The sequence below is a fragment of the Crinia signifera genome, chromosome 3 (assembly GCF_055691185.1).
Source record: "Crinia signifera chromosome 3, ASM5569118v1, whole genome shotgun sequence".
NCBI classification, from domain to species: Eukaryota; Metazoa; Chordata; class Amphibia; order Anura; family Myobatrachidae; genus Crinia; species Crinia signifera.
Genome location: NC_139219.1, coordinates 310124096 through 310196184, shown reverse-complemented (window position 1 = coordinate 310196184; position 72089 = coordinate 310124096).

Sequence of the window (72089 nt, the reverse complement as noted above, 5' to 3'; positions counted from 1 at the left end):
CAATTTTCTGCTCTCATGCGACATCTGCTGAAAGTAGAAAAAGATAATTAATAAACAAACAATAAAGTTTTTTTTCTAGCTACTGCAGTGAATTTGGATAAATGTGTTTTTGATAATAGATTGGCGTGCAGGGTGCTGCGACATAATGGTGTGCAGTGCAGCAGCATGATGGCGTGCAGTGCAGCAGCATGATGGTGTGCAGTGCAGCAGCATGATGGTGTGCAGTGCAGCAGCATGATGGTGTGCAGTGCAGTAGCATAATTGTGTGCAGTGCTGCAGCATAATGGTGTGCAGTGCTGCAGCATAATGGTGGGTAGTGGGGCAGCATCAGGGGCTGGCTGGCAAAATTTAGCCTGGGGGGCATGCACAAAGGACAGGCCCATGAGTGGCAGTCCATCCTCCACCTTGCATCTACATATATACATGCACCGCCTCTCACATACATACAGCACCACTATCATACATACAGTACATATACCATCACTTTCATACATACATACAATCTCCTGCACTCTCATACATACATACATACATACATACTTTGGCACTCTCATACATACATACTCTGGCCCTCTCATACATACATACATACATACTCCGGCCCTCTCATACATACATACATACATACATACATACATACATATATACTCCGGCCCTCTCATCCATCCATACATACATACATACATACATACTCTGGCACTCTCATACATACATCCTCTGGCACTCACATACATACATACATACTCTGGCACTCTCATACATACATACTCCGGCAGTCTCATACATACTCCGGCAGTCTCATACATACATACATACATACATACTCTGACACTCTCATACATACATACTTCGGCACTCACATACATACATACATACATACATACATACATACTCCGGCCCTCACATACATACATAATATGGCACTCTCATACATACATACATACATACATAGGCACTCACATACATACATACATACATACATACATACATACATAGGCCCTCTCATACATACAGACATACTCCGGCACTCTCATTCATACATACATACATACATACATACATACATACTCTGGCACTCTCATACATACATACATACTCTGGCACTCTCATACATACATACATACATACATACATACTGCAGCAGTCTCATACATACTCCGGCAGTCTCATATATACATACATACATACATACTCTGACACTCTCATACATACATACTTCGGCACTCACATACATACATACATACATACATACATACATACATACTCCGGCCCTCACATACATACATACATACATACATACATACATACATACATACTCTGGCACTCTCATACATACATACATAGGCACTCACATACATACATACATACATAGGCCCTCTTATACATACATACATACATACATACATACAGACATACTCCGGCACTCTCATACATACATACATACATACATACATACTCTGGCACTCTCATTCATACATACATACATACATACATAATCTGGCACTCTCATACATACATACATAGGCCCTCTCATACATACATACATACATACAGACATACTCCGGCACTGTCATACATACATACATTAGAGATGAGCGGGTCCGGATCCCCGAGACCCGACAGATCCGAATATCGGGGATCCGGGCCAGATCCGAGTCGGCTCGGGAGTTCCCGCCTGAATTCCGGACCAATAACGAGGCCGAACGTCATCATCGCGCTGTCCGATTCTCGCGGGATCTTATAAAAGACGCACGCGCGCCCCGCCATCTTCACTCCAATCTTGGAGAGGGAAGAGGGTGGTTGGGAAGCTCCGTGTGCTCCGTGCTGTGCTCTGTGCCATGTGCTCCGTTCTGTGCTGTGCTCCGTGACCTGACCTGTGCCCTCACTGCCCTGTGCTGTGCTCCGTGCCATGTGCTCCGTGCTGTGCTGTGCTCCGTGACCTGCCCTGTGCCCTCACTGCCCTGTGTTGTAGACTTGAGAGTCAGTGACTGTTTATAGGCCTGAACCCTGTAGTGTGATTTAACTAACTAGGTGCTGCAGTGCTCACACGCAGGGGCTGCAGTGTCCACTGTCCAGAGGCTGTCCTGTGGCCCGTGCCCTGTTGTGATTTATTTAGCCCTAAGCCCTGTGTTGTGATTTATTTAGCCCTGAACCCTGTGTTTTTTGTGATTTAACTAACTAACTCAGTGCTGCAGTGCTCACACGCAGGGGCTGCAGTGCTGCTGAGTAGTACACTGTGTACAGGGGCTGCAGTAATACAAGGGGCTGTGTCCAGTGTGACAGCCTATATCTTATCCATTGTCCAGTGTCACGAGTCACTCACGACATATATCCTGTGTGATGACATATCCTGTGTCCAGTGTGACAACATATATCCATTTTCCAGTGTGACGACATATATCCTGTGTCCAGTGTGACGACATATATCCTGTGTCCAGTGTGACGACATATATCCAGTGGCCAGTGTGACAACAATATACCCTGTGTCCAGTGTCACAAGTCACAACATATATCCTGTGTCCAGTGTGACATGTAATGTGTGCCGGCATATATCCTGTGTCCAGCGTGACATATATCCAGTGTCCAGTGTGACGACATATATCCAGTGTCCAGTGTGACGACATATATCCAGTGTCCAGTGTGACGACATATATCCAGTGTCCAGTGTGACGACATATATCCAGTGTCCAGTGTGACGACATATATCCTGTGTCCACTGTGACGACATATATCCAGTGTCCAGTGTGACGACATATATCCTGTGTCCAGTGTGACGACATATATCCTGTGTCCAGTGTGACGACATATATCCAGTGGCCAGTGTGACATCTAACCATTGTGTGACGGCATATATCCAGTGTCCAGCGTGACATATATCCATTGTCCAGTGTACAGGAGCTGTGTCCATGGGCGGTGTCCAGAGGCTGTGTCCAGTGTGACGGCTGTGTCCATTGTCCAGGGGCTGTGTCCAGTGTGACGGCTGTGTCCAGTGTACAGGAGCTGTTTCCAGAGGCTGTGTCCATTGTCCAGGGGCTGTGTCCAGGGTGACAGGCTCTGTCCAGTGTCCAGGGGCAGTGTCCAGGGGCTGTGTCCAGGGGCAGTGTCCAGTGTCCAAGGGGCTGTGTCCAGTGTGACAGGCTGTGTCCAGTGTAAAGTAAGAAAAATAAATAAAAGTAATAAGTAAAATAAAAACTCATTTTTGGAGGATGATGGAGGAGGAAATAGTGGGAGTGCTGAAGCTGCTACCACCAGTCATGACAAGGTCGATACCTCTTTGTATTTGCTGTTTGGAGCATTTCTCTTTTTTTGGGATAGTTTATTAAACTGCCACCCTGTCTGCCCCTGCAGTGCCGCTCTGCCAGGTTGGAAGTGTAAGGTCCACATGTATGTGATGCCGACTGCTGTCGCTTAGCTTAGTCATCCAGCTACCTCGGTATACCCTTTTGGCCCAACTACAGTAAATGAAAACAATTTTGTAAGCTGTGAAGTGATCAAAATTGACTAGAAATGAGTGGAAACTAATGTTATTGAGGCTAATAATACTTTAGGGGCAAAAACAGGCCCAAATTCTGTTATTTTAGCCATTTTTAGCATTTTTTCATAAAAATCCAGATCCAAAACCAAAACCAAAACCAAAACCCACAAGGGTGGTTTTGCCAAAACCAATCCAGATCCAAAACACGAAGGAAGATCCAGATCCAAAACCAGAAAAAGTGGCCGCCGCACATCTCTAACATACATAAATACATACTCTGGCACTCTCATTCATACATACATACATACTCCGGCACTCTCATACATACATACATACATACATACATACATACATAGGCACTCACATACATACATACATACATACATACATACATACATACATACATAGGCCCCCTCATACATACATACATACATACATACATACTCCGGCACTCTCATACATACATACATACATACATACATACATACATACATACATACATACATACTCTGGCACTCTCATACATACATACATATTCTGGCACTCTCATTCATACATACATATATACTCTGGCACTCTCATACATACATACATACATAGGCACTCACATACATACATACATACATACATAGGCCCTCTCATACATACCTACATACATACATACATACATACATACTCCGGCACTCTCATACATATATACATACATACATACATACATACATACATACATAGGCACTCACATACATACATACATACATACATACATAGGCCCTCTCATACATACATACATACATACATACATATCTGCTGCTCTCATACATACATACATACATACATACATACATACATACATACTCTGGCACTCTCATACATACTGTACATACATACATACATACATACATACACTACTGCTCTCATACACACACACACACACACACACACACTGCTGCTCTTATACATACATACATAAATAACATACACTGCTGCTCTCATACACACACACACACACACACACACACACACTGCTGCTCTTATACATACATACATACATACATACATACATACATACACTGCTGCTCTTATACATACATACATACATACATACATACATACATACACTGCTGCTCTTATACATACATACATACATACATACACTGCTGCTCTCATACATACATACATACATACATACACTGCTGCTCTCCTACATACATACACACATACATACATACATACATACATACACTGCTGCTCACATACATACATACATACACTGCTGCTCTCATACATACACACATATATACATACACTGCTGCTCACATACATACACACATACATACATCATACCTCCCAACTGTCACGATTTTAGAGGGACAGTCCCGATTTTCGGGTCCTGTCCCTCTGTCCCACCCGCGGCAGGCATTGTCCCGCTGCGGGGGGGTGGCAGTTGGGAGACCCCCCAATCTAGTAGAATAGACGCTGTGCACATGCGCACAGCGTCTATTCTCGTATGAAAATGAGGTCGCGGCTAATTAGCATAAGCCGCGCCCTCATTTGCATACACCCGCCCCCTTTTCGGACGCTCGCGCGGCTTCGCCGCGCGAGTGTCCCTATTTCCTCGGATCAAAAGTTGGGAGGTATGCATACATACATACATACATACACTGCTGCTCACATACATACACACACACACACACACACACACACACTGCTGCTCTCATACATACATACATACATACATACATACATACATACACTGCTGCTCTCATACATACATACACACATACATACATACACTGCCTCTCTTATATCAATCCAATCATATATACTTCGACACACCTCATTCAAATCCATACATATATATAACACCACCATCCGCCCTCCCCAACAATACAACAAAACGACTCCATACACAATTACAAATACCAACTACCCACATTAATACATTAGGGCGGCTCCATATGTATATATAAACACCCCCCTCCCTGCCCTCCGCAGTCTCACTAGTCTGACACCACCTTCCCCGAGTGGGGGGGGGGGGGGGGGGCGCTTTCACACGATTTGGACCGGGGGCTGATAAATCATGTGAAATATGTCCTATCGTATATCATTTACTGCTGATTCTGATGCGCTGTACACTCTTCCCGCCATCCTAGCATACTATTTGCCAGGTGGCGGGTCCGGCAAAGCAGGTGCTGCAGCCACAAATTAGCAATTTCCATCAATTTCATCAATTTCCCTGGGTGCTCGGGCCCTTGAGCACCCACAGAATCGGCACCTATGATAGCGGCAGCAGGGATTGGCTAGTGTGTAAGGTGCTGAAGTGGAGTCATCTCCTATTAGAAATTGTCAGCATACCGGAAATTAATTTATCATTGATTTACTTACAGTGTCTTATATAGCGCAGCAGATTCCATTACAGTTTCTTATATAGAGCAGCAGATTCCGTTGCGCTTTACAATAGTAGACAATGATAAAACAAACTGGGTAACAACAGACAGGCTTAGAGGTAGGAGGGCCCTGCTGCAAGCTTACAGTCTATAGGGATATAGGGGGGAAACACAAGGACAGGCACCAGTAATAGCATAGCAGTCCCACCAAGTTACAAGTCCAGAAGGGAAGCTATATAATACATAAGTGCCATAGAGGGTTATGTGTGTAGTATTTAAATATGATAGGCTTGCCTGAAGAGGTGAGATTTCAGGGAACGCTTGAAAGTTTTGAGCTAGTGGAGAGTCTTATTGTGCATGAAGTCAAGTGGAAATTATTTCACTTCCTGCTACTAGGGTCAACAAACAGGAATTCAAGTCACTATCCTGTTTCGAGAGTCAACATAGATTGCAATAATTTTAAAAATAAATAGGCAAAACACATCATGCTAATCAGGAGAATTAATGGCGCAAAAAACAAGCATAACTTCCAGATGACTCTAATACTGCTTTCACATTGCAGAAATGGGTAATGACACGGTATTCTTAAATGGGACTTTAAAACAGGTCTGAGCCTTGAGACCTTTCAAATTGCAGGTGAAAACCGTTTTAAAAATCATTAAATACCATTCAAACATTCAACCCGTTTAACCCCCAAGGGACACGTTTCAAGCCATTGAAATAGAGCCATTCACACTGCCTAAAAAACGTCTTTAAAACGTGTAGGACTCTGCTTTTTAACCGTGTTGAAATACCAGTTAACTTTAACCGGTAAATCAACTCTGGCACTTTCACATTGCAGCCTTAAACGTTTTAAAATGGTAAAAAAAACGGCAATATACCGTTTTAAAAGTGCGATGTGAAAGGGGTATAACCGGTGTCACTGAGGCAATAGACAAGCGTTATTGTTTAGATTCTTATTAACAGCACATTAACAGCATAGGAAAACATCTTAGATACCACAAGTAGTTTAAACCACTTCACTAGCAAACGTGCATCTAACCACATAAATAGGAGCTTGCTCAATCTATAACCAACAGCGGTGTCAGGAGAGGATAAGCGCAGGAGCCATCTGTGAATTCTTCCTGCGGGTCTGAAATTCTCCACCTATATGTTTAGTCACACAGTGGTGAAGCCGTGCAGCAGAATCATTCTTGGGGGCGAGGATTGGGGGGGGGGGGGGGGGGGGCTTTCTATTTTTTCATAACTGGGCCCTAGAATTTCTGATGGCATCCCTAATCCCATTCTTCTTACACTGCCTGTGTTAGGGCGGCTTTATTCTAGTTCACTCTTTCTCAGATGGCCAAAACCATGTGTACTGCAGGGGGGCAGATGTAACAGATAGAATTAGATGTGGGTGAGTTATTTTGTTTCTGTGCAGGGAAAATACTGACTGATTTATTTTTACACTGCAATATAGATCTCAATTTGAAGAGAATCCCCACCCAAATCTAACTCTCTCTGCACATGTTACATCTGCCCCACCTGCAGTGCACATGGTTTTGTCCATTTGAGAAGGAATTTGCCTCTAAGAGTGAACTAGAATAAGGCCCTTAGTTTCTGTAACAATTGGCAATAATTCATTAAGGATCATTTAACTTACACACGTATCGGCCCAATGCGAATTCCTTGTGTTTTTTACGTAGACCTATTCCAACCATTGTTTCAGTAACTCGCTCCCAATGATATTTTCTCGTGTGCACACTTCCGTCCTTACAAGTCCATGGTACTGTAAAATGAAAGTTACATTTACACCCTCGAGGCTCTTTCTTGATTCTTCTACATTTTTTTTCACAAGTCGTGTTTTCAGGGGAAAAAAAGGAGAAAAAAAAAGCCGTACCTGAAAATAACATTCCCAGCACGATTTTTGATAAAGGTTACAGTTGACAATAAACATTTAGTCATAGATACTGTAGGCAACAAATAAGAAATGCTGCTTATTTGACCTTACTTTTGGCAAGTGACAATAACCGGTGAACTATGAAATATTGCTGCAATATTGTTGAAGACTTTTCTTCTTCTTAAGGTTAATTTTATGTTGTGAATGAAGTGACATTTATTGCTCCGTATACACATGGCTTCAGTTTGCAAGTAAAATAAAAGCAGGTTTTATGGTCTACTCCAAATTAGTTTTTTTCCCCGCAGTTTTATTATTACCTCTATGTATCTTTTTCTCAGCCCTTAAAAATCACTCTCGTACGGAAATCATTCTCTTACTTGGAAAAGTCTCTTTATTCAATCTGTTTTCTTTTCTTTAATTCTGGAAATACTTCTTTCGGGCTTCTATTTGTAATTCGAAAAAAGACGACAGATTAAACCGAGCCTACTTAAAGAGCCAACAGCCTCGTAGGTGATACCATCAAACCTTCCAACTTTTTAAAAAGAAAACCCTTCCTCCATTGGTTCCCAGCCAAAAACAGACAAAAACCCACAGAAGTCATGCCCACAATAATTGTAGGGTTCCAGAATGTCGATGGACACAAGAAATCTAAAAGTATTGAGTGGTGGTACTTCCGCTTTGCAGGCCATGCTCTGCCTATGGTATCAAACATGTATGGGCTTAATAATAGCAGCCCATTGGTCAATCTTCTGAGTAAGCATAGGGGCAAGTAGTAGTCAAAATACTGAGGCCAGGCAATACAGTATTAGACAAACTTTTCACAGTAAATAACTGTTGTTAACTTGTAAAGTTTGCAGTCATGCCACACAGTTGTTCCTGCTTCCAGAGTAGTTAGTGCCATAACCATTGGGTATTAATCTCAATGACACACACCTCCAAAATCCAGTTACAGTCCAAACATATCCTCCCTTATTTCCTCCTTTACTTTCCCATCCTCATGACCCCAGGCCAACTTTGGTGAGTCACCATATAATACAGCACACCAAGAAGCTGTGCAGTCTTGTTGACTACCCTTGTGTATCAATGCCTATTTCCCTATAGAATGCAAGCTTGCAAGTAGAGCCTTCCTACCTCGTTGACAGCTCACCACTGCCTGGCTCTCCTGCCCCAGCCGCTGCTGCAGCTTCCCGGGAGTCTTTACATGACAAAATGGCACATCAAGTGCCAAATCATAAGTGAGCCTCCCGGGGGAGCTGCCGGGGGAGCTCAAGGGGAAATCGGTCCAACTTGTTATTAGGATAAGTCAGACTATGTGTATGGGGGCCTTAAGATGTAGTACTTCCTTCCAACCCCACGTCAGTCCCTTTATGTATTAAGCTGTATATCTTGTTCATTTTGGGTATGGTATAGATGATAGAAAATGGCCAGTATTCAATGCTCCCGATTCACCATTTTTTTTTCGGCCAATCGGGCTGTTTTCACTCCTTGCAGTGAATCTTTTTCACTGAAAATCTAAATCACCCTATTCAATGTACACTGTTCGCCGAAAGCGAACAGTGAATTCCGGCCAGTTCTCCGTTTCATGCTCTCTGCAATTCGCTGGTGTATTTCAATGGGGTTTTTCAATGTTAGGATGGCAAATTGCTTTCTCCCTGATTTTTGCCATGATTCACCGTTTTGCATTCGACATCTTTTTAAGGTGAACTGGAAAGTGATCTTTTAAAATAAAGGTTTTGGTTTTTTGTTGGTGTAAAAAAAAAATCTGAATTTTCTTTCTGTGAAGGGACATGCTACTTTTATGCATGTGCTTGAAGCACATTAATATATATTTAATTTTTATTTAATTATTATTATTTATTTTTTAACACATTCGCCAGCAGGGGGCTGGGAGCCGCTCATTAAATATTCATATATTCACTTCACACTGGTCCCGGCTTTTTACAGCGGGATCAGTGAAGCGGCTCCCTACCCCTCTCCCCTGCCAGCTCTCCGGGGGGGGGGGGGGGAGGCAGCTTCTGCTGCCTGTGTTCCCTTAAGCCCTCCTTCTCCCCCACAAATTCTGGGGGAGGCAGGGAGGCTTACATCTCCCTGCCTGCCACCATCTCCTAAAGAAGCTGGGAGGTTAATCCCAGAGAAACGCGTTGAGCTCTTTTAATTGGACATTCTACAAAACAACATCACGGCATTCCATACAATAAGGACACTTTGGGGGAAATTTACTAAAGGAAATTTGTAAAAAAAATAGGTGTATTTGTATCCAGAAATACACTTATTTTTGACATTTACTATCCCGAAAGTACGGCAATTTGTATTCGTATTGATAGCACATCAATACGAATACGAATTGCCGTATTTTCGGGATAGTAAATGTAAAAAATAAGTGTATTTCTGGATACAAACACACCTATTTTTTTTACAAATTTTCTTTAGATTATTTCCCCCTTTATATCCATCTGCAATTTATCCCATCCGGAAAGCAATCCGAGGCAGCTTCAGACTAACATCAGTCATCCAGGTTTACCTTCCTTCCCGCCAGAGGAACCTATTCCATCTTTGGACTCTGTATTTGGGACTTATTGGCAACCTGGTGTTCACCTGCTACTTATGGGATTCAACAAATGATGTCCTCATGGTAATATAATATAAATGCTAGCCTGCATTGTGATGTATATTGTTTAACACTGAATGTCCGTGCATTTTTTATGCTTTTTAATATTCATTATTACATTTTAATGGAATTCCATAATTACAGCAAAAGCAATTCATTATAATAAAATATATTGTAAATGATACCGTTCTCACCACTTTTTTCAGCCTGCGCTGGTACACCACTTTGTTTCTCTATTCGTATCTATTTGGGACCTGACAACCCCAGTACCAGCTGCAGTTAGTAGCGCACTGATCAAACCTCCTTTTTTTCTGTTTGCCATCCCCTGGGGGTTAAAATTCGCCGTCAGGGGCAGCGAGCCCCTGCGGCTTTGAATAGGGTGATAGGGAGGGCTGGCAGCGAATGCTCCAGCCCTCCGGAACCCTGCGAATGTGCAACAAATCCTAAACAGGATTCGCTGCACATGGAGAAAAAAATAATTGAATACTCCCCAGTGTCTAAGTCGACCACTATTGGTCGACAGTGACTAGATCGACATCTAAGAATGGTCGACATACCCTAAGTCAACCTTGGCATAAGGTCGACCCAAGCTTTAGGTCGGCATGGGCACGGTCAACATAAATAAGGTTGACATGAATTTTCAAGTTTTTTGTTGACCTTTGTCGACATGGACACCATATATAAGTGTACCGCATCCCCTTGCATGACTCGCTGCACTCGGCACACTATTATATTCTCACTCTATGCCCACGTGGATAGTAAAGTGTGAAAACACACTTCTTGGGGGTTTATTTAGTAAGAAGGGAGTTCTATTGAAGCTGAGATGGGCAACCAATCAGTATATACTTATTTATTTAGCACCTTCTAGAAGATAATCTGATTGGTTGCCTATAGCAACATCCCACCCTCAATAGAACTCCCCCCCCCCCCACCCCCCAAGTCATAAGAAGCTCAGACACATAAGGGGTTAATACTATTAGGTGCGGATGATTCACACTCACGATTCATTACCGCACCGGGCGCACCGGGCGCACCGGGCGCACTTTGTGGCGGACTGAATTCGCTTCAAAGTGCTCGCACCTCCATAGGGCTGCGAGCAATTTGAAGTGAATTCGGCCCAGCGGAGAGTGCAAGATCGGCTTAATTTGGGTGCCGTTTCAACGACACCCGAACGGCACCTCGCAACCTTCGGCGCTAATAGAACCGACCCCCATAAACTGAAGACAAATAAAAGGACTTGTATTCCGTTTAGCTTTGTTCCTTTTGTTTCAAGTGAAAATAAAATACATAAGAATTGGCTTTTTGACAGCTGACCTTTCTGCCTCTACATTGGGGATAAATGTCTGTAATTTTCTATATACAGTGTATATTTTTATTTCATGTTCTGTGTTCTCGATGAGGACGTATTTGCTAATACTGCCTTTGTCAGTGAGGTCCTTGGCCTTTCACAAGTGGGGATAAAATTGCTGTTGCGCAGATACTCTTTCTTTTGCAGAATTATCGGCTTTCATTCAGTTATTTAAATATATCCTTAAAACAAAGAAAGGTCACCTGGTAAAATGTCAAAACCATATAACAGCCCAGACAAGTGGCGAGGAGATCGGATCGGATGACGTTCGCAGAACAAGCTGTAGGACAAAACCCGCATTAGATCATTTCTTGTACAATGTGGTCAGTAACAGAAATATGGATTTATATAATAAAACAGTTACCCTGCAGGACCCTCGTGCTGTGTCCCCTTCCAAACACTCAGCTTTCATGTCTCTCACCTAACGGCTAAAAACTTTGTGGGTAATGGGCCCCATACATCAGCAATCACAATTTATGGATTTCCAGATACAGGGATTTTTTGGCCAGATAAATGGATTTTACAATCTATCTGACTTTGCCCACACATTACAGATTTATTTCAGTGATCGGCAGATTTTTCCATCTAAAGATTGCATCTTCCTATCTGGAAATTGCCCAATCGATTGCTGTTCATAATGTAAATAGATGAAGAAGACGAATTGGGAATGCCCACACATCTAAAAAAGATCTGCAGATAATACCAGATTATTAAACATGTTTAAAAACCTGATTAAGCAATCGATTGGCGATTTTGATTGGGATTGCCAAAAGGGGGAGCCCACACATCTAAAATAAATTGTGGCAATCATCTCCATATCTGAAAATTGTCACAATTAATTGCTGATGTATGGGGCCCTTAATTCAGATCTGATTGCACGGAAGCAAATTCGCTCGCCGGGCAAATATTGCACATGCACACGGAGTGTAGTACGCATTCGCAAGGCCATCCTGTGATGAAAGCCTGCTATTTTTAAAATCTCTTGCCGTATGTAAGGTGTTTGACAGGAAGCCGGCGTTTGGGGGGTGGTAACCGGATGTTTTCTGGGAATGTCCGGAAAAATGCAGGCGTGCCCAGGTTGTTTGGGGAAGGGTGCGTGACAACAGCGCCGGCCTCGGTCAGCCTGATTCTATCGCAGCCGCAGAGTAAGTCCAGGGCTGCACACAGTGGGGAAATCATTCTATGGTCGGGATATGGTCATTGGGTCACCAGCATTTAGGTTGACATGACTTAAGGTTGACGTGCAGGAAGGTCGACATGACTTAGGGTCAACATGGGTTAGGTCAACAGGGTCATTAGGTCGACAGGGTCATTGGGTCGACATGGGATTTTTTACTGTTCTTTGAGCCGACATGTCATTTCATGCCCTACCATCCACTAGGGCATGGTGGGAGAACAAAATAGTGTGCTGAGCCCAGCGAGGGACCGTGCCCGAAGCATGGCGAGCACAGCGTGCCATGCAAGGAGATGCAGTGGTATGTTTCGGTGTCCATATCAACACCACATGTGCGTGGTGGGAGAATAAATTAGCACAACATGCCATGCGGGGGGACGTGCAGTGGCGTAACTATAGCACCGCAGCCCCCGCGACCGCGGGGGGGGGGGGGCGCTATGCATGTGCGGGCGCCGGGGGCTGCAGTGCTATAGTTACGTTACACCCCGCCGCCCGCCGCACCAACCCCCGCAAACCCCCCCCCCCCCCATCCCCAGTCTTTACCTGTGTTTAGTATGCGCTGGTCCCGGCTCCCTTCTTCTGCTGAGGACCACCACAAAATGGCCGCCCCCATATAGCACACAGTTCTCTGAAACTGTCTGCTGTATGGGGGCGGACATTTTGTGGTGGTCCTCATAGCAGAAGAAGGGAGCCTGGACCAGCGCGTACTGAACCTAGGTAAGACTGCGGGGGTTGGTGCGGCGGGCGGAGGGGCGGGTGAGTGACTGGGCGTCCTCCCTTTAACGGCGGGGGGGCGCCCAAAATGTAGTTACGCCGCTGGGGACGCGGTTTTATGTTTTAGTGGTTATGTTGACTGTTTTGACATTCCAGTAAAAAAAAACAAAAAAAAATCTTACCCATGTCGACCTAATGACCCTGTCAACCTTCCTGCATGTCTCATGTCGACCTAAATGCATGTCGACCTAATGGTGTCAACCTAATGCCTGTCGACCGTAATGCTGGTGACCTAATGATCCATACCCCTCCTGTCAGCACATGTTGGCTCAAAAAAAAGGTGAAAAACACCATGTCGATCTTTTGACTGTCAACCATGTCGACCTAATGCTTGTGTTGACCTAATGACCCGTCGACCTAACACATGTCGACCTTAATGCATGTTGACCTAGTGGTGTCAACCTAATGCTTCTAGACCTAGTGACCGTATCCCCATTTTATTATGCACCATGTGCAATGCGCTGCTAAATGACCTCCTTGCTGAAGCATGCGATAATATTTTACACTGACATTTATTTGACCACACCCACAGTATAAGTATTCTTTAATCCACCTTCACAGCTTTTCGGGATGAAAATCTGTAGCTTATTATCAGACATGAAAGAAGTGGTCAGACCTCATACCCTCCAACATGACCCATTGCATTCGGTACCCAATGCTCCATACCTCCCAACTTTACCAGGTCAGCAGGTGGGACGGTGCTACTGCGCGCCGCAGGCGTTCCGAAATTTTCGGGGGCGTGGCCTAATTTGGGGCGTGGCCTATACTCGCGGCTCTCCCGCGAGGCCACGCCCCCATTTTGCCGCTATGGGGACATGACCCAGAGGCTCTGTGAGCCTCTAGCCATGCCCCCAGCCCCCTGGCTGCGGGAATAGACGCTGTGCGCATGCGCACAGCGTTTATTCCCCGCTGCTTAGCAGCTGACAGGGGGGGACTCCCAACAGCCCCCCCACACCGCGGGACACTGCCAACCGCGGGTGGGACAGCGGGACAGGCCCTGATAATCGGGACTGTCCCGCTAAAATCGGGACTGTTGGGTGGTATGATGCTCTGTTCCTGGACTTCCCTGGTAATGTATGATTGCCAGCACCTGTGGGGAGCTGGGTAATTGACGAGAAGGGTGTTTCAACACAGGTGATGACAATCATACATTACCAGGGACGTCCAGGAACAGAGCATTGTGTACCAAATGCAATGGGTCATGTTGGAGGGTATGTGACCTCTTATGACATGATCTGAGGCCTAGTAGCCTGGAGAAGCCGGTACACCTGGGACAGATTACCAATGGAGCATAATGATCACCAGACAGACACCAGCTGGCCATATGGTTGGTATTACAATTGGCAGTTTTTCACCTGCCAGCTGGCCTGTCTATTTAATATTTGTTTTTTTAAAACCCAGAAACTACAGGGGCAAATCAGCCTGCATACTCCCTACCCCCACCCCTGGATCCGCCTATGGCTGTGACGGCTATTGTAATGTTCTGTCTACAAGTTGTTCTAGATACACCCACTTACTTTTGGCATCTGTCATCTCTTTTTAAGACTGACAGCCATAGGGTGTCTGACCCTACTCAATTCAGCTGTAGGAACAAGCTCCAAAATGTGCTGACTGCATTGAACAAAATGATTTAACATCCTCTCTCTCCTGCATGAAACAGAATGCATATTGCTATTCAACAAAATGTAGGTTAGAGGAGGCGTGCGCAAAGAATTAATATAAGGTACAAAAGGTTTGAAAGGTGAATAAAAGAAAACCTTAAAAAAGGAATTAAAATAAAATTGAGAGTTAAACTATTTACTTTCATAGAGTTTTCTTGCTCTGTCATTTCCTTTTTTCCTGCTAACTGATCTCTGTAACAAAAGCAATGCTCAGATGATGACACTTTTTATAGAGAGACATTTTGTTCTTCAAGTTAAGAAAATGTTCTCTGTCAATTGAACAGAGTTTTATTCTCCCAGACAAGGAAAAAATCAAAAGAAAGAAGTGTCAGTTCTTTATAGTGTAAGAAGCATTGGACATACTTTTATGATCAATAAAGTGCATTGTACATTAGCTTTGATTAAAGAAGAAAAAAAGGTTTAAAGATTTTATGTTTCCAGTGGGGGTAAAATGCTGGAACATGAAAATATTACAGAGGGATGATGTCTATATTGATGAGATAATAGCTAATCGCTATCCTGTGAGCAGATTTCCTGTACGTGCTGCAATTTGGATGGATATTTGGTTCTTTTTAGACCTAACTGGCTGCAAAATACAATATGTAGGTACTAAAATATTGACAATCGCAGATGTTTAAAGTCAGATCTGGTTGGTTAGCTCTGAATGAACTGCTGATCATTATGTGTAGCCATCTTTTAAAGCTATTCATCAAAGCAGCCGTTGATTAGTGGATTGGCAAAGTGGTAAAGTGCAAAGAGTGTGATAGGCAAACCCGGGGGGGGGTCCAGTTGCCTGGAAACCCCCTTCCTCATATACTGGCCACTACATGCAGTAAAAAGGACATAGTGGAGCTGCAGAATGGGCTAGTGGCAGCAGATTTTCCTACTAAGCCCGCTGTGTGTGATTGTGGATCTGAGCGCTCAGATCAATCATCGTACACTATGGTCCTTATTCTGGTTGACTTGCAGACGCCGCCCCAAACCCCGCAGGCATGCGAATGGATGATATGCTCAATCATCCATTCGCAGCCTTGGGTGCGGGTCACAAACAATAGCTAATTTGATTGAATTAGGATAACCCCCTATGTATATATATATGGAATGCGTTAAGCATCACAATGGTGGGATACCGGTTTTCACAATGCCGGCATCCCAACTATAGCCAGGAGACAAGTGCTGGAATCCGAGCATTAATAAAGATGTCAGCGCCGGATTCCTGACTGCTAGGAAACCATGAGAGAGGAGCACTAGCAAGAGGCTGTGGATAAAGGGGGTTTAGGGTTAGACACAAGGATGGAGTTAGGTTTAGGCTGCAGGGCAGGAGAAGGTTAGGCTGTGGGGTGGGGTGAGGTTTAGGTGACGAAGTACCGGAGTTAAAGTCTGGCACTAGCAGGGAGGGTTAGGCTGCAGGGTGGAGTTAGGTTTAGGGGGGATCTTAGAATGCACACCCGATTTACATGAGGTGCTATCATGCTGGGACTTGTAGTTCTGCAAAGAAAGACATGTGGTGCAGATGCATACTCCATATTATTAATCAAATTCAATCAATAATAGAGGTTCTTGGTATATTTATTGGCCAAGAAATATTTGCCCACAACCAGCTTCACGGTAACCTCATTTCTGGTGGGTCCCTAATACTAAGAATCTGGGGCGCGGAACCCCAAAAAGGCCAGCATAAGCCAGTCACCCCAGGGCAGCACACAAGTGAAAAACTAAGCTATAAATGTGTGTTAATAAGTGTTAATAAATGTGTGTCCTGCTTCTTTCTTATTAACACACATTTATAGCTTAGTTTTTCACTTGTGTGCTGCCCTGGGGTGACTGGCTTATGCTGGCCTTTTTGGGGTTCCGCGCCCCAGATTCTTAGTATTAGGGACCCACCAGAAATGAGGTTACCGTGAAGCTGGTTGGTGGGCAAATATTTCTTGGCCAATGAATATACCAAGAACCTCTATTATTGATTGAATTTGATTAATAATATGGAGTGTGCATCTGCACCACATGTCTTTCTTTGCAGAACTACAAGTCCCAGCATGATAGCACCTCATGTAAATCGGGTGTGCATTCTAAGATCCCCCCCCCCCCTAAGCTAACATTGTGTACACCTGTACACCTGAAGGTTGGGACTCCTTCAACTTAGAGTAGCACCCCGCCCACCTGATCTGAACATTAGTTCACCAGTTTGGTCCCTGGTAGCCACAGACTGCAAACTGAGGGCACAATGAAGGTAAAAATTTACACTAATTGCTAGTCTTGGAGATGGATTTGGGGCGCGGTTCCCCTTGGGTTGGTGTAACCGAGTTGCTTTCGGGGTGGCACACCCTAACATTTATTTAGCACTATATTGCTGGTTGGTGGGCAAATATTTCTTGGCCAATGAATATACCAAGAACCTCTATTGTTGATTGAATTTGATTAATAATATGGAGTGTGCATCTGCACCACATGTCTTTCTTTGGAGTTAGGTTTAGTTGACGGGGTACCGGGTTAAGGTCCAGCAATAGCAGGGAGGATTAAGTTTAGGCTGCAGGGTGGGATTAGGTTTAGGCGGCTGAGTACCGGATTAAAGTCTGGCACTAGCAGGGAGGGCTAGGGTTAGGCTGCAGGGTGGAGTTAGGTTTACTTGACGGGGTACCAGCTTAAGTTCTAGAAATAGGAGGGAGGGTTAGGCAGTGGGGTAGGGAGGGTTAAACTGCGGGTAGGGAGGTTTAAAGGGCAGCAGGTGGAAGGCAAGTATACTTGACTCACCCCTGTGTCTTTATTCCCTCCATTGGAATGCAGGCATCACTATTTGGTATTCTATATAGAGAGAGCTGCCAAGAATGGCCATGGGCCCAGGTACATATAGGGTATAGTCAAATCTGGCCATCCAGTCCTAACAAAAATGTAACAGTGGGAGCTGGCAGACACCGTTCAGGCCCTGTTGCTAGAGGTTTTTTGGTGAAGCATGAGGGCATGGTTACGGTTCTTATCCAGGGTATTAACTCCAACTCCATGGTCAAGTCTGGCCCAGGGAAACAGCCACCCGCCAGCACCCCTGCTAACAACCCTAAATATATCACACCTGTTAATATCAGTTTTCAATTTTGTGAGAAGTAGCATGGCACGGAGCTTGTGTGAATCATACAGGTGTAAAGCTGTGTATGGCGGTCTTCACAGAAATTGCAGGGTCTCTCCTGGACCTATGTGGAAGACATTCCCATCTGTCACTACGGCCCTCTAGCCTTGAATGCACAGTAGCAGATTCGGTGGCCATCTTGGTTATGAAATGAAGTCTCCCTGTAGGCACCAATATGGAGTATGCACAGTAGCGCACTTCTACTCCAACAATACCACCATATACTGACCTACTTTGACCACAGATAATCATCCTATGTATAGAAGAAGTTGGGGGTCCCATAAATGGAAGTTGGATAACAATAGCTCTTCGAAGAGAAAATACTTTCATAGGGAGTAAATTCCCTTTTATCTATCCACTGTGATAAATGAGTGTAAGTAATGTAGCTCTCCGATAATCCTGTTTTCATCGCCACTATAAGAGCATTAGCGGAATAATAAACTCCTTTCATCTGCAACCACGTTGTACCGTTCTAGTGGAATAACTGTTCCTATAACAAACTACCATTTTACTTTAAATGAAGAACATGCGGGGACAGCCATACTGGAGCTCGAAATATCCTTAAGTGCCTTTCACTTTGTTAGACATTAGCAATTAATCATACAAAAACCAGTTGATAATGCATCTGCTCCTTCCTGAGTAAATCATCTTGTGCCATCCATTCAGCGGGCGATGATTTTCATCATTACATGGCTCCAGCTGGTTCCTCTATTTATATGTATATCATATGCTTTCCAAACAGAGTTATTATGTTTAGCAGCAACTGCCTCTTTGTAGCGTGGATCAGATGGAATTGTTTCCATAAAACTAAAAACACATTTTTGGGATTTAGACAGAGTTTACCTAGTACTTGGATATGGCGGTGGAAGCATGGGCTATGATGTCATCAGCAATCCAGAGAGACTCTGTAATGAATCGTAATATATCTTGGGTTTGGGCGTACACCCTTGTGTGTGTGGGAGGGGGGGAGAAAGTCAAATGTAGTCTGAATATAGTAAGGGTGTGTTTGAGTACTTGCTAATTGGGACAGACCTGCACTGATGTTAAAATTAGCTATATCACATGATGATGATGATAATAATGATGATGATGATGGTCACTAGAACTATTGATTGGCTGATTGATGTTTGACCTTTGTATTGAAAAATTCTCTCTTCGTTGGTCGGACCAAGATTGATGAATATATGTACACATGGTATAAACCTGGGACCTACAAATGGAGCCGCTTTTATTCAGCTGGCAGCTGGTGATAGAATAGCGAGCTGCCAGCCCCCGTTTTCAATGGAAGGGGGTGTGCGCACACACGAGACGCTCGCGTGCCATGTTCCGACGGAGATCTATGCCGTTTTCCCGCTGATCCCCACCTGTCCCTGCCACCTCTGAAGCAGAGACGGACAGGGATTCCGCCGGCCACCGCCGAGTGCATTGGACGTGCGTGTGCGTGAGATGTTCGCGCATACCTGTCGGATGGAGCGGCTCTCCGTCAGCATATGCCAGTGCAGGGAATCTGGCGATCCCCAGCGCTGTATGAGAGGTGCACCATCTGTATCATGGGATATCTCTGCAGCATATGGGTACCGTAAAGACGGGTTCAGTTTGGTTTACCTACAGTCAAAATAGTAACCACCATTGGCCGATGGTCAAAAACTGACAAGGTCAAATTACCCACATGGCCCAAGTGCCGAAATGGTTAAAATGCCGACATTTAAAATGTCGAAAGGTGAAAAGGTAACATAGTAGTTGAGGTTGAAAAAAAGACTTCCGTCCATCAAGTTCAACCTGTTGGCCTAGGTCCAATGACCCAACTTGGATTATTTATTTATTTCAGTTTCTTTTAAGATAATTAATAGTTAGGGGTTATAACCATGAATGTTTTTTTTCCCATTAAATACTGTCCACCCTTATTTTAAATGTATTCAATGTGTCTGTTAAACAACACCTCCTCTGGCAGAGAGTTCCATACCTTTACTGCCCTTACCGTGAAAAAGTCTTTCCATTTATTCCTCCGAAATCTCTTCTCCTCTAATCTGAGCGGATGGCCTCGTGTCCTAGTCACTGCCCTTACCGTGAAAAAGTCTTTCCTTTTATTCCTCCGAAATCTCTTCTCTAATCTGAGCGGATGGCCTCGTGTCCTAGTCACTGCCCTTACCGTGAAAAAGTATTTCCTTTTATTCTCCGAAATCTCTTCTCTAATCTGAGCGGATGGCCTCGTGTCCTAGTCACTGCCCTTACCGTGAAAAAGTCTTTCCTTTTATTCCTCCGAAATCTCTTCTCTAATCTGAGCGGATGGCCTTGTGTCCTAGTCACTGCCCTTACCGTGAAAAAGTCTTTCCTTTTATTCCTCTGAAATCTCTTCTCTAATCTGAGCGGATGGCCTCGTGTCCTAGTCACTGCCCTTACCGTTAAAAAGTCTTTCCTTTTATTCCTCCGAAATCTCTTCTCTAATCTGAGCGGATGGCCTCGTGTCCTAGTCACTGCCCTTACCGTGAAAAAGTCTTTCCATTTATTCCTCCGAAATCTCTTCTCTAATCTGAGCGGATGGCCTTGTGTCCAAGTCACTGCCCTGAGAGTAAAGAGGTTACCTGGTAGTTCTTTATATTGATTGTTTTTACTTTTTGTGGGTTGTCTATGTCGACATAGGTCGACAAAAACATTGTATAATATTATATTCCCCCTCCATGTCCACTGGGATGGTAAAGTATGAACAAGTCAGTTTCAAAGAAAATATCATGGGAAAACTCATGTCAACGTTTTGACCTGTCGACCCTTTCAAATGTCGGTATTTTGACTGTGTAGACATTTTGACCATGCTGGCATAATGCATGTCGGTATTTAAACTTGTAGGTATTTTGACCATCGGGATGTTGACTGTAGGTAGAGTACATTAACTGCATCCTGTACAGATGTTATTCTTATGTTAAAATTAAAATGTTAAAAGCAGCAAGTTGCAGAGGGGCTGGAGGCCAAAATTGGCAGCAATGTCAGTTAAGAGCCACAACAAAATGGCTCTGACCATTGAGAATAAGGCTGTTCAAACTGCATGCAAATTAATAATTAAAGGACATTGACAATGCAAGTATCAAGGGACCAGTATACTAAAAATGAATAAAAAAAAGTTTATGTTAATTGGAGTTATAATAACTAATAAATAAAGCCTCAATAATATTGCACTACAGTATTCTGCAAGTGCCACCATGATTAAAGCGGGGCTAGGGCTGCAGCTCGGAATTTCGGGGCCCGTTACTGATTTCCAGTTCGGGCCCCTCCACTCCAGCAGGTCCCGAAGCACAGGCCTCTCCAATGAAGGATGCCTGCAGCCAATTAAAATGCAGCACCGGCTGGTGAGCCAATCAGAGCTCATGTACTGGCAGCCGCTCTGATTGGCTAACAGTACACGAGATCTGATTGGCTCAAAATCTTTTGCGGCATTTTAATTGGCCACTGGCATCCTGCATTGTGCTTCATTCAGTGCACCAAGGGCAGGCAGCACAGCGGAGGCAGTTGGGGGGGGGGGTTTGCAGTGGGCAAAATGAGCTGCCCGGGCCCTTCCAGAGGCCGAGGCCCCGGGGCCCGGGACAGCTGTACCCACAGCAGGCCCTGGCTTGGGCTACGCCACTGCAAAACTTTACTTTTTATTCATACTGCATTGTAGCATAAAATACACCTGGCTACAGACATAGTGGCCCCAAAGCAGACTCTGAGCAGTGGTGCAAAAGTGTATTTTATACCTTAAAGTTACACTTGCAGTACACCCATCTGTACACAAGATTCCCAATTCAAACAACTCTTAATTATATTACTACGGAGATTCGCTCGGCAGTGCATTCAGCGGGATGGTGTTTACCTGCTCGAATATATAAGCAAGTCTGAACAAGGCCCAAAGAGCAGCAACAGACATTAGTAACTACTGCCACTGCACATTGCTCCCCACTTCAGGCTTTTAATATGGAAAATCTCTATTTTCCTGTTGCATCTACATAAAATCAATCGTGTTCCGAGCAGTCCAGTGTTCCAGTTTGAATGCAGCCGGAAATCCTGCTATCTGATGTGCATAAATAGTGCAGCAATAACTAGTAATGTATTTCCCCCTTATCTAGGGGAAGAATTTGTAATATTGCAACATGCCACATAGCTCGGTAACGCTGATGCCTCTATCACAGCTTCAATACTGGAAGAAATCTAGATAGCAAAAAAAAAAAGAGACCTGGGCTACATTGGAAAACGCTGTATTTATGCAGACTGGGCACAGAATCATTTTGCAGATGACATAAACAAAATCCTGTCTCTTGTCTACAGAAAAGCAATTTGATTATGTAAAGAAAAAAGTTGCATAAAATATACGACAATATGTGAAAGCAAAGCATTTGGCCATAAAGAATTTACTGCTTGTTTACTGTATATTTTGTTTGATCAGTCCTCGTCTGGATGCACTGTCCCCTAACGCAGTCCTCGGAACCCCCCCCCCCCCCCCCATTTAACAGTTTGCCAAACAGGACTATTGCTAGACGCTGCCAATAGGGGGTTCAGAATGTGAGACCCTCCCGCAGTATCATTTGTCCTTTTAATGTCTGTTGTGTTTTAAATTGATTTTGAGCAACTGACTGATAATTTGAATCGGTCAATTGAGAAGTTGATTGAAAATCTGAGATCTCTGATTTGTAATCTCATATTCTTGACGCCATCTGCTTACAATCATGATTGTGTCCAACTTTCCTTTCAACTCCCTGGCAGTCCTTGGTGGTTTTTGGACACAGATTGGACCTTATTCGGATGGCGCTTGTTTGCACGGGGACAGATGTTTCTTCTATGATCATGGGCATTTTTTGAACAGATTGTTTGCCGGGTGAACGCAAGCAACCCTATGCAGGGCCGGCGCCACCACTAGGCAGCCTTAGGCATTTGCCTAGGGCACCGGCCGCTGGAGGGCGGCAGTTTGGAGCTGGTCCCCCCCGCGCCACATCACCTAGCAAGCTGCCCACTCCCCCCTTCCTGGGGAGCATCGCGTCACATCCCGGCGACCCGCATCACCCACCAAGCTCCCCCCCCCGGAATGTCACAGTGACGGACACCCCCCCCTACCCTCCCTGGGGAGAGTCACGGTGGCCAGCCCTCCCCCCTGGAACATCACGGCGCCGGACACCCCCTCCCCTCCCTGGGGAGAATTGCGGCGGCCAGCGCCGCTACGCACGGCAAGCGACCCCCCCCGAACGTCACGGTGCCGCACCACTGGACCCGGCAGGCGGCCCACCTGGAGCAAGTAAGTGGTTGATCGCCGGGGCGACCACCCCCCTCCCTGCCTGGGGCGCTCCGGTGCCTAGCACCGGCCCTGACCCTATGAGTGGGGGTGGAGAGGGGCGTGGGGTGGCAGGCTGCCCCATTAGCATATGGGAACGCCCAGCGTTTAATGGGCATTTCCATGAGAACGCTGGGTGTCCTCATGCTAATGAGGCATGATAGACAGGCAGGGGGGTTGGGCAGCTGATGTCAGCTTCCCACCTACTTCCTCCCAAGCAGACACGCATCTGTAAGGTTGCTCTGAGGCAACCTTACAAAGGCGTGAGCCTTTGCCATCATTCGATGGTCGGTGACCATCGAATGATGGGGGCGGATCAATTCACGTGCCCTGCGTGCAAATTTGCCTTGTGAATGGGTGGCGGCCAGCCACCATTCGCTAGGCATGGATTGGTGGACTCAACAAGAATAAACCGCAATGTACTCACAATCCATCATACAATACAGCTGCTGCATGGTAGTATGATTGAAGCTTCATTTAAATAGGGGGCTGGCCTACTAGGATCAAATGGATAGGAGTACAAAAATCCTGTTTTTTTATTTTTTAATTTACAGGTTGACTTTTTGACAATGTTGACCATATGGGTCAAACTATTGACTGTTTATGTAGAGAGATCGATGAAGAAGACAATCATTGTCACATTGGCAGATAAGTGAAGCTGCAGCACTACCCCACTCCCATGCACCTTAGCTAAACCTTTAGCTAAAAAAAAAGTTATTAAATAATTGATAAACCGCATGTCCCTTAGTCATAGCCAGAGTTGCTGGAGCAGATAAAGAAGTCCATTTTAATATCCAACAGAGTTAATGTCCATTGCCACATTGTCGTCATATTGCAAACAACTGTATTAACGCTGAGTTGGGCCCTATATTTGCCATATAACTTTTGTGCTAAAATTTCCTGTGAAATATATGGTAATCATTGTGTTATTCAGTTACCCTCCCTGCACTCATGTCATCTAACTCCCCTTCAAAAAGTCTACTTTGGTGTGTATGGGGCTAGCCAGCCTGTTACAGCCTGAGCTGGATAAACTCATAAAGTCATTGATTGAGAGCAAGGAAGATCACCTGGAGCTGCCGTCTCAGCTGTACGGTACCATCAGTGGCGTCGAGAGGGGGAGCGGGCACTATTTACCCGGGTCTGGATCTGATATAGGGGCCAGCATCCAACGCCCCCACTGCAGAGAGCCGGGCAGTGGAAGTAGAGAGGACAGGCTGCCAATGCAGCACAGTCTCTCTCCCCAGCCCAGCACACACTGCTCAGTGTCCTGAGCAGATGTCCCACCCTCTGGAAAATCAGTCATCTGCACATGGCCCACAGCCCTGCTAATTTTTTTCATTACAGGGGTGAGGCCACACCCCTCCCATTGGCCATCCTCACTTTTTTACAGGGACTCAGTGGTGCGGCACCCTTTTAAGTTTTTTGTACATTTATCCCAAAAAAGCACTAAAATGTATTTTTTTATTAATGTAATTATTATTATAATGGTTGCAATATTTCAATATTTTCAGCTGTAAAAAAAAATTTTTTAATGCAAAATGTCTGGAGAGCGGGTAAAAGTTAAAGCAGGTATCTGACCTGTAATAAGCTGTGCGACAACAATGAAAGCTGGATGCATACTAACGGTCTATACATATCTTCTATAACATGATTGCTTATTTTGATGGAAAAGAATGAAAGTATATTTAGAAATGTTTTCCAAATAACAGGCTCTGATTACATTAATATTCATAAAATCATTAACAGTGTGATGAGCCTGATATTTATACAAAAAGAAGAAGCTCATTTAGATTGAAGTGATCATTAAGATGTTGATGAGGCAGGTCTAGTATATTACCACCCTGTGAGAATGACCGAGAGTTTAAAACAATTTAATTTCTAAGGCAACCTAACGAGGAATTAATGTTATTTTTATGGACAATAGTGAACCCATGAAATTGGTGTCATATACGGACGTGGACAAATTTGTTGGTACCCTTTTGGCTCATTGAAACAATGCTTTATTCTTCCTGAAAAGTCATGAAATTAATAGCTATTGTCTCATATATGCCTGCTTGCCCTTGCTATGCCCTAGATTAAAGTACAAAAAAAAAGATGAAAACTGATACAGATATAGCCACACTTAGGGGATGATTCAGCTTGGCTCAGAAAGCAGCGTAAATTTGCCACTTACCGAATGGTGCCCCTGGGCAAGCGAAAGCCCACCCCTTTTTGCAAATGGCTACATCGGATACAGCCATAAGGGCAAAAATCATTTGATGGTCGTCAAACATTGAATGATGTTTCGCCAGCTCGCAGATAAAAGTTCCCCTGCGTTTGCATGGGGACACGCAGCATTTTTCTTGGCATTGTTTTTGTGGGCATGCCCAGGAAAAACTGGGCATCACAATGTGCCGGGCCGCTGTCCGCCCCCTCGATGCAATTGCCTCATCAACTGTGATAGTCGTCAATTGATGTTGAATCAAGTCAACATTGTGGCAGTGGCTAATCACACCCATGGCATGTTTGGCATGGTTCACTTTTCTGTATATATATATATATATATACTAGGTGATTCATCGCGCCCTACGGGCGCTCTTCACACCGTCGTAAGGGGCTGCGCCCCCTTAATTTGTGAACATTTGTATATGAGAAAGATGGTTAGAATTGTATGAAAGATGGCCTGTATTGCAACTTGAGTTATAGGTGAAATGTGTTAAATAGAGAGCATATGATGTGGTAGGGGGTGTGTATTGTTTTGTTTAATTAAAAAGCGGTTACAGAGTAAGATGTACATTGATAGTGTGGATGGTACAGTGACATTTGTGGGTGTGGGGGGGCTGTGTGTGCATGTTGTTTAGGTGTGTGTGTAATAGTATAGTAGGGTGTTTCTGAGTCAGCGGCTCCCCACTGGCGGAGGTCACGACACAGGAAAACAGGAGGCTTGGTAGTGATAGGGGTGTGTGGGCATAAGGGGGACTAAAGAGGAGGGTGGGAGATACTGTGCAGCTTCTGCCAGTGGGTGAGGGTCCAGCTTGGCAGTACAGGAGTACAGGATGGTGGCCCTTAGTCAGTGTCTCCTCCTACTGGGTGGGAGTTCGGGTGCATGAGAGCAGGAGGCTGGGCTATGAGGCATGATAGGGGCATGTGGGCAAAACAGCGTCAGCGACTCCTCAGTGGTGGAAGTTATGGTTCAGGAGAGCAGGAAGCTGGGTAGTGATAGGGGTGTGTGAGTATATGAGGACTAAAGAGGGGCTTAGGGGTGCCGTGAATTGTGGGAGGGGCGCGGGGGTGCCGTGAATCAAGGGAGGGAGGGTGCGTAGGTGTCGGCGAATCGCGGGAGAGGGCGGGGGTGCGCAAAGCATGGGAGGGGGCGTGAATTGCGCGAGGGGGGTTGCGAATCGCAGGAGGGGGGGTGCGCGGGGCGCGATGAATCACCTAGTTGGTTATATATTCTTGTAGAAGGATGGTAGGATGTTGCTGTCATTCAGAATGCATTTACATAAACAGTAATAGTAGCAGTAAAAGGTCTGACTTAAAACACCTACAGTAAAACAGAACAGGTGTTATATATTATACAAAGAATTGGTTGATGATGTGTAGGTTGACGTGCACATAGTTCATAGTTGTCACTGGAAAAAAATTGCTACAAGAAAAAATCAACACAGAAAGTTCAACACATGTAAATGTTGACATAAGTGTGGCACTTCATCGGTGTCCATGTCGACACATGAGAATGAATATGAAAACATTCAAAAAAAGAAAAATAAATCTTCAAAAACTCATGTCAACCTTTTTCATTGTCGACCATAGCCGTGCCAGTGTTTTGCATGTGCCATTTAATCCTGGGGTTGCCATGAATCACGCGCGGGGGTGGGGGGGGGGGAGGAGGTGAGGGGTGTCCGCGAATCACGGGAGGAGGGGTCGTGGGTGAATGCCGTGAATTGCTTAAGGGGGGGTCGTGGGGGGGGGTGTGGGTGCCGCGAATCGTAGGATGGGGGGGGCGGGGGTTGCAGTGAATCGCGGGAGGGTGGGTCACGGGGGGTTGCCACAATGACAGGAGGGGGTGTCAGGGGTGTAGCCGAATATATAAGATATGTGTATATATATATATATATATATATATATATATATATATATATATATACACCTGTGGCCCATAGGATTTACACTATGCAATCGCGATATGAATATTTGCAGCCGGGCACAGCTTGTCCCTCCAGATAGTCTAAAATGGCTTGGACATATTAGTTGGTACCCATTAGAAAAGATAAATAATATTTGTATTATCACACTATTTCACTTATTTGCTTTACTGAAATAGCTTTTCAATCTATTAATCAGTCATTCAACCTATTTAAATGGAGAAAAGTATTCACTCTGCTGTTTGGTATCAATGTGTGCCCCACACCGAATGTGGCTTGAGAATTTTGGATAAGGCCACTCTTCACAGAATATCCATAGTCATGTAGTCCAAAATACCAAACCACCAACATGTTTCAACTCTCATGGTGATTTCCTCAGGTCATGTTCCACATTGTGACTGCCTGTAGCGCTTTCCATTCTTGTGAGGATTGGATTTTATCAGCCAGAATCTGTGGCCCCTTAAAGCTCTTTGTTCATTTGGACACAGAAATGGGAAATGTGCTCCCAGTCCTTTTGAATGTTACAAGGGTTTTTGGCTTTATTTTGTGGTTGGCCAGCTATTGGGGACTTCTGGTTCCAAAAGGTCTAAGAAACACCAGGCTGCCAACTATCGGAAGTACGGAATGAAACTGTCCTTCTAATCAGGGTGTGTTGAGAAACCAAGAAATCACAGTATTAATATAATGAGAAGGATTCTTTTATTTTTCCCTTAAAATATTAATGCAAAAAAAAACTGGCTAAACAAAAAGTTTAAACCAAAAGAGAAGAAAATCCTTTTTCTTCCAAACCTGCCTTAAATGGAGTGATCTAATGCCCCTTTCAGACCGCACATATCACCCGGTATTTTGCCATTTTTTTGCCGTTTTAAAATGGTAATATGTGCGGTCTGAAAGGTCCACAGTGAATTTACCATTTTGGAAACGTAAAAAAAACAGGGTCCTACTCTTTACAGACCGGTTTTTTTTCGCAGTCTGAATGGGTTTGAAATGGTATTTAGGACCCAGCCAATAGTGAGCACAAGCTGGTCCCGCTCTGTGCGCATGAGCTGGACCCAGTGCAGTCAATAGTTAATGAGCGGGTCCCTGCATCCTGCATATGGAATGAGCGGGAGTGCTCATTCCATATGCAGGGGGCGGGGACCCGCTCATTACACACCGCAAAACCTGCTTAGACCCGGTTTAATACCGAGTAATATATGCGGTCTGAAAGGGGCATAACCTGCTTTGACCCGTTTGTAGAAAAATTTAAAGACCGGGTCTAAGCAGGTTTTGCGGTGTGAATGCAGCATGAGAAAAACCTCCTCTGATCATACAGTACCTGGAAATGCAATACACTGATTTATCCCTGAAGAAGCTCACATCTAGATTTGGTGAAACGTGGAGGTTTTCAGGGACACGTATGAATGACCAGTGGTCAGGATGCTGGTGGTCAGAATACCAATGCCGACATCTTGAAGGAGGGAATACCAACATGGGTCAGGTAAGTATACTTACCATGCCCTGCCCTCCCCCTAACAGTAACCACTAACCCTGCAGCCTGACCCTAACCCTTTCTGCTAGTGCCTTAACCTAACCTCTGTACCCCACCAACTAAGCCTAACCCAAGCCCAACAACCAAACCCTTCACCCGAGCATAACGCCAACCTCCCCCTACCTACAGCTTAACCCTATGTCCCCCCTTTAGTGCCTAAAACTACCCCCATCCCTGGCCGCCCACTACCACTCCCTGCATACTCACCTATCGGGATGCCGGCTGTCGGGCTTCTGATATCAGCATTCTGATCCGTTTCAAGGTCCCGGAGCCAGTCTTCTGATGGCAGTCAGGATACTGGCATCGATATACATAATGCCGGCATCCTGAATTCTGGGATGCTAACCGCATCCCAGTGTTTAGATATATACTGTAGGCCATTTCCTACTGCTGCAATGTACCCTGAATTGTGACAACAAAGACCTCTCAGGATCATTGAAAATGAATGTGGATCACAGTATATTACTATTTGATAGCAGGCATAAGATGAGCCAGACAGTTTTAATCAAACAAACTTCTAGAGCTATGCTCCGAAAAAAAACCTCTGAACTTCTGACTTAGTTTGTCCGAAACTAACAAACCTCATGGATGACTTGATCTTTCATTCTTCTTTTGAGTACAGATTCTTGGCTCTCATCAGAGAATCCTAATGAAGCATTTAATAGGATTGGATATGATATTTGGCATTGTTATAGGATTTGTACTCAAGATGATTCATATATTTTATTGTTTAATATTTACTGTGTTTTTATTGAGTTTTTCCATCGTTCGTAAAGGGAATATTTTGATTCTTTGTCTTCATTATAAGCAATGGAACATAATTATTTCATGATGCAGATTATTATAATTGTTATCCTAGATAATAAAATGCTAATGTTGCCCCTCATCTGTATGGGAGGAATTCAAGTATTTGCGCACTACCGGCTGCTAGATGGAGCCTGATGAAGCAATCCAAGTGTTGCGCACATGGCCCCCAAGCACAGACATGACTGTTATTTTGTTCTATATTTTTGATAGGCTGGTAACAGGTACAAAACTGTATATTACAGACATCATCATCAAGCTCAGTAACACCTCTACCAAGCCCTGACTTTTTTCCAAAAACCACCACCACCACTGTGGAACTTCACAACTCAGAGTAGACTGGTGTTTAGGACATTCATTTTAATATAAAACCTTTCTCTACATTCTTTTTATCAAAACAACAATCTACCCAGCATTTTAATCCATCTTTGACAAATTTCTAACACTTAAAAAGGCTCCATATTTATTATATAGCATCAATGATAGTTTGTTAACTTGTTGCTTGATACAGATTTGTATTACTAGTCTATACTGTAATATAAATTGCTGTGTCATGATTCTTATTTAAAAAATGTTGGCAGTTGGGTTTGAATGGACAATATGATAAACAGTCACACAAGGACAAGAGCTTAAGGATCAGCCAAGTGTTAGTTTCCAAACATCTAGTCAACTTTTAAGCATAGGTTATCAATGGACCTTAGGCCAATTTCTGTGACCATTTTACCAATGTTTATTATTCACTCTGGGTCAATATTCAGTCTTATGGCTTCTGGACTTCTGTTGGCTACTCACAACTTTGCATGGTGTCTAACAAGTGCTTCTGAATGTTCTTCTGAATACTGTACATAGTTTACTGACACAGTGGAGCCAGGCCTTGCTGAAAATGATAGTGGTATGTCTTAAGACAGAGGTGGCCAAACCGGTCCTCAAGATCTACCAACGGTCCACGTTTTCCAGGTTACCCAGCTGGTTTACAGCTGCAGTCATTACTAACTGTCACATTTTCAAAGCAGCTGCATTCATTCCTACTATAGATCCACAGGTTACCTGGAAAACATGCACCGTTGGTAGACCTTTAGGACAGGTTTGGCCACCCATGTCTTAAGAGTTCATGATGACTCTGTGCCCTAGTCTTTAAAATAATTTCTGAGTTTGGCAATCAAATACAATAAAAAGGTCCAAAAATGATAAAATAAAAGACATGCAGAGCCCCCTAATATCTGTAACCCTAGACCAGTGCCCACTTGGCCTTCCCATATATCGATGATGGATTTTACAGATGGAGCCTTCTTCAACTAGCCTTCTCTGGTGAGCCATGGCTAGATGAGTATGGCTCTATCTGTAGTTATGACTATGATACCCAGTAAAATCTGCCACTTCAGTGACCCAGACTGCATTGACTGGGAGAGACTAACCCATTGGAAGAGCTACCAGCCAGTCACCTACAGGACATGCAGTCCCAAGATTTGTCAATACATTCATAATGCCAGTCAATTAAAACCCAAAACCAAATTAACTATAGACATCAATCAATAAACAAACCCAAAGATTGCTTCAAACTTCCTAGGAGGTTAATGTTATAATTGATAAAACGCTCTTAAAACAGAGAGGAGCAAACTATGTAGACACATAGAAGTAATGAACATCTGATGCATAATATTTCTACAGTTCGACATTCGTACTGTATATTTACCAATTTTCCACAATCTGACACTGTAAGACCCAGAAAGGAGTGTGGTCTATTATAAAGTGAGACTGGCTATGGGACCATGGACAGAGATTTGGTATGCAGCTAGAACTAAGAGTGGCTCATGGGATGGACATGTCCTGTCCTGATTTTTTTATTCATTAACTGCTGGTAGAAATGCATTGGTGAAGGTAAGAAAATCCATTGCAGTGACAATGTCAATGTCTTGTCCCATCATCTACAACATCACAACATATCCTATTATTTTACAGAACTCACTCAACTCAAAACAGGGAACTTATCAAGAGATTTCCCACACAGAATGGAACGTTGGAGGTGCAACTCCAGCACCAGAGCCAAGAACATCCAACTCTTCCATATCCCTACCCAAAATAAGATCGACTGACCAGACTCCACATTCCATTCCTGGTGCCCAGATACAAATTTGTCTGACCTACATGAAATATTTTATGATTGCTGATAGTAACATAGTTTGTGAGGTAGAAATAAGATGTAAGTCCATCGAGTTCAACCTACAGTACCTTTTAAATTTGTACCACGATGGACCTAAGCTGAAACCCTCTTATGCACCCAAGACAATATTTGGCCAGAATCCCTGTGCTCTTTGGTTGCGAATTGCCTTACTGGACCTCCCAATATAAATTGTTATTAATGTTTGGATTTCTGGATATTTTATTCCATTTAGCCCTTTCTTAAATATATTAATTGAATCAGCCATCAAAAGTTTCTGGCAGTGAATTCCAAATCGTGACTGCTCTAACTGTGAAGAATCCTTTCCTTCATTGGGTCCTTTTCTCTAACCTTAGTGGATGACCTTGTGTCGTGTGCATGGTCCTCATGGTAAACAGAGCACCTGGCTGTTCTCTGTATTGATCCTTGATGTATTTGTAATTATTTATCATTTTCCCACTTAACCGCCTTTTTCAAATATAAACATTCATAACCTGGTTAACCATTCATTGTAGTCTAGCGATTCTAAACCCTTGATCGATTTAGTTGTCCTTCTCTGTACCTTCTCCAGCTCCATAATGTCCTTTTTATGGTGCGCTGCCCTGAACTGGCCACTGAAATCTAGGTGGGGCATCACCAATGCTTTATAGAGTGGCAATGTCACGGTCTCATCCTTTGCCTCTATCACTCTTATTATGCAGGCTAGTTTATGCTGATTTTATTCATGTGCATTTTTAAAACTATTTATTAAGACTGTGGTTTTACTACACTATTTTACTATTTATCATATTTCTATATTATCAAATGTACTGAGTTTCTTGATATGATAAAATGATCTTTGGAGCTCTACACACCATGTGAACATTAAAATAAAATCTTGGGTGAAATTTAATACAATGAGAGAGTCAGAAAGTGAGAGATTTGGTTAGAAATTTCAATTTTTTTTTTCTTAAAGAGGCAATCATTTACACAGTATAAATGATTGCCGCTTTAAAAAACCGAAGATTTCTTACCAAATCTCTCACTTTCTGAATCTCTTATCCTAGTAAATTTCCCCGCTTATAGTTACATTATCTGATGCTCATTTTTATTATTTATTTTTTATTTTATTTATTCATGAAAATACATTTCATGTTACTATTTTTTTTATTTATTAAAATAAATACATTTTATTTACCTTTAGGCATACGGAGAATAAATGTTCATGCTACACTATTAGTGCACTCTCTGTGTGTATTATCCATCGTCCTGATTCCACACTAGCTGACAACTAGATACTCTCGAAGGAGGTTGCCATGTCCGCTAATAAGAGAAATTGACTACTGTTCTTTATCACACGGAGACACCTACCAATCCATCAACGGTCTTTTATTATTCATAGACACTGCATCACTGATTTCTAAAAGAGAGTATAGTATTTTACACTATTGTTTGGAAAACCAATTCACCCAACATTTTAATTCACCCAAACAATCATTGAAAACATTGAAAGACGTTCCATATTTATTTTAAATAGCGAGAATGGCATTATGATTCTTGTTATTAAATTTAGATTTATTTTAATGACCAGCTTTTTTAAACCTGGTCATCAAACTTTTTTTTTTTATGATTATTTTTTTTAAAAAGCTTTTCACGCTTTTATTTGTAAGATCTTTCAAGCCAAGTACAAATTTCAAGATTTTTCCATTAAGACAGATAGATCTTTTTTTTTTTTTTTGGTTTTGAGAATACAAATCATCTTATAAATAAATGACATGTTGACATTTACAGATAAGGAACAAAATTAATAGCTTTGAGAGCCAATGACAAATGTCAGGATGTCAATAGTGATCCATGAACATAATGGACTTGAGCACTGCGGAAAGACAGATTGTAACAGACTTTGTACTGCAACCGGGGAAACAGAGCAGACGAGTCATTTCTTGGATAAAATAAATAATTAACCGCACAATGTAATTTGCTTCTTTTTTGTGTTGTTGTTGACGACTCCAAAGGTGTTATCAGTGATACATTCCTGTAATGTATAAAACACAGGATCTCCGATCTCAAGGAAAAAGTTTCTGTAGCAATGAAACTAATTTATAGATCATTTGATAATTCAATATGATGTACTTTGTCTTCTTGGGATAATCACCAATTAATGCTTACATTTTCAATAAAGAAAGTTCCTTGTTATGCCACTAGTAATGCAGTTGGCCAGGAGCTAAACAGTGGGTGCGATCTAATAAAAGAAGGAACATGGAAAAATAAAAACAACCCATAGCTAAGTTTATATTATTTTGCATCCTGGCGGTTTTACCGTTTATGGTGGCTAGGTAGTTAGGAGTAAATTTACTAAAATGTACCACCACTGACAGGATGTAATCAAGTTGTCTCTCATCACAGAGATCCATATGAATAAATGCTATCATCATATATCTCTGTTATGTAAACACGATGCAATATTAGCACAAATTACCAATATATCATTAATGATCAGGGAAAACAATCTCTTGATACTAATACCAATTTGCTGTAGATGAAACATTGCAGTACTAAACAATCAGCTGCAGTAATGGAGCCACCATATTGAGGCTATGTGGTCATTAGGAGGACAGTGGCTACGTCGATGGTCACCACTGTTGGTCTACAGGCAGAAGGTTAATACATGACAAAGATTGACATGGGGGGCGTGGCCTGACCGGGACTGAGTGCAGACGGGTGTTAGTGGAGCTCCGGCAATTCTGTACTAATTGCCCCTTCTATTGCTGGTTCTCCTCGGTTGCTGCCCTCCTGAGACTTCCTGCAAGACTCCGAGGACACTTACTGGGATGAGCTGCGGAGCTGGGGGTCGCTTCAGAGGGTCTCTGCGGGTTGCGGCCTTCCCCGCCTAGAGTTTGGTGACAGGCGGGATTGGAGCTCGGATCGGCGATCGCGGGTAAATGTATCCAATCTCCACTGTCTCCCTTCCATCTGGAGACACTTGTGGAAGGTCCCACCACTATTTTGAGGCAGAGCTAAGTGGAGAGAGACCCCTACAAGCTGCCTCCTCTGAGCCACAAGCCTGCAGCACCGTCAGCCATCTTAACACAGCTCTTACAGGCTTGGTATCTCCCTGGCTAAGAAGGTTCATACAGCAGGCTACATCCTTGGAGATCTGCATATCCTGTATTCTGACAGTTTTTAAGACTGTTTCCACACTGATTGGAGTTATTGTAATACTGCATACTCAGCTTCAGTGGGTGCTTGTTTGTTAACTCAGCATTCTTGCAGCAGGGCAGCTAAGTCCTGAATGTGCCTTTTATTACATTAACTAGGTGATTCATCGCGCCCTACGGGCGCTCTTCACACCGTCGTAAGGGGCTGCGCCCCCTTAATTTGTGAACGTTTGTATTGTGAGAAATATTGTTAGATTTGTATGACAGATGGCCTGTATTGCAACTTGACTTATAGGTGAAATGTGTTAAATAGAGAGCATATGATGTGGAAGGGGGTGTGCATTGTTTTGTTTAATTAAAAAGCGGTTACAGAGTAAGATGTACATTGATAGTGTGGATGGTACAGTGACATTTGTGGGTGTGGGGGGGGGGGGCTGTGTGTGCATGTTGTTTAGGTGTGTGTGTGTGTGTGTGTGTGTGTGCAATAGTATAGTAGGGTGTTTTTGAGTCAGCGGCTCCCCACTGGCGGAGGTCACGACACAGGAAAACAGGAGGCTGGGTAGTGATAGGGGTGTGTGGGAATAAGGGGGACTAAAGAGGAGGGTGGGAGATACTGTGCAGCTTCTGCCAGTGGGTGAGGGTCCAGCGTGGCAGTACAGGATGGTGGCCCTGAGTCAGTGTCTCCTCCTACTGGGTGGGAGTTAGGGTGCATGAGAGCAGGAGGCTGGGCTATGAGGCATGACAGGGGCATGTGGGCAAAACACAGTGATGGAAGTTACGGTTCAGGAGAGGAGGAAGCTGGGTAGTGATAGGGGTGTGTGAGTATACGGGGGACTAAAGAGGGGCTTAGGGGTGCCGTGAATTGCGGGAGGGGCACGGGGTGCCGTGAATCAAGGGAGGGAGGGGGCGCAGGTGTCAGCAAATCGCAGGAGGGGGCGTGAATTGCGCAAGGGGGGGTTGCGAATTGCGGGAGGGGGGAGCGCGGGGGTGACGTGAATCGTGGGAGGGGGGCGTGAATCGCGGGAGGGGGGGTGCGTGGGGGGTCCGCGATTTGCGGGAGGAGGGGCACCGGGCGCGATGAATCAACCTAGTTGGTTATATATTCTTGTAGAAGGATGGAAGGATGTTGCTGTCATTCAGAATGCATTTACATAAACAGTAATAGTAGCAGTAAAAGATCTGACAAAACACCTACAGTAAAACAGAACAGGTGTTATATATTATACAAAGAATTGGTTGATGATGTCTAGGTTGACGTGCACATAGTTGTCACTGGAAAAAAATTGCCACAAGAAAAAATCAACACAGAAAGGTCAACACATGTAAATGTTGACATAAGTGTGGCACTTTATTGGTGTCCATGTCGACACATGAGAATGAATATGAAAACATTCAAAAAGTGAAAAATAAATCTTCAAAAACTCATGTCAACCTTTTTCATTGTCGACCATAGCCATGTCAGTGTTTTGCATGTGCCATTTAATCGTGGGGTTGCCGTGAATGGGGGGGGGAGGGAGGTGGGGGGTGTCTGCGAATTGCGCGGGGTGGGGGGGGGTCGCGGGGGGTGCCGTGAATTGCGGGAGGGGGGGTCGTGGGGGGTGGGTGACGCGAATTGCGGGAGGGGGGTCGCGTGGGGGGGGGGTACCGCGAATCACGGGAGGGGGTCGCTGGGGTGCCGCAAATCGCCACAAGAAAAAATCAACACAGAAAGGTCAACACATGTAAATGTTGACATAAGTGTGGCACTTCATTGGTAACCATGTCGACACATGAGAATGAATATGAAAACATTCTTAAAATGAAACATAAATCTTCAAAAACTCATGTCAACCTTTTTCATCGTCGACCATAGCCGTGTCAGTGTTTTGCATGTGCCATTTGATCCTGGGGATGCTGTAAATCGCAGCGACTGGGGGGGGGGGGGTGCCATGAATTGGGGGAGGGGGGGTCGCAGGGGTGGGGGCTGCGAATTGTGGGAGGGGTGGGACATGGGGGGTGGAGTGCCCCGAATCGCCGGAGGGGGGTCGTGGGGGCTGGGGTTGCCGCGAATTGCGGTAGGAGGGGTTTGCGGGGCGGGGGAGCGCGCGAATCGTGGGAGGGGCCCCGCAAATCGCGGGAGGGGGGCGGCGGGGGGCGCTCACCTGGTGTGTCTGGTGAGTAGCTGTGTCTTTGCTGGGTAACATGGGGAGGCAGAGGGTGTCTGGCACTGTGCATACCTCCCAACATGACCCATGCCAGGAGGGACACAATGCTCTGCTGCTGGACTTTCTTCCTAATGTATGATTACCTCCATCTGTGTTGAACAGGTTAATTGATAGGAAAGGTGCTTCAACACAGGTGATGGCAATCATACATTAAAAGGAAAGTGCAGGAGCAGAGCAAGGTGTCCCTCCTATGACCGTGGGCTCACTGGGCTGGTTCTCTGTCATGTGAGTCAGAGTCTCCACCCAGCGTTACAGGGTCAGACACACTTTGAGTGACAGATGTAGCCAAATATATAAGAGATTAGTGGAATAACTTTGTTTGTGTCAGTGCCCAGTCTACATTGCCCTCTTGAGTGGTCCTGCCTTTTCCACTGCCAGTATGTAGCTACTCACTGTAATGGGCTCCTAAATGTCACCATCCCGCAACTTATGTTCTCTGCTGAGCTTTTGTAACCGCCTTGGAGTTTTTTTTATTATTAGACTCTTTTTCCTAATACAACAATTTCAGCCTATATTCCTATAGATGTTTGCTTTTTGTTTGTGCGGTTCCCCTTGTGCTTTGTTCCTTCCTCGTCATGCCTGCGAAGTGGAACAAAATATCCAAGTCGGTCTCGCAGGTGGCCTTTTTAAAGCCATCACCACGCCGCACCGACAATCAGAGGCCCCCCGAATCTACATCTGAAATGGGTTCTGACCCCTCTCCTCCTGAGAACTCCCCCCTCCCTTCACGGCCTCCCCGACTCTGTTCTCCTGACACGGTGGCCATAGATGATAATGCGTCCCTGATGGTCAGCACCTTAAAGCACCTCCTCACCCAGATCAAAGGGGACATGACAACGGAATTCCGCACCTCATTTCAAGCTTGTCAGCACTCAATAGATGTGTTAGGGGACCGTACAAACACCTAGGAGACCAAGATGGGAGAAGTGGTTGGATCACATAACGACCTGATAGACTCTCATGCTGCTGTGGAGGAGGAGGTGGCTGCGCTGCGGGATAAAGTAACAGATTTGGAAGACAGATCCCACAGAAACAACCTTAAATTGAGAGGATTTCCTGAAAATGTCTCCAAGAACAGTCTTCATGAGTTTACACTGGATATTTTTAGGAAGCTCTTGCAGTCAGCTACTGCTTTTGACCTTCTGCTTGACCAGATTTACAGATTGCCCAAGCCCAGAGGAGCCCCAGAAGATGCCCCAAGAGATGTGCTAAGCTCTTCTGAAGGCTGCTAGTCCTACTTCTGAGATGGTGGTAGCTTTGGGCTCCTTTCAGCTCTTTGGGGACTTGACTTAAACTATGCTTTCCAAACGACGCTCCTTTCAACCCATAACGGCCGACTCCGGAAAACTAATATTCTGTATAGGTAGAGGTTTGCTACCAGATTTTGTTGTATCCCGTGAGGGCTCCACTGTCGCGGTCTCTGATGTCGAGGAGGACATGAAGCTTTTGACCAGGTGGAACCTATCTGATGCCCCTTCCGCGTCTTCTCCTCGACGTTGACTTCAGCAGGACTGGTTGACGGAGAAGTGATTCGGTTCTCAGGGCTCACTTGATTGTTTCATTACCACTGAGCTCCATGTCTCTTGTTACGTTACGTTTATCACTAGCTGTATAATATACTCTTATCAATTGCCTTACAATACCATTTGCTTAGGATTTTATTTCTACCTGTTGTTTATTATTGGCAATTATAGGTTGATATTTATTCTAGAGGGAAAGGGGGGTTGGGAAAACGCTGCACTTCACCGCTTAATATCAGTGGATTTCAAATGAGTCACTGGCACATAGATTGTTAAAAAGAATATGTTCACTTTATTTCATAAAGATATATAAATCTCAAATAAACAGTAAATGGGATATTTGTGGCAGTAAAAACACTGTCTATAGTGTCCTAATACCGGTATACTGACAAACCAAAACTGACAGACATAAAACATAAAGAGTACTTTTGCTTTTTTGTGCGCAAAGTTCAAATGGCAGAAACTTCAGATGCCGTTGTATATCTAGACAGATACAGTATGGCTCTATGGTAAAACAGTCTTTATGCGGTAATCCAGGGGAAAGGAGGACAGTTAAGATATATTTGCTACCAGTAGGGAGTGTGCCTCCGGCACCGGTAGTTACTTGCTGGTTCCAGGGAGCGATCTTCGTCTGCCGGCAGACTTCACCTCTTGTCGCGGTCACGGTGTTTGTAGAGTGCCGCGTCTAGAGGGATCGATTTGATCTGGGATTGATGCCTTTTGCCTGTGTAAAAGGCTTCCTCGGGATAAGTCAGAGTAATCAAACTCTCCCTGGGTTCCCCTTTTTGTTATACTTTGATGCGGGACGTCATTTCCGCCCGTCCTGTAAGCTGCGGCTTTCGCCCGTCCTTATGGTGCTGTTGTTTACGCCCTTAGTATTTTGGACTTCACTTGCATTCTCCTGCCCTTATCTTCACAGAGACGATTATAGTTTATTCAGCAGGTTGTTGGAGCTTTATCCTTTTTACACACATCTGCTCTTTCTTTTCCCATCCGCACCAATCATACTCCAGAATAGACCTAGTGCTGTCTGACAAGTGGACCCTAGCTTCTATTCTCAAAGTACACATACTACCTATGTCTTGGTCAGATCATTCTCCCTTATTGGTAAAATGGAATTTGGGTTCCTGTAGAGTATCCCCGGGCCCTTGGCCTTTGGGGAGCTATACTTTATATAATCCTGAGGCCTGTCAGGCCATACACGATTCCCTGTTAGCTTACAATTCCTCTAATAATCCTGATGACACCACCGTTTTTAATCACTGGTGCTCTTTCAAAGCTGTGATCTGCAGTTCAGCTATCCACGCTTCTGCTAGGATGAAATGGGTGCACCTACTGGAAGCTCGCCAGTCTGAAGCGGAAGTTTCTAGATTAGAGGCTGCCCATAAGGCAAACCCACGCAATGGACAAATCCTCAGTCTTCTCCTAAAAGCCAGAGAGAAAATTAATACTCTCTCCCTCAGGGAGGTTCAGGGGAATCTATTCCACATGAACCAGAGATTCTATGTATTGGGGAACAAAGCGGGTCACTTGTTAGCTAGGAAATTGAGAGGGTGCCAGGCTAGGGCTAGAGTTCATCATTATATAATTCTAATGGCACTAAGGTTTCTGACCCTTTTGACATTGCAAACACTTTAGCAGATTACTACTCTGAACTATATAATTTTAGCACGGACGTTGACACCCCCCAACCTCTCCCTTCCGACATTGATAATTTTTTGGCCAGCATCTCTCTCCCAAAACTTCCGCCCTATAACTCCATTAAATACTGTACTTAAACTACAGTATAAGCAAAGCTGATTGCTAACCGCTCTGCTCCCCTTTTGCTCTTACTTATTGTTGCAGATCAAGTTGGATTTGTGCCGGGCAGGCAGGCCCAAGAAAACATTGTTCAATATTGTAAACTAATGACTTTAAGAAGACCCCCCTGCTAATTATATCCCTCGATGCCAAAAAAGCATTTGACAGACTCCACTGGGGAGTCTGCTTCAGTTTGGCTTTAGTGGCAGATTTTTGGATCCCATCTTCTCTCTCTACTCCGCTGCATCTGCGAAGGTGTTTGTAAATGGACGTGTGTCCTCAGGGTTTGACATAATGAATAGCACTAGACAGGGCTGCCCCTTGTCCCCGCTTATATTCGCTCTGACCATTGAGCCCCTTGCTGAAAAACTCACATCCACTAAGCTTATCCGAGGCCCTATAATAGGGGGGTATCCCATAAAATTAGCCTCTTTGCCGACGATATACTTCTGTGTCTTTTTCAACCTGAAGTTTCTTTGCTTGAGCTGAATAGGGTTTTGAAAAATTATTCTATTGTTTCGTATTATAAACTGAACACCTCCAAAACTGAAGCTCTCCCTATCAATGTGTCCCAGGCACTTGTTAAGCTACTGAAGGACCAATACCGTTATGCATGGCAATCGAGGTCTATCAAATACCTTGGAGTTCAGGTGACTAGAGACTCTGATATATTTGACTGTAATTTCAACTACTTTCAACAACTACTGTATGTGCATTTGACAAACTTATGTATAGCTGCGTCCAAAATGATTCTGCTGCATAAGCTTTTGTATCTTTTCCGAGCTATCCCTAGGAGGGTGTGGTATAGGGGTCTGACAGTCGGGATCCCGACAGTCATTATTCCGACATTGGGATCACGACTGGCCGGACCCAGACAGCATGGCGAGCGCAACAAAGCCCCTTGCTACACGAGCCACCTATTCTCTTCTCCCTCTATGGGTCGTGGACCCCCATGAGGGAAAATAGCCGTCGGCCGTCAGGAATCTGGGTGTCGGTGTTTTGACAGTCGGGATCCCGACGTCAGGTGAATGCCTGTCGGGATCCCGACTGTCGGGACTGTCGGGACCCCATCCGGCACCCCCCTAGGATCCTCCCAAACCACTCCTCTTTAACTTTAATAAATTGTTTGCCCGTTATATTTGTAAAGGGTCTAGAACCCATATCTATAAACAGGTACTTATTCTCCCTAAACAAATTGGGGTAGTGGCTTACCCGGATTTGAACGCTTACCAGTCGGCTTGCTTACTTAGCCAGGCTAGGGATTGGTTTGATACTGGCACACCTAAACCCTGGGTGTTAATTGAACGATCCTTTCTACCCAATGTCCACCTCTCTGAATTATTCTGGCTCCCTCCGCAGGCAATGCCTGTTTGGTCGGGCCCCGGTGTTACTATCAGAGCCACCCTCTCAGTGTGGCATAAATTAGTTTCAGATGATGAAGATATCTCTTTTGCCGGGCCCAGATTTGTCCCTCCTGACCGTGGCCTATCTTATCCCAAATTTGAGATTATATGATTGGCATTCAACTGGTATCACCTCCTTAAAATTGATTTGCCCATCGGGCACTCTCCTGTCCTTTTCTGAGCTACAGGAAAAATTTGGTCTCCCCAGGCAGGACTTCTACAAATACCTCCAGCTACGCCACTGGTTGACTTCACTTCCTGGTAAGCCCACGGTAGCTCCCTCCCTCCCTAAAAAATTTTGTTGCTTGATTATCTTCCCCAGTACACAAGGGAATATCTAAATGTTAATGGTAATTACCAGGTTGACAAATATAAATCTGGAAAACTGATAGCCCAAACTAGATGGGAATCCGATCTATCAAGGTCTTTGTCGCTGGAGGATTGGGATGCTATCTCTCATTCTCGTTTTAAGCTTTTAAAATGTCTTAACCATTCCGAGATGTTTTATAAGCTCTGCCATAGGGCTTACTTCACTCCTCAGCGGCAACATAGGATATGGCCTTCGGTTTCAAAATTTTGTTGGAGAGGGTGTGGGTGTATTGGTTCTATCCTACATATATTTTGGGAGTGTCCGGTGTCGCGCCCGCCGTGGACTGAAGTATTCTCCCTAAGAGGTGATGTTCTGGGGACAAGTGCGCCTGATGATCCTGTTATAGAACTGTTTCATTACCTACGCATCTCCCTCAGGATGACATTTATGTTGAGGCGTATTCTGGTCTCTACTAAGGCTGCTATCGGACAGCTCTGGAAATCACCATCTGTTCCGGATATACCCCATGTTATTTATAGGGTCCATAAACAGTTTCTTTTTGAGACGGCTGATTGTAAATACGCTCCCTTTGCTACATCGACCCATTTCAAATGGCTCAAATGGAGAGACTACAGAGACAGGCAGGGCCTTTCCCTCACAGACCGTGCCCAGTTAGATCTATCTGTGCTGCTCTCACCTACTCACAATGATGATGTGTGAGCTGTATATTCTCCTCTCATTCGTATTTCCCCATATCTGTTATGGCTGTGTGTATTGCAAACCTGGAGTACACCCCTTACCCCTAACCCTTGTGTTTGTGTCTACATTCCCTTGTGTGTCTGTCTGGTTGTGTTGGTCCTTTTCCTTTCCCCCCTTATTTTATCATTCTAAATTCAAGTCAAAAGAGTTTTTAGATCGAATTCCGTTGTCTCATTTCTATGTAATTTTTTTTTACTGTGTATTGTTTTACTGTTACTTTGATATGTGAATGTTGTTCACTTTGCTGCTTGACTTAATAAAAATTTCTTTATGAAAAAAGGTTGACATGCATTGGTCAACATGGAAAACGGTCAAACTTGGGTTTTTCATGATTTTTTTAACCAACTTGTTCATACTTTACCATCCCAGTGGGCATAGAGCAAGAATATAATAGGGTGATGAGCATAGCGTGGCACCGTGCTCACCATGCGAGGGGATGGGGTACACTAATGATGCAACATGTTGACAATGACTCAAAAAAAACCCATGAAAAACGCATGCGAGGGGATGCAGGACACTCATATGTTGTCCATGTTGACTGATGGTTCCAACACCTTTTTAGTTTGTTTAGTACATAGGTAGCACCCTTCATGTTTTATTATTACCTCTTACTTATGTAAGTCGTATCACATATAATTTCCCTTATATCCCTTTACTATCATTTTAATTTCGCACCAATGTGCAATACAGCAATGATATTAATAGGTTTAGCAATTATGTTTAGTGTGCACCTGTAATCTCCTCCTCCTGCTTGCTGCTATGGGCAGGGCTGGCGCCACCACTAGGCAGCTTTAGGCATTTGCCTAGGGCACTGGCCACTGGAGGGTGGATGATGGAGCAGCCCCCCCCCCCCCCCCTGGATGGTATGGCCACCTCCACACCGCCCATCTTCCAACTGCCCCTCATGGAGTGGCAGCAGCAGCCTTGGTCCTGTGGCATGGAGGTGAGCTTTGCATCTCCTGGCAAACCCCCCCCCCCCCACCACCCCATGAGCCGCTCCGCATCAGTCCTGGCACACACACCCCCCGTGAGCCTCGCCGCAACACTCCCGGACCCCCCCACCACCTGGAGCCGCAACTCTCCCGGCGGCACCCCTTTCCCCCCCCCCCCCCCGAGCGGGTGAGTGCTATGTCCAATATTGTGCCCTATACAATCTGTATTGTGTTCCCTCCATCTGTCCATAGGTCCTGTAGTGTACAGGAGCTGAGAACAAAGGAACAGGGTCTGCAGTAGAAAGTGTAGTGAGCTGACTCTCCTATACAATTTTTATTATATCTTACAGTTATATTTTTTAATGGGAGTAAAAAATAATAAAAAAAAAACACATTTTGGCCAACTTGTTTTGTGTTGATTTTTATATGGACTTATAGTATTTTATATGTGTATTTTTATACCTTTTGCCATATTGTTCTTTATTCTTTGTATTTTTGTTAATGCATACAATAATATAAAAAAATAATATAAAAAAAAAAAAAAGTTTACTGTGAGCCCCAGGACCACTGTGACTGCAACTGATCAGGGGCCGGTATTACACATTAGGGGGGAGAGAGGGTTTTCATTCAGTAAGCAGTGAAAATCTGTCAAAATCTGACACCTCCATTCACATGTGGGCGTACGAGCCAAAGATCATTCCAAAGCCACCGCCCATCGAATGATTTTTTGCCTGCTCCAGGATAAAAGTCAGTCTGAGCTGCCTTTTATCTGGGACGGAGATGGCCAAAGAGTGGGCGGGCACTGACATCATGTGACATCAACCACCTACCCGAGCAGCCATTGGCCCACCTGCATTCCCAGAGAAATATCCAGTATTTTCATGGGGATGCCCATAAAACACTGGGTGTGTTCCCCTGCCCCAGGCCACTCTACGCCCCCTCCCACTGGGGACTGAGTCTTACTGAATCAGGCCCTGGGTGTGATCAGTCCCCCTGCATAACCAAGGCTTTTAAGTCGCGTCCGGACATTTTAACCTTAACCATTTGAGTGCCAAGTGTCAAAATAGGTGTGAAAAATTGGCAAACATTTTTATTCAACATTTAAAGCGGCAATCATTTACACTTTAAAATCAAAATGGTTTTGCTGTATAAATGATTGCCGCTGTAAAAAAAAAAAAAAAAACCTGGAGATTACTTCCCAAATCTCTCACTTTCTGAATCTCTCATCCTGTTAAATTTCACCCGCTATCTTTTCTTACATAACATTTTTTTATTTGAATTTATATAACAAATGTGAGCGACGCCGGCATTTTTTAGCGGATATTTTGAACATCTCACCAAGAGATGTCGGCACTCAAAGGGTTAAAAGAAGGATCACCCCCATTTTTTTTCTTTGCTTAGGAGATGCGATATAAAGTGTGTGCTAATCTTAATGTATGGAGAGAGAAAAAAGTGGCTTCATTTTGCATCTGTCGGGGTTAAATCACATATAGCTGCATTGATCCCTGTACACGATTTATGCAGCTAATTGGATTCCTTCATTATAGTATAGAATATACGCAGTTGTCATTTAGGTTGGATGGTTGTGTAAGTATGTCTGAATGGTGAGGAAGTAAACCTGATAGTACTGCCTGAATATTTATATTGAAGGAAATGTATTGTTTATTTGTATACTATGATGTGCTAATCTGCATAAACCAAATACTCATTTTTGAATGATAAAACAGTAAAGGTGGCCATACATCAGAAAGATATTGTACCCAATCAAACAATCTCAATTGATTGTAAGATGGATTGTATGCAGATTGTGTGCACATCTTATGTACACAATCATACAATCAATCAGCAGATGGATTGTATGACTGATTGTATGATGGATTGTATGCAGATTGTGTGCTGCACATCTTGTGTACACAATCATGCAGCAGATGGATTGTATGATGGATTGTGTGTAGATTGTGTGTCCAAAAACCACCAAGGACTGCCGGGGATTTCAAGGGAAATTGTACACAATCATGAGCTCAATCGATCTTAAGATTGATCTTTCTGATGTATGGCCAGCTTAACACATTGTAACTTTGGTTGTTAGTTATATATTATATGTACTGTAAGTGACTAGCATTGGATGTTATATTCTGGAATGTTTACTAATTACCGTTTATTAGTAAATATATGTTCTCAAACCATTTGACCTCAGAGAGCTCGTTAGAGATTATTCTTAGACTCAGTTATATGTTATTCCCCAGACATTGAGCTGAGAAGAACTAGGTAATTATAGGGGCTTCCGGTTTAACTTCAGATATATCAACAGACAAGGATAGAGGCATTGTATAATTAAAGAGTTATGGTCAATGGCGGTTTTTACCTATGGGCTGCAGGGCTGCAGCCCCCCCAGGTAAAACTTGCCACTCTAGTGAAGCCAGATGCAGTCTGTGAGACTGCACTGGCTTCAATGTGACTGGCAGTGACTTCCTATGGCTGCCAGTCACCAAGGTAGTCCCATTGGGAGGTGTTCCCTCCCTCTGGGACGCCTTCCTGCGGGCTGCCTGGCAAAAATGGCAATTGCCCATGAGCAGTACCTATATCGGTACTGCGCACGCGCTGGTCCCAGTGCCTCTAACTTATATTGTACAGGCGCCAGGACCAAGATTTCTTCTATGGGCTGTTGCCGAAGCAGCCCATAGAAGCTGGCCGCATGCGCAGTACATATGTTTCTACTGCGCATGCGCCAGTCCCATTGCCTGTCATCAAAGCACAGGCACCAGGGACAAGGAGAAAGCGGCAGCGGCGGCGGTGACAGGGGGAGGTGGGTGCCTGCGGCCAGAGGCAGCCCCCCTCCCCAAAAGAGGTAGGAGCCGACACTGGTTATGGTTCTATTGTCTGTTCAACAGTACAAGAATGATACATTCATCTACCAATGTATTTAAAGCAAGAGGTGGTTATACTTCATGGCAACCCTTACGGTGATACGCCAACATCAAAGTGGTTAAACTCAAGTTTGCAAATCAGGTTTTGTCTGAGGTTTCCTTCCACTCCTTTACCTACCGATGGTCCATGGAAACAGGAATGGGACACAGCGTAATAAACACAATAAAAGTAGCCAAATATCTATAAGGATACATTCCTAGCAGAAGCCCAGTGTAATCAGGCATAAACTTTAAAGAGTGCAAATTTTTTCACCAATTCTGGTCTACTGGATATTTCTCTTGCGAACAACCAGACACCCAAAGGGGGAAATTTACTAAGATGTGTATTCTACTTCACATGTGAACTTATCTACTCTGTATCAGTGTTGGCCAAACCTGTCCTCAAGATCTACCAACAGTTCATGTTTATCAGGCAACCTGAGGATCTATAGTAGGAATGAATGCAGCAGGTTTAAAAAAAGTGACAGTAATAGAAACATAGAATTTGACGACAGATAAGAACCACTTGGCCCATCTAGTCTGCCCCTTTTTTAAACATGTTACCTCAAACCATATTTGATCCTTATTTTTTTGGAAGGATATCAATATGCCTATCCCAAGCATGTTTAAATTGTACTACTGTATTTGCCTCTACCACCTCTGATGGGAGGCTATTTCACTTATCTACTACTCTTTCTGTGAAGTAATTCATCCTCAGATTTCCCCTGAATCTTCCTCCCTCTAGTGTCAGTGCATGTCCTCGTGTTCTGCTGCTCCTCTTCCTGTGAAGAATGTCTCCCACCTGTACCTTGTTAAAGCCCTTGATATATTTGAAAGTTTCTATCATGTCCCCCCTTTCCCTTCTCTGCTCTAAACTATACATATTAAGATCTTTTAGTCTTTCCAGGTAAGTTTTGTCATGTAGGCCATGTACCATTTTAGTTGCCCTCCTTTGTACAGTCTCTAATGTATTTATATCCTTCTGGAGTTATGGCCTCCAGAACTGAACACAGTATTCCAGATGAGGCCGTACCAATGACCTATACAGTGGCATTATTATTTCTTTCTTTCTACTGCTGATACCTCTCCCTATGCAACCAAGCATCTGACTTGCCTTCTTCATTGCTTTGTTACTACATTGCCTACTTGCCTTTAAGTCCCCTCAAATAGTGAAACCTAGATCCCTCTCTTCCTCATTAGTTTCCATTATAGTGCCATTTACACTATATTTATACAATGTTTTGGATTTTTGAGACCCAAGTGCATGATTTTGCATTTTTTGGCATTAAACTGTAGTTGCCATGCTCTTGACCATTCTTCTAATCTTCCTAGATCATCAATCATTTGTGTTACCCCTCCTGGTGTGTCTACCCTGTTGCATACCTTTGTGTCATCTGCAAAAAGGCACATTTTACCCTCAATTCCATTTGCAATATCAACAAAAAAGATATTAAAAAGCACTGGTCCAAGTACAGATCCCATGGTTGTTGCCCACAGCAACCAATGAGATCCAACGTTGTTCAAAAACACCTGCAAATTCAACCAATAGTGGTCAAAAACACACACGTAGATTGGTGGCGAATTTGCCGAACCACACGGGTTTCTGAAAAAGCGGCATGGCATTCAATAGCGTGAATCCAGTTCATCCTAAAAAGGGCCAACATTTGATGATTTTTCATCTAACGAAAAATCTGTCAATAATTGAATTCCCCATAAGTGTATGGAACTATAATATGTAATTGTTGCAATGTAATATTAGTATATACAGTTTAAGATTTACAGAGACTGTTGTATTAAGTCATGGGTCTTCAACCTGTGGCCCTCCAGATGTTGTGAAACTACATGTTCCAACATGCATTGCCACATTTTTTCCTATAAGAGCATGCCAAAACTGTCAGGGCATGCTGGGACATGTAGTTATACAACATCTGGAGGGCCACAGGTTGAAGACATGTAAATTAAGTAGTGAAAAGAGTGAAGTTGTGCCCAGGTTATTCTTAACAACCAATCAGCTTTGAGGAAGCATTTATCAAGTGCATTATATAAAATGATTGTATAGTGATTGCAGAAATGTATTATTTTCTCTGGCTGACTTCTCCACTGTTTCTTACTGCTTCATTCTCCAACACCCAAGTGTCATGCAGTTCACAAAATTTTGTACAGTAGTACAATTTAAACATGCTTGGGATAGGCATATTTATATCCTTACAAAGAAATAAGGATCAAATATGGTTTGAGGTAACATGTTTAAAAAAGGGGCAGACTAGATGGGCCAAGTGGTTCTTATCTGCCGTCAAATTCTATGTTTCCATGTAACCACATTTTTCACATTTAGAAGCTTTAGTAAACTTACAGCTTACTGTACATAACTTATATTTGCAGATAAGAGTAACTAACATATTCTATTCACTGAAGTGGACTTGTCACCCATACAGTATATGGTGGAATTTGGTAGGCTGGAACTAAATTCCATGTACATTAAATGCATCCTAGCTTCCTTATGAATTAATAGTCATTGGTTTAGCCAACATAATGACTGGCAAAGCCCTTCAGTCGTGTCATGTGGCTACTGTGCAATGTCAGATACTATCATAATGACACTAGTTATGCTGTATTGAAACCCGAAGTGCACTCAACAGATTAATAATCTCCCCTTGAAACACCATTATTTGTGAAGCAATACTTTTGCAAATTGTCACAATTCAATACTGGTGCGCTAAATAATAGGTAACTTTTCCAATTATACTTTAAATTAGCATTCACATAAAATTTACATGAACAATATAGGAGTATTCATTATAACCAATGGGGCAAAGTTTAACATAGAACACTAGTTTAGGTGCGGAATACTCCCATTTCATGTTCTACAGCGCCATCTAGTGCACAAAGACAGATATAACACCACATTTCTGCCAAGTTCAATTTGGTTACCTTTCAGAGTTTACGAGCAACATTGTCCATCTGGTTTTGAAATACAATACATTGTAAAAACAATTTGCATAATGTGCCGTAGTGGCTTGGAAGCAATGACAGCTATGGAAATCACTCGACTGTAACTGTATGAACATTTTGCTGAAATTATTATCAATTATTTATTTATCTGGGCCGTATAAACTTCATAGAATGATCTCAGCAGTCTCATTGTGGCTATCCTAAGTAAACTGCATGCCCAATCTTAAAAGGACATTGCAAAAATCAGCAGCTCACACCTGTTCAATGTTTAACTTTGTTAGATGTATTATTGCAGTGCAATGACTTCTGGGATAAAAATCTTATACATACTGCATTGTATTGAAATGCAGTATGCGGAATAAAAGGTGAATTTAACAATTTACATAAGTACAGGTCCCCCCAGGGATGGCCATCGTTGCCTTTGCCATCGATGGTTGCCATGGATGGCAAAAGTGCAACTGGCCATCGATAGTGTATTACTATTCAATGGATGACCATCGATGCAGGTCTGAATCAGGCTCTTAGTGAGGCAGCGGGTGGGTTTAGAGAGGCAGCGGGTGGGTTTAATGAGGCAGCAGGTAGATTTAGTGAGGCAGCAGGTGGGTTTAGAGAGGCAGCGGGTGGGTTCAGTGAGGCAGCAGGTGGTTTCAGAGAGGCAGCGGGTGGGTTCAGTGAGGCAGCAGGAGGGTTTAATGAGGCAGCCGGCGGGTTTAGAGAGGCAGCAGGTGGGTTCAGTGAGGCAGCAGGTGGGTTCAGTGAGGCAGCAGGTGGGTTCAGAAAGGCAGCAGGTGGGTTCAGAGAGGCAGCAGGTGGGTTCAGTGAGGCAGCAGGAGGGTTTAATGAGGCAGCGGGTGGGTTTAGAGAGGCAGCAGGTGGGTTTAGAGAGGCAGCAAGTGGGTTTAGAGAGGCAGCGGGTGGGTTCAGTGAGGCAGCAGGTGGGTTTAGAGAGGAAGTGGGTGGGTTTAGAGAGGCAGCGGGTGGGTTTAGTGAGGCAGCAGGTGGGTTTCAGAGAGGCAGGTGGTTTCAGAGAGGCAGCAGGTGGGTTCAGTGAGGCAGCAGGTGGGTTTAGAGAGGCAGCGGGTGGGTTTAGAGAGGCAGCGGGTGGGTTTAGAGAGGCAGCAGGTGGGTTTTGAGAGGCAGCAGGTGGGTTCAGTGAGGCAGCAGGTGGGTTTAGAGAGGCAGTGGGTGGGTTTAGAGAGGCAGTGGGTGGGTTTAGTGAGGCAGCGGGACGCATCGGGAGGGATTAGCGTATACTTGCCTACTTTTAAAAACTACATTCAATGTGATTATATTTGGTATTAGAATTTAACCCTGGCGCTCCATTGAGAGAGTGTGTCATGCTCCACCCAAAGTGCGTGCCTATTCCCATATATGGGCATATATATGCTTAAATGCCATGTCAGGGAGATCTGAAGGTGGCACCTGTATTGCTTCATTTGAGGGGCGAGTCATAAAATAACTTACATCCACATTTAGAGGAGCCCCAAAGTGACCATGGAAAACGTTATTTAAATTGCATATAGCCATAGGGATCATTGTGTTGACAGGGAGTCAGGGGGATTGCTACTATTTCGGGGACAGGAGGGTAAGAAACTATGGGCTTAGTGAGGCAGCAGGAGAGGGGAGTAAAGGGGGGGGGGGGGGGTGTTTGCTGCTGTGGATGTCCGCTGATACCTCTGATAATCTAGCACAGTCCCAGGGCCAAGGATGCCAGATTATTGGAGGTGTACCTGTAATATCAAATTACCTATTTTTTCACTGATAAAATAATACAATTTGCTTTAGAACAATTTTGAAAAAAAAAAAAGTTTTTATATACTGGATTACCATAGGCGTATCTAGAAATATGGTAATGGGTGGTCCCAGATCTAGACATAATAGCAGGGGGACGTTTGCGCGGCGCAGCCACATGGCAAAAAAAGTGTGTGGCCTCATGGGAGGGAGGCGTGGTATCACACTTTAGACCATACACAGTAATGCCCATTACACATTTGAGCAAACTCTGTAATACCCATTACACATAAAGCCACACACCGTAATGCCAATTACACATAAGGCCACACACCATAATGCCCATTACACATTGTGCCACACATCATGATGCCCATTACATACTATATAACAAACCGTAATGCCCATTACATATTTGCCACATAAGTGCTGCTTACCTACGTACTCATTGCTAGGGGGTTCTTGCTTGATGGCACCATAGTACCCATTAAACATGATGCCGCACACCATAGTACCCATTACACATGATGCCGCACACCATAGTACCCATTACACATGATGCCGCACACCATAGTACCCATTACACATGATGCTGCACACCATAGTACCCATTACACAAGATGCCGCACACTATAGTACCCATTACACATGATGCCGCACACTATAGTACCCATTACACATGATGCCGTGCACCATAGCACCCATTACACATTATGTTGCACACATAATGGGCCTTATTCTGGTTGGTGCGGCCGGGCCGTACGCGTACGTTCCGGGGGTTTTCATGATCTGCGCATGCGTACATTCGCTAATGCGCAGGTGCGAACACTCCACAACGCTTACGGACGGGTCTCTCCGTGCGAAAAAACCTGTACGCGAGTGTACGGGCATTGGGGGCGGCATAGGGGCGTGTTGAGGGGAGCGGCCGAAATAATGAGGGAAAATGGGCGTAAATATGGGCGTACACAGGGGTGTGCACCAAAAATGAGCGGTGCTACTACCGCACGATCGCCTAAAGCACCGTTCATTTCGGAAACAAAACAGGCGGCCGCCAACCGCCAGCTCAGACCACCCCTACAGATACCGCATGCCTGCGTGCGCCTGGGTTTGCTAATTTACACTGATTACTACTCAAACACATACACCTGAATGTAATAAGCAATGCTGCAGTCTATTAAGTCCAAACCATGATTTCACTACCTGCAAGCCACACACAGCACTCAAACACATTGGAAGCTTATCTTTCTATACTTCTCTACATTTAAAGGTTTGTTTAATTTAAGGTAAGAATCTTTTTAAGACCTGCTTATATATGCTATGGTAGGTATTTGTTAAACAGTTAGACACATTCACTACGTGCTTTCATAGGCTTTACACAGTAGCACACTCAATCTACACAAGTCGACATGTGTCAACGTGTTCACTCTAATACAAACATAGGTTTTGTATTTATGATACAATAACATAAACCACATCTAACACCTACAAAGTATGTTTCAGCAATGTTTTAAGCCCATGCCCACTATTTTGCACACAATCTTTGTATAGTACCCAAAATACAGAACTGTACCACTATCTGATCTGCTATGAATTGGATTTTACTACACTCTGGATGTAAGATGCCACCAATCACATTATTGCACTCACATCTCTCTAACAAAGGATTCCTACATCTGCTTATGACACTGTAAAATCATATATATTTAAAAAGTTATACATGTTTGTCCACAAGCAATTTTCTCATGTTTGGCCGATTCACACATCTTTTTTTAGGGAGGACACATATGCATTCCTACACAAATGTACCTTTAGACCCTTGTTTGTCTGCCTCACCCACTCCATGAGGAAAGCATTGTTCTGGACCTGCTTTTACCTACTACTGTAGGAGCTACCTCACCTGCACACAAACTGCTTTCTCACCTATTAAGTTGCTCTGCACATGTGCTGACACAAACTAATTAGCAGGGAAAAGTTGGATAGGAACATGGGAATGGCCATGGAGAGGGTTACACATGGGAAACTTCTACCACACTTCAACAAATGTTCAAAAATACCCTGGTCAGTAAGTACACATAAATGTAGTATTTGTTTCACTCAAGAAATTACACATACAACAATTTTGTTTTAATTGGTGAAATAAATTTATTTGCTGTTCAGCATCACAGCTTATTTGACACTTTAATGTCATAAATCAAATAAACAAATAAAATAGACACAAAAATAAAAAAACAGCCAGAACAAGAGGTTGCATATCTCCAAACATGTGTTACCCTGCAAATGCAATGGTGAAAGAAATGGGGACACCAGAATACGTACTGCAACAACCAGGGTGAATACTAAGCAAGATACACACCACCAAAAATGTATCCTGCATTTGTAGAGGTCAAAATAAGAACTTTAATGCCCATGGCACGAAAATGGATCGATGGCCAACTCAGGAAGTGGATGTCCAGTGCAATTTAAACATTTGGGGTCCAACCACAGAGGAAGTGAACCAGGTCTCATTATTTGGGCCCTTTTTTCCCCCTTTTAGATGGGGCCTTGGGGACAGGGGCCTTTGGCTCAGATGGCTTGCAGCGTCTTCCCCTAGTGGACACAGGAGGGTCAGCAGAGGTGGAAGGTTGGGGAGCAGCTTGGGGTGGCCCAGCAGATGGGGGATTGTCCCTTAGGGACCTGGCGGTGGTCAGCAGCTCCGCAAGAATTTCATTCTGGCGGCTGAGGTGTTGGCCAATGCTTTGCATGCCAGCCGCCAGAGTGTCATTCATGCGGTTGAAGGCCTCACACTGCTGCCTGTTTGTGGCCTTCCAATCCGCCAGAAATTCCCCAATCTGCTGCTGACGGATCGCAGCATCCACCCCTTGCTGCTCGATCCTCTCCAGCATCACCATCACGCTCTCATCCCATGTCTCCTGTGGCTGGGGGTGTCGTCTTGGTGGAGGCTGGACCACTTGCTCCACCTGTGGCTCTGGAGAGGAAGATGCTGCTGGTTCATCCTGGGTTTCTGCTTCTTCTAGGATAATAATTGAAAACAATGTCACCATCACATACGCACAAAAAAATATCTTTCAAAATACAATGCATTACTGTGACTTACCATCAAAAGCAGCAGCAAAGACCTCCGCCGGAAGCTCACTATCCATATTGGATATCCCCCTGACCTCGGCCACATCAATGACGTCCAAGGCGTCCTGCTCCAGGGGGGTATACTCCAAATTATCTGGCATAGGCCCTCTCCCAGTGGACATGCTGTGGTTGTACCGGTCAGTCATCTTCCTCTTCAGTGTTGTTTTGAAGTCTGTCCACCTACAAGTTTAAAAATACAAATATCACCATGAGATATGTGCACCACTGTGCTACGTGACATTTCCTAGTGTGGGTGATCTTATGTTTTTTAGCCATATGTGTCCCACACACACATTAATGTCTCCATTAGGAGGCATTTCAGTGTCTCATCTCATTCATTAGGCCACTAAATGCACATACATAGATCACTATGCAGAAATGACATCATCCATGGCCAAATTATGCACCTCCACCTGTTGTGAAACTACACATTCCACCATAGCTTGACAGTGTGGTTATTATGGAGTAATTTAACTATGGGATGGCATACTGGGATGTGTAGTTTCTCACCAGCTACATGTGCACAGTTTGGTCATTCTTGTTTCAGTAGCATCATATGGAACATGTTACAACAACTCTTTCAAAAACACACTTTCTCTTGTCCCATCATATACTTCACATACTTCACATGAGCAGAACTGTGCCCATAACCTCACATCACACCAATGGTGCATGTTTCATATATCAATGTGGGTTATTAGACATGGTTGTGTTCACATGTGACATTGAAGTGTAGCACTATCTACAAACACACCTTTCTATTATTCTCAAAACATACATGTAACATATGTACACACATATGACATTATCAGGGGGACAAACACACTTGCCTTTTCTTCACCGCTAGCCAATCTCTGACCACTGGTGACACCTGGTTCACTTCCTCTGTGATCTTGTCCCAAAGGTTTCTCCTTGCACTGGCACCCGGCTTCCTGGTTGGCAATTCGATCCATTTGCGTGCTCTGGGCACTAAAATTCTTAATTCTGCCTCTACAAATGCAGGGTTTCTCTTTTTGGTGGTGGTATCCTGCTCAGTCCTCACCCTAGATGTTGCAGCTCGTTTTCTGGTGGCCCCAGTTCTCTCACCATGCACCTGCTGGGTCACACCTGTTTGGAGAGATGCAACCTCTTGTTCTGGCTGGTTGCTTGGCCCTTGTGGAGCTGGTGGAGGTTGAACAGGGCCTGGTAGTGAGGGGCCCGCTTGGTCTTGCAGGCTACTTCTCTCTTGAGCCCTCCTTCTCCGCTCCTGTTCCCTCTTCTGCAAAGCTTCAAGCAGGGATTCTGCTGTAGCTCTCTGTAGAGCGTCCTCAGCTGCGGAATCGTCTGAGCTAGACATGTTTGCAGCAATTCTGGCCTGCATCTGACTGAATATTTATATGTTAATCTCCCGCCATGAACAAGGGGGCGTATATTTTTGCCCGCAATGTAGTTGCTAATTTACGCCGATATTTCCCGCCGATAATTGCCGCTTAAATTACGCAGGTCTCAACGCACCTGATCAATCACCTGTATATGCACATACACAGGTTGTGGAGCATTGTGTGCTACATCGTGAAATGTGTGCACCTGTCATTCCAATGATGAGTGTTGTCAGCTGGTATCTGTTGGAGTTCGACATCACGTTATAATGCTTTCCTTACATATGTAATGAGTATGAAATTGTCATACACCAACATGTTGCATTGTGCCCCTTTTAGCAGCGTATTTATTAGTAGACGGTTGCGTGTATTCTTTTCCGCACACTGTATATACAGTACGTCTCTCCATGGAAATCGGTGTATTGTGCCCCTTTTAGCAGCGTATTTATTAGTAGGCGGTTGCGTGTATTCTTTTACGCACACTGTATATACAGTTCCTCTCTATACATTGAATGCATGCTGTTGGTTATGGTGTGTGTATATCGGAACGGTCCGCATAAGTTTCTATTCACATCCAGTTTGTTAATGTAAGAAGGATTAATAAAGTTAATACTAAACAAACAATTTTTTACACCAAACAACAAGCACCAAAAGTGATATATGTACCTGCAATTAATAACTGCGCCATTGCCACTATGACTTCAACCAGGGCTCGCGCGTTTTCGACCCAGGAGCTGCTGGCCTTGGTTGAGGTCATGGACCGTCGGCTGGGGCCCAGGGGCCCATATGTGTCCAACATGGACAAGCGGCGGGCGTATAATGCTGCCCGCCGCCTAATATACACCCGGACCGGCGTCCGCAGAAGCCTGGCACAGGTGGAGCGCCGCTGGTCTGACCTGCGCCGGCAGCAGCCAGTGTTACTTTGCTCTATTCGCCGCCATATTGCCCGATGTAAGTTTTTATTTACTAGTATGTCTGCGTTTTTTTGCAATGTTTTCTGTACTTTTTATAAATATGTTCCTGAGTATGTGGGTGTATATGGGTGTATATGGGGTGTATAGGGGGTGTATATGGGGTGTATAGGGGGTGTATATGGGTGTATATGGGTGTATATGGGGTGTATATGGAGTGTATAGGGGGTGTATAGGGGTGTATATGGGGTGTATAGGGGGTGTATATGGGGTGTATATGGGGTGTATATGGGTGTATATGGGGTGTATATGGGTGTATATGGGGTGTATATGGGTGTATATGGGGTGTATAGGGGGTGTATATGGGGTGTATATGGGGTGTATAGGGGGTGTATAGGGGGTGTATAGGGGGTGTATAGGGGGTGTATATGGGTGTATATGGGTGTATAGGGGGTGTATAGGGGGTGTATAGGGGGTGTATATGGGGTGTATAAGGGGTGTATAGGGGGGGGGTTAAGTAGTTGCTCAGTTTTTGGGTGTAGCATATCAATTAGTTTGCATGATAAATGTCTGAAATATAACAGCAATGATAATTTGGAAGGTTATGAGCATGACTAATGTGAATTTTTCTTTCCCCCTTTTTTATGAAAACCAATCTTCGATTTCTATGCCATCAACATGAACATTTCAGCACGGGCAAGAGCACACATAGAAGCCCGGGAGCAGGCAGCCCGGGAGCAGGCAGCCCAGGAGCAGGCAGCCCAGGAGCAGCCAGACGAGGAGGAGGAAGAGGAGGAGGAAGAGGAGGAGACAATGGGTCCAGCTGGGGCCCACCAAATTTCGCCATCCCCTTCCACCAGCCACTCCCCAACCCCCACCCACACCCCTACCCCCACCCCCTCCCCCACCCCCTCCCCAACTCCCACCCACACCCCTACCCCCACCCCCTCCCCACCCCATTTCCAACCCCCCTACACCTCTCCACCACCCACCCCCAAACCTCTCCAATCCCCACTCCAACCCACTACCAGTATCCCAAGTCCTATCCCATCCCCCTTGCTCCTGACCCCCCCAACCACCGCACACCCAACCAGCGGCGAGCAGGATGGCTCAACTAGCCGTAAGTAAATAATGTGTCTAATGTTTACCTACACATTTCTACACATAAACAATCACAACAACCACATATGTGTATCCAACATCAACATTAGTTGCAACATATCACTGCAGGGCGACCATGAGGTGTGGCCTGTCCTTCTCCAGGAACAAGGGTCCCCTTGGTGTTTTTTTTTGAGTGTGGCCATGCCTCACCCCTTGAATAATTGACATAACAGTACATCCAATGACATATCCGACATTAGTGGTGTTGTAGTTATGTGGATCCAGGTGTTGTGTAACTCCACTTCCCAGCATGATGTGCAACATAAATTTATAGATTGTTTTGTTAATAGTGTGTGAGGCCATGCGGATGCATGCTTTACAAACATAGCTTTAGGCCTATAATTTGTACAGCAATGTCCTAAATTTTAAATAGTAAGGAGTGCTTAAGCCACAACAATGTCATTACCCTTAAATAGCACAGGTTAATTGTGAGGTTAGAGGTGATTCCCCCAAAACAAACCTCCCAATGGTGATACAGCATACATTTATCCAATAAGGAGGAATTTATTTCATTTCATGTAATATATACAGTATGTGGGTGAAAACATACTAGTCTTTTGTACCGTGTTTACAGCATACCCATCTTCAATGTAGTTGAAAAATGTATGTGGCCTTCACACTTAACTCACAAATTCATATTATGTTACAATGCAATAAACATTTATGTATATGATATATTAATTATAATGTGTTTTTCCCCTTCACTACAGACACTGAACAGCACCAGGAGGAGGTGGCCAATATAATGCGGGAAATATTCCTGACTTTATTTTATTTAAATATTCTTTTTGTACGTCTGGAGGCCCTCATGTAATTTTTTTTATCCCCCCCTAGGGTTACCACCTTTTTGTTGAGAGATTCCCGGACATTGGCCCACCTCTTGACACACCCACTGACCCACCCCAGCCCCGCCCCCAGCCCCGCCCCCAGCCCCGCCTTATGTTGATTTTTTTTAAACCTTTGCTTCAATTTAATTCTTGATTTTGCATACCATAATGCCAGTTACATGTTATATCACACACATTAATGGACATTACAAGTTATGCCACACATCGTGATGCCAATTACATGTTATGCCATATACCTCAATGGCCATTACACATTATGCCAGGACTCAACCAATTTTTTGCAAACGAGGGACAATATGGACAGTGCGCGCCGAAGGCGCGCGTCAAAATTTTCAACATAATGCCGACACACCGCACAAACATTATATAGTATACCACATGCCATAATGGCCATTACAAGTTATGCCACACATCGTGATGTCAATTACATGCTATGCCTTATACCTCAATGGCCATTACACATTATGCCAGGACTCAACAAATTTTTTGTAAACGAGGGACAATATGGACAGCGCGCCAAAATTTTCAACATGCCAAGGGGCTTCATGCTCGATGCCAAGGTTGACTGAATTTGCTCGTTGCCAAGGGGGACAGAACTGTGCAGTGGCCCACTCCTGCCCACTCCTGGCTCCCCACCGCTATTTGCAATTCAATGCACCGCCAGTAGTGTGCAGCAGGGAGGGAGGGAGGGTATCTGCAGTGGGGTGGGAGGGTGGCTGGGTGAGTGCTGGAGGGTGGGAGAGTGGGTGGGAGTACACCATACTTAGCCAGGCCAGCCGATGGTTAGCCGGCCCGCTCACCTCACCCCCCCACCTCCTCCCAGTGTGCGTCCGTGTGCAAACCCCCCCTCCTGCCTGTGCTGACACACCGACGAGCCCTCCCCTCTGTCAGTGTGCGCAGGGGCGGATCTGGCTTTTCTCCTAGGGGGGCGGTTTTATTTTAACCCTCCCCTTCCCAATCGGACTCCTCCCCTTCTTAGTCTAGATCCAACCCCTTCCATAACAGTAGCAATTAACCAGAGCTATGCAAGAGCCCTGCTCTGTTAATAGATGTTTGCCCAATTTTGGCGCCTGTCGGGAGACTAGGACTGGCAGCTAGGAGCTTGTGTGCTGTCTGGCTGACACCAGACCCCTGACACTCACCGAGCGGGGCTGGCTGCTCTGGGCTGCTGGAATCTTGTGTGCTACGGCTGGTCGGCTGCCTTGCTAACACCTGGCCGCTGACGTGCTGCAGCATCCTGGCTGACACCCGCTGTGCAGGGCTGGCCGCTACAGGCTGCCGGGACAGCGTGTGCTGCGGCTGCCTTGCTGACACCCAGCTGCTGACGTCCTGCGGCTGCCTGAATGACACTCGCCGCGCGGGGCTGGCCACTCCGGGCTGCACGGAACTTGTGTGCTGCGCAGACTTCAGGGGCAAATATAGACTTTTCCTAGGGGTGGCGATCGCCCCTGTGCGCACCGCCCGCCCTGCTCACGGCTCCCCCGCTATGTACGGGAGAGAGACGTGCTGTCACTGTGCTGCTATGTAATATTCATATCTCCCGCTGCTGGACCACTAGCCAGTGGGCGCTCGCGGTCCAGCAGCCACCAGTTGATTGGCTGCTGGACCGCAAGCGCCCATTGGCTAGTGGTCCAGTGGATATATGATTATTCCATAGCAGCACAGCACCTCCTCTCCGAGTCCCGGACATTGCACAGCGGGGGAGCCGTGAGCGGGCGGGCGGTGCGCACATGGACGCACACTGACGGGGGGCGGGCGGGGAAGCATTCCCGGACATTGTATAGTCCGGGTCAGCCACCCGTCCGGACTCCGGAGGCCGGTCTCAATTACCGGACTGTCCGGAGTAATCCCGGAAGGGTGGTAACCCTACCCACTGTGCCCACTGCCCCCACAGCCAGCTGCCCACCCACCCCACTGCCAAACTTACAGCACTGAATAATACTACTGATCCTGTGTGCCCACATCCTGCCTACCACACTGTCACTGCTGAACTGATGCATCATTCATCATACCACAGCGCTCACCGCCGGCGCGTCGGACTCGAGTCAGGCAGCCGCACTCCGTCTCAAGTGTCACTACTAGTCAGGCGGGCGGGCGTGTGTCATGCGGCAGCGCCGCAGCTGCTGCCCGCAGGAGGAGGGGGGAGGTGTCGGACACCACGTCACACAGTGACACACACAGTGCCCCGCCTCCCTCCTCCTCCCAGCGAGCGCCGCGGCGGAGTGACCGAGTGTCACTCAAAATGAATAGCTGCTGAAGAGGACGGGTCCCGAGTCTTCCGACGTGTGTGTCACCGCCCCATGGCCGCCGCCCCCTGCTTCCTCACGTGGTGCGTCAGGTGGGCACTGCAGCGGGTTAGTTTAGTTATGTGAATACACACTGTCTGTGATGGCTGCCCGCACCGCCTCAGTAATGTAATCGGCGGTGCCGGCGCAGCGGCTGGGCGGGGGAGATCAATTCCCGGACTATGTATAGTCCGGGACAGCCACCCTTCCGGACTCCGGACACCGGTGTCAATTACCGGACTGTCCGGAGTAATCCCGGACGGGTGGTAACCCTATCCCCCCCCCTTATTATGTTTGTTACGAATAAACGTTTTTTGAAAGTTAGAAGTTGCCTGTGTTTTTAATCATAAATATGTGAGAGGGTTTGTAAGGGCAGGTACATACAGATGTGTAATGTACGTTATATTGGTAATTTGAGGTGAGGGGTAATGAATGATGTGTGAATGTGTGTGTTTTGGGGTGAAATAACACATAGTGAAAAGGCATGATTTTTTATTGTTGTTAGATTAAAACATCACACATAACATCAGGGTAGGTATACATGTTAAAAAAATCAGATCAAACTAATTATGGACATAATTTAGTACATACACACAAACACCAACATAAATTTATTTAAAAGTAAAAGCAATGTGGGGACACATAGATAGTGATTAAAATGCCACATTAGAACATAACAAATATACATGTAATGAGGGTTAAAATGTTGTTTTATTAGGGTCTTTATTAAGGTAGACAATTGAGTTAATAGAAAACAATAATTGAATAACAATTAGAATAATTAATTAATTGTCTGAATTTTAGTTGAAAGGCTAGATTTGCAGGTCCATACATGTGAAGGGTATGCCAGCGTACACGGACGTACGCTCACTCTCACGAGCGGTGACATAAGCTGAGTTTTCCATTGAAAACAATAGCAACCCGTCCGTGCAAGCTGGCGTACGCTCAGATTTCCGCAAGAAGTCGGTGGGAAGACGGACGAGAGACGTCCGTAAACGGTGGCATACGCTCTGTTGTACGCCAGTTGTCGGAGTGTAAGGGCTGGGCCGTCCGTGTACGTTGGCGTACGCTCAATTGTACACCACTCCCCTTTGACGTTGTTTCTGCCCGTACGTATGCGGCTGAGTTGTGGGTGGACTTAACCCCAACGGCCGCGTACGGATAGCGTACGTTAATAGTGAACGTACGCACGTTTGGCCGCTCCGATCAGAATAACCTCCAATGTCCCTTACACATGATGCTGCACACATAATGCCCCTTACACATGATGCTGCACACATAATGCCCCTTACACATGATGCTGCACACCGTAATGCCCCTTACACATTAAGCCGCACATTATGCATAATGCCCCCACATACCACCACTTGTAGCGTCCCTTAAGCAATGCCCCCAAAAGTGCCACTTACTGTAAATTTTTATATGAGCCTTCGCTGCTGCTGCAGGGAGAGATGGAAAACGGTGCAGCTGCTTCTATGGGGAGAGGAGCAGAGCGCAGCGCACAGCATGCTCCCACTCCCCTCCTAGTTTCCCCTCTAGCCGAGTGGACATTTGAAATATTGTGCGCGCTGTTGTTGTGCGTGACGTCAAGGGGGCACGCCGGGCGCTGGCACCACATGATTAAAGGGGGGGGCGGGCTGAGGTGAAAGCGGGGAGAAGAATTGGAGCGGAAGCTGCAGGGATGACATTCATTGATAGCTGGGCAGAGAGCAGGGGGCTGCCCGGCTGTATTCAGAGCACTGCAGGTCACGGCAGTTTGAAATAATACCCCTTTCACAACAGAAAATGCAGGGATTTACCTGGAAATATGGTCCCAGGATCATGCAGGGACATTCCCAGGCTGACCCCTTATATACCAGCCTAGTCCCTGCATTTTCTGGTGTGAGTGGGAGAGACAACCACTCCCCTCTCCCTACCCCCCTTTAACCAACCAGCTATATCTTCGGAACCAACTGACCCATTTACATGAGAACAGTATCATATTGAAGAACTTTTGAGTTGGCTTCGAATGATTTTGGTCCCGTGAAACTGGGCTGTTTGGTTACAGAGAAATCTGCCCTCAAAGAACATAAACAGTCATGAAATTACATTTAAGAAATGAAAAAAAAATGGTTTAACCTCAATATCCCTGGAACCAATTAACCCATATGGATCCAGCCTGGTATCAGATTGAAGGCCCAGCGAATTGGGTTCGACTGAGATCAACCTCGAGCTAGAGTGATGCCGAAGGGGGAACTGGCAGCCGTTGAACTGTGTGGGGGTCGGAATTAGCGGGTCCCATGTTATCCTATATGGAAAATGTTCCAGATTTGCCTGGCAGTATCTCTGGTTCCCAGGGGGCTAGAGACACGGGGCTGGGCTCATTGGAAAGCCCCATCCCTCAGCTACACCCCCTAGATCGCCTATGTGATTACACATATGTATATATACTGTATCAAGCACAGAAATACAGAGAAAATATAATTTTTGCTTTGGGTAATGCAAAGCTAACACTGCCCATCCCAGCAGTGACAGATGGGGGTGGCAATGATGGATGGGGGTGGCAGCATCATGGAAAATGTAGCACACACGCATTATCCAACCAACCTGAGAATCCTGGAGCAAACCTGCAAGGAAGAATGGGTAAAAAAAAATAATAATTAAAATTGCAGAAATAATTAATTTGATTTTGAAGATTACTTTAAGGTGAACATATATCACAATCCGCATCTCAGTTGAGGTTGAGATGTGATAAATTTGCCCCAGTCTGCAATGTGATAATTGCATACATTGCAGGGATGTGTCCATTACCACAGTGGTTCCTAAATGTTTTTCAGTCATGACATCCTTCGGTATCGGAATTGTTTTCCTGGCAACTCTAGGCCAAATATTCCTTTTAAGAAATTTAGAAGTAACATTTTTAATGAATCAAATTGTGTTTAAATGTCATCCTAAAAGCCCCCATGCACTACCTCGATTTGTGCCGATTTCACCCATTTCCAATGGAACAGGCTGAGAAATCCACCCAAATCAGGTGAGTGTGATGTTCCCTCAGGTTCAATGTGCCATCCCATGTGAATCAGACCTTGGTTGGACCAGCATACAGGTCCGACCTCCCTCCTGGCAGCAGGGGAACAGGGGTCGCATGCGATCACAAGTTAAAGGACCGGATGTGATGGATGGCATGTGACTCTGCTCTTCTGGAAGTTACGGGGCAACTCGTGGGTGACCAACAGTGGTAGTGGAAGAGCCACAGGGGAGAAGCAGGAGAAAACAGTGGTGGCAGAGGAGCCAAAGTTGTGGTGGTGGAGCCACATGGGACAAGCAGTAGCAAGCAATAGTGGTCTAGGTACCACAGGGGAAAAGCAGAAGGCGGCATTGGTGGTGGAGGAGCCACAGGGGAGAAGCAGGAGCTATCACTGGTTGTGGGGAGCTATAGGGGAGAAGCAGGAGTCAGCAGTTGTGGTGGAGGAGCTACATGGAAGAAACAGGAGTCAGCAGTAATGGTGGAGGTGCCACGGGGAAGAAGCATTAGCCCGCAGTGGTGGCGGAGCTCCAGATGGAGTATCCATAGTGAATATCCCAGTCACAAAATCTTCTGTGCACAATTCATAGTACAGCATGCAACTCGTCACTATATATTCCAAGACTTTCAGTTGTTTGCACACTACTAATGAGATAAGCACTGAAGACGAGACATCAGAAGAAACATGCATTAGAAGGTTATCTGGGCTATCTTCAGCTTCCAGTGATTATAAGTCCATAGCCAAGCATGTGTTCGTGTAACATTACCCCAGTGTGCACACTGGTTCTCATCCTACGAAAGCATTAAAGGAGGTTCTGTCACACCACCTTGGCATGGTTGAACCTACAGTAATTACACTTTCTTAAACTCAACATGTCAAAGACTGATCTAGTCTTCCCACCCTCCTCAATTATCTATTGATGGCACTACTATTTCCTCTAGGCACCAAGTACGCTGCCTTGGAGTTCTTGATTCCTCCCTCTCCATCAAACTTCACATTCAGCACCTCACAGTACTGCCATTTTCATATGAAAAATATTTCCGGGATTAGACCCTTTCTCACCCAAGATGCTACTAAAACCCTCAACCACTCAAAGGTAATCTCCAGACTGCACTACTGTAATCTTCTCCTACAGATAGAGCCATCCTCATCTAGCCCTTTAATAGGATTAAGTGAGCCAGAGCTGTCAGACTTAATCCTCTGCTAATCCCCTACTGTATTGTTCTGTGTATTGTAGTGCAGGTGAGAACAATAGATGATAATAAGCCTTGGTGAACAATGGCTCACCATGGCTCTCCAGAGAAGGCTAGTTGAAGAAGGCTCCATCTGTGTGTGGAATCCCTGACAAATGTCTCCACTCCATTCTATCCTTAATGCTGCAGCCCTGCTCATCTTCCTCACCAAACGCCCTACATCCACCTCCCCCACTTAAAAACCCTACACTGGCTTCCCTTCCCTTTCAGAATCCACTTCAAGCTTCTCACAATCACTTACAAAGCTCTCACCCTCTCCTCTCCTATTTATATTTCTGATCTTATCTTCCTTTACACTCTTCGCCCACTAATGCTTACTTCTGCCCCTTATTTGTCACCCCTGTCTATCTGCCCCTCCCCTATAGTATGTAAGTTCTAACGAGCAGGGCCCTCTTCCCTCATGTGACCTTACTTATTTTACCTAAACCATCTTCATACTTTCTTAAATGGCATCTAGTGCATTGGTTTTAAGCCAACCTAATAATTATTTTGAAATGTTCAAAAGATCCAAATACTTTGTATGTTGACCTATTTATTGTTGATCTGGTAATCCATACTTGATGTTTTTTGGCGACGCAACTTTAAATAAATGTTCCAGTACTGACTGCTCCATAGAGAATATAAAAGTTATTTCAGCGATTAAGAGAAATATTTGGAGTTCACTTTAACCTCGAAAAAAAATCATTTTTTTGTTTTTTAACCGAAAGTGACTCAAAACCTTAATTTATTTGATTTAAAAAGTTTTGAAAACCTGTTTATAAGTATGTGATTAATCCGGAATTTTACTGCGTAGAGAGTTTTGCAGAAACTTGACCAACATTATTATTGCTTTTCAGTACAATCTTAAGGAAATTGTTTGAACTGTTTCTGCAATAATAAATCTATTATTTACTGCCTTCAAAATGCATTAGCTTTTCAATCCGAGAATGTCTAAATTCCTCTTGAAGTGAAGATAGATAGGAAAGTAATTTTGATTCAAATAGAATCTTCCATGTAGACTATTTCCCAAAGTATTTAGCGGTGCTTATGAAATTGTAGCAAGGCCAACAAGGGAAAATAGAAAAAAAGAAAGAAAAAAGGATTACGAAAGATATAGTAAGGAGCGTAAATCGCTGGGGAAATGAGATGTTGGCAAATAAATGATATAAGGTCAAACAAAAAAAAAAAATAAGTGTCGATTGCATGGGATTCAGAAATATTCTCTGTTCCTAGTTAAACCTAGTTAAACGCTATAACTATATATAACTATATATATATATATATATGAAATGGGTGGGTGCGGCACTAAGGAAACTGTCTTTAATCAGCATCAGTTGATAAATAGCGAACATGCTATTACTCGTTAAGTGACATCCAATATACAAGACTGACACCAGACGTACTTAACATCAATCTTTCAATCTTTAGATTTTTATCAAGATGTATACTGTATGTATAATTGTTATAACATCCTCAATATTAATTACTAGCTGACCCGCCCGGCGTTGCTCGGGAAACCCTTGGGGTTTCTTTATTTCCAAAATTGCTGAAAAATGTCATCTTACAATGTGCTGTGCCAAAGACCTAAGATTGTAATTTGTTATAGATTCCACCATAATGTTAGAATGTGTTTGCATTGATACTCAATGACGGCAATGAAATCAGGTGTGGTGTTGTTGTTTGAAACACAACGCTCCTGAGTTGATAACTTGTATGTGTTGATGAATTCCACATCCACTCCTGAGATTTAGCACCTACTGTATGACATATCCTCCAACATCTGAGGGTCAGAAATCGGTACAAAATCAGAAAGGGATGTGGCCACACCTCCATTTCTATACTTTCAAATTGTACAGTTTCTAGGGTGTGTAATTACAGGCGCTGAGTGCGAAGGGACCGGGGTGGGCGTTACTTACCCCGCCATAATTAATTAAAAATTCACTGCTCCCTGCCACTGCCGCTCCCCTCACCGAACCTGCAGCAGTCTCTGAGGTCTGGGGATCTGTAAAGCACATGCATCGGGCATCTCTACCAAACAGTGGGGCAGCCCCTGAGTGTGGGAGCAGGTCCACGGGCCTGGCCACATGATGTCATGACGGGACGCACGCTACCCGCACCACTGTAATGTCCCACTGGGAATGGGTGCAATGGGCCAAATTCTTCCCTAAACCCGCCGAGCCAATCCACTGATCCAGCCATCACAATCATCAATGGGTGCATTGATAAGGTTTGAGTGTAAGAAGTTGAAGAATAAGACTGAGAAAAAGAATTGCCATGTTACAAAGTGTACAATTTACTCAATAAATCGTGAAAAAAATGTAAGTGTACATAGAAGTACAATCAAGAAATGAAAGTAGGATTAAAAAATAAGTTCTGATTCAAACTGATAATTATTTGGATGGGGTGGGTTGTGAAACAAATCTATAGGTGGGGGTATGGATATTGTGGGCATAATTGGTGTTTGTTACACCTACATGGGGCCCTCAATTGATGGGATTTTCACTACAGTGTCACGGTCACATTGTCACCATAGGGGGATTCCCAATTGGGGTCCAGGTGGTCTTTTAGGGACCCTTTACAATCCTGTAGGTCTCTTCTGCTTGAACTCCAATTGGAAACCCCCCTACGGTGACACTGTAGTGAAAATTTCTCATCATCTGGGTACCCCCTGTAGGTGTACCAAACACCAATTATGCCCACAATATCCATACCCCCTCCACCTATAGATTTGTTTCGCAACCCACCGCCATCCAAACAATTATCAGTTTGAATCATAAATTATTTTTGAATCCTACTTTCATTTCTTGATAGTACTTCTATGTACACATATTTATTTCACAATTTATTGAGTAAATTGTACACTATAACGTGACAAATCTTCATCTCAGTCTTATTCTTCAACTTCTTACACTCATAACATTCAAACAAATGCATGCAGCGCTCATGCCCATCGACCAAACATTATCTATGAACTAAAAGAGTCTGGGAAACCCTTAAGGCAGAGCAGTGCCTGATATCCAACTGACTAACAGGGTGAGTGCAGTGTACCCACTTTGTATTGACCAATGGGTGCATTGGCCAGGACAAAGATTTCTCAGTGCAACTGGCCAGGGAGCGCAGTGACAGGCTGGAGGACTGGAGAGACGGATATGGGGAACAAAGTAGAAATGGTACATTAGGTACAGTTTTTATTTGCCGGTACAGACTGTTAAATAAACGGCAAATTATTTTTTTGTGTTCTGTGTGTTTGTGTGTGTTGTACTGTTTTTGTGTGTGTGTTGTAATGTATGTGGTTTTGTGTGTTATATTGTATGTATCTGTCCAATGCGTAAGTGTGTGAGGTGTGCTATGTATATACAGTACAGTATGTGTGTGTTGTGTCTTTGTGTATCTATGCAGTTTAAATGTGTGTTTTGTGTGTGTTGTACTGTTTTTTGGGTGTGTGTGGTGAATGTGGGTGTGTGTTGTGCTGTTAGAGGTATGTTATGTGTGTGTATCTGTGCAATGTTTAAGTGTGTGTTCTGTGTATTGTACTGTTTTTGGGTGTGTGTTGTAGTGAATGTTGGTGTGTGTTGTACTGTGAGTTGTGTGTTATGTGTGTGTTGTGTTGTGTGTATATCTGCCGAATGTGTAAGTTTGTGAGGTGCGCTACGTATATATGTGTGTGTAGTGTGCTGTGCATATCCTGGCAATGTTTAAGTGTGTGTGTTCTCAGTGGCGTAGCTTGGTTTGGGGCGCCCCCCCGCCGTTAATGGGGGGGGCCTCCCCCCTCCCCGCCGGCCTCCCCACCCCCGCCGTTAATGGGGGGCGCCCCCCCCCTCCCCACCCCGGCGCCACCCCCCCCCCCGGCGCCGCAGGCTTACCTGTCTGCGCATCCCGGCTCCCCTCCTGGCTTCAATTAATAATTCTATGCAGACGGACCACGATAAAATGGCCGCCCCCATACCGCAAACAGTTTCAGAGAACTGTCTGGTTTATGGGGCGGCCATTTTATCGTGGTCCGTCTCCATAGAATTGATTGAAGCCAGGAGTTGTGTGTTTGTTGTACTGTTTTTGGGTGTGTGTTGTAGTGTGTATGGATTTGTATTGTACTGCATGCGGTGTGTTTCCAGCGATTTCAGCCCCTATCTCCCCCGTGTGTACACAGCTTAAGTGTGTGAGGTACTCTACGTATAAATGTGTGTGTTGTGTGCTATGTGTGCATATGTGGTGTACTCTGTGTGTGTGTGTGTGTGTGTGTGTGTGTGTGTGTGTGTGTGTGTGTGTGTGTGTGTGTGTGTGTGTGCGTGTACAATGTGTACGTGTGTGTGTGTTATGTGTGGTCTATGTATATCCTCAATTATTTCCTAATTGTTTAAAGCCTTCACCATAATGTTAGAATGTGTCTGTCATACTCAATTACAGCAATTAAATCAGGTGTGGAGTTGTTCCTTCGTCCACGGTTTCCCAGATCGTCGATCTTTTCCCCAGATCATCAATGAAGGAAAATTAAAACTTGGTGTTTTTTTAAAATTCTAAGTGAAATTTCCCAAAAACGGCTTCGAGGTGCACACCACCGGGTCCAGAGGTATCTTGTTGCCAAATTTGGTGTCTCTGAGTGCCACGGTGTGTCCGCAATGCGACGGACACGCACACACACACGCACACAGACTCTTCAACTTATTATATAGATTAGTAACAGCATATTTCTGACTCTTCAGCAGAGGATTTCAGACATAATATCTACAGTAATTTAAACATTTAATTTTATTCCAATAAGTTGTAGACAGGAAACATATGATATCATGGCAGTGTGGTTGCCGCTGGTCAAAAGACCAACCCCGCTTCATTAGGAAACAGGCAGGATGAGGGGGAGTTGCTAATTGATTAAGAAAATGTGGACCGTTAGTAGATCTGGAGGACTGGTTTGGCCACCCCTATTATACAGCATATGCATATGATGCTATCACTGTTGAGAACACAACAATCAATCCTACTCCTCAAGCTCGCTGCTTAGGGGTCTTCCTCAACTCTGAACTGTCCTTTATTCCTCACATTCCATCTGTCTTTAAATCATGGTACTTGCATCTAAAAACATATCCAAAATGTGTCCATCTCTTACACCAGACACTGCAAAAACTCTAATCCATGCACTCATTATATCACACATTTGATTATTGCAATGGCCTCCTTACCGGTCTTCATAAGAACAGACTCACGCCACTGCAATCCATTTTGAATGCAGCTGATCTTCCTGGCTAGATGTTCATTGTCTGCTGATCCACTCTGTCAGTCCCTCCATTGGTTGCCTGTATATTACCGTATTCAATATAAAATACATCTACTCACATTCAAGGCCATTACTCTGACTATACCGACTTATATCTATTTGTTTATCTCAAAATATATCCCCACCCAACCTCTCCGCTCTGCACAAGATCTGCGTCTCTCATCCACACTCATTACTTGCTCCCACTTACACTTGCAGGATTTTTGGCGGGCATCACCCACACTATGGAATGCCCTTCCACGCACACTAAGACTCTCCTCTAGCCTCCAAACTTTCAAGCGTTCCCTGAAAACTCACCTATTCACTCAAGCTTATCATATTCCGGAACAATCACACAACCTCCAGTAGCATTTATAAATCGTTGCATCCCATCAGGACTGTTTTATAATCTGATGGGACTGCCATGCTATGGAATCCTATCCTTATGTATACCTCCTATCGGGGGAAAAGATGTATTAAGCCTTAACAAGAGATAAATGCAAGGGCAATGAGGAGAGATAAACGTCCAGCCAATCAGCTCCTTACTGACTTTTTTCAAACACAGGCTGTAACATGGCAGTTAGTAGGTGATTGGCTGGACGTTTATCTCCTTATCGCCCTTGGATTTATCTCTTGTTAAAGTTTAATACATTTGCCCCATTATCCCTAAAGATTGTAAGCTTGCGAGCAGGGTCCTCCTACTGTACCTCTATGCCAGTTTGTTACTACCCAGTTTGTTTTATCACTGTTTCCAATTGTAAAGTACAACAGAGTTTGCTGCACTATATATAAGAAACTGTAAATTAATAAATAAATGTTGCAGCTGTCATCTTATAAAATGAGATGGCCAGCCAAGCATTCACAGATCCGCTGCCAGTGTCCAAATATGCAGCATCGGATCACCATTGGTAATATTAATGCTGACCCAGG